The following is a 70,199-nucleotide window of genomic DNA, read 5'->3' on the forward strand; positions in this document are numbered from 1 at the left end:
TGGATAAGTGATTAGTTTACCACATCGTACTGATTTTAAAATTGGCCTTCCCAAATTCGTACTGGCCTGGTAGTTTAACATAAGTGTCCTATTAAAAACTATCCCCTACTTTAAACTATAACTTAACATTTTATAAAACTTTTTAAGTTTTATGGTAATTCTATTTAAATGCCATAAACTACCATTTCTAATAGTGATGAATTCTTTTCCCTAGTTATCAATTTAATATTAATCTTCCATAACTATACGCATTAATTTTCATACTACTGTATTACATATATTTTAAAAGTTCATACTACTGTATTACATATATTTTAAAAGGCTAGTTCAGCACCACATTTCAATTTTCATACTATTGTATTACATATATTTTAAAAGGCTAGTACAGCACCACATTTCACAACGCCAATTGGATTTATACATAGAGTTAATCATTGTTTTTTCCACTTTTAAATACTAATCCCCTCTCCTCATCTATAACTAATCAATTATTTTATACATCACCACTCATATTCCTACAAGTTCTATTTTAAATAGCATTCTTACATATTTATCTATAACTTTAGCCATACTTACAAATCTACTTTCTTTTTCTATAATACTATATTTACACCTAGCCTAATTAAATTTTAGTCCGGTCGGTTAACCATTTTTAATGGGTCTTAAAGGATGCCTAATACCTTCCCTTTAGACTAATTGAACCCTTACCTGGAATCTTAAGTTTCGCAGACCTTAAACAAAGTTAACTTTAAACATAACTTTAATAAACTTTAGGTGTCCTAATTCACCATAAATAATTAGGTGGCGACTCCTTAACAACAAACAAAACAGGAATCTCCAATACGTCATACTTCTAATTTTAACCTCCGGGTAAAAATGGGGTGTGACAGGTAATAGGACCCAAGGAAAGATAAGGTGTGTCGTAGCAATTTCGTGTATAGTTCAGGGGGGTAATAGTGCCTTATCCCCAATTTTTATATATAATATGTGTCATTTCTATATAAAATATGTATCAGTACCTATTTGTAATGTATAGAAACTGCATAAAATATGAATCACTAAGGTATGTATTATTTTTATATATAATATGTATCATTTGTGTATATAATGTGTATCAACACAATGCAACTGCCCTATATAGAATAGAAAATTGTATCATTTTTGTATATAATATGTATCATTTTTGTATAGAAAGTGTATATATAATTCCAGCATGTGTATATAAACTGTATCAGTCCTGTATAGAAAGTGTATCATAAGAACAAAAATGTATTATAGAAACCGTATCATTGTGGTATATAATATGTATCACTATTGTATAGGTAAAAAAAAACATCATATCATTATTGCATAATATGTGTATAATAAATGTATAATTTATGTATAATAAATGTATGATTAATTCCAGCATATGTATATAAACTATATAATTCTTGTATATAAAGTGTATATATAATTCCAATATATGTATATATGTTGTAGCAGGCCTTTAGTGGCGACTTAGTCGCCACAAAAAGCCTTTTTTTTAAGCGCCTGAGCTATTGAGCCAGCCAGCCCTAGCATTATTTTGGGTCGACCAACCAATTTTTGGCATTAATTTGGGCCGACCAGACACCTAATGGAATTAAGCCCAAACAGTGGTTAAATGTGGGATTAGTTTGGCTGAGTGGACACACAGTGTCCTTTTCCCATCTTTTTTTTTTTTTGCGCTGATTGGCCTTCATTTGGGGTAGTCTTTAATTTTTGTCCTTCAAATTGGTGGTCTTTAAGTTTTGTCGTTTACCTAATATCCCGAGGTTGTGGGTTCGAACACAGATCAGTAAAAAAAAAAAATATCGCAAGGCAGAATTTCACTGAGACATATTCATGTGCAAATTTTGCCTGAAGGGCAAAAGTTAAAGACTACCATTTTGAGGGACAAAAATTAAAGACCATCCCCAGCCAAGGCCACTCCTGCAAATAGCCCTTGGGCAGTTAGCTTCACCTTCTGTTGGGTCATATTGCACCTTTGTTCCTATTTTGTGCTCTGGTATTTAATTTTTGGCCCTCATAACAAATACTAACTTTTTCGCTTAATCTCCCACAAGTCATGCCCCGCTAGATATAAGTTTAATTTTGAAGGAAAAAATGTAAAAACTAGACAATTTGAAGAGCAATTCGTGCAATTTCATCATTTATGTTTCATTTGTGAGCTTTAGCTGTTAAAAACGTTCGTAGATAAATACCAAGATAAATATACAAATTATATTTTTGGAATGAAAATAGACATAGTATAAACAGGTGTCATTTCTCTTAAATTTTCTTAAATGTATGCTTGAATTTCTACGCTTAAAATAACTTGAAATACGTGTTAACATTATCCTCAATCATTAAGTATTTCAAGTTGAGAGTTCTAGATGTACATTTAAAGCTAATTACGACCAGTACAAATAGAGGTCTAGTGTGTTATTTCTGCCTAGTCAAGTTGACCGACACAATGTTGCGCAATAGATTCACACTTGTTTTCTTGGTAAAATTACTCAAATGACTATCTTATTGTAGCTTCCTACCATTTGTATCTATCCTTTTAAATCTTATCATTTGTAGCTACATTTTTGCAAAATAGTATATGTTTTCGCGTGTACGTGTTACTAACGAATACATGAGAACACGGTAAAAAAAAAACAGGATCCTTGATTTTAGCCTTTAACGGTGGAGCTATTAAATTAAATATTAATATATATATTTTTTGATGTATTTTAGTGATTTTTTTTTTTTTTGCTATAATGTATTCCCGTGTCTTTTTATTTTTTATGTATTTCAGTGATTTTTTTGGACGTATTTTAGTGATTTTTTTTTGTTTTTGATGTATTTCAGTGACTTTTTTTGATGTATTTCAAATACATTATGTACATTCCAACTACATATGAAGCCAAATACATTCACATTTTTGTTTATTTGAATGGATTTCAACAAATACATTCAGATACAAGACAAACAAATTCCAATACATGACAAGTACATTAAAAAACAGTGTGTTTGGCTATTAACAAAATACACTAAAAAATGCACTCAAAAAATACAAAGACAAATACATTAAAAAACAGTATATTTGTGAGATGTAGATTTTTTGAATGTATTTGTATTTGGCTTTTAACAAATACACACAAAAATACAAAAAATACACACGGCCAGATCTGAGACACCACCACCACCAAAACCCTAATCTCTCCACCTCTACGTCATCTTCTCTGCCGCCATCTCAAAATCAATTACAATCGACTCCACCACCACCAAAACCCTAATCTCTCCACCTCCACGCCATCTTTTCCGCCACCATCTCAAAATCAGTTACAATCGACTCCACCACCACCAAAACCCTAATCTCTCCACCTCCACGTCATCTACGGCATCTGTTTCGGATCTGTAAATACAGATCTACGACATCTGTTTCAGATCTGTAAATACAGATCTACGACATCTGTTTCAGATCTCCACCTCCAAGTCATCTGTCGCCAGCAGGTACGGTAAGTTGGACCTTTCACGCCGCCATCTACGACGACACAGGCCATGGTGATGGTGGTTATGGCGACGCAGATGAGAGAAGATAGTAGTGGTGGTTATGGCGGCGCAGATGAGAGAAAGTTCGAATCTAGTAATATTGTAGGGATCTAGTAGCTCAGTTGGTTAACTACCTGAACTCTCACCTTATTGGTGAGGATTCGAATCCCCACATTGTAATCCCCTTCTCCTACCCCCTATGTAATAAAAACAATTAAAAAAAAAAAAAAGAGAAGGGGTGAGAGAATTTTTTTTAGAGTTTTGAGAAAAGAAAAATCTGAAATGGATAATGAGTTGAAATAGAAAAAGATATATGTATTTGGGTATGCATTTTTTATATAACTACCAACTGTAATTTAAAAAACTTAATTAACTACTAAATATAATTAAATAAAAGGATAGTTAATATTAATAATTAGGTCTTAAAAAAAACTACAATGAGTAAAAATTCCTTTTTTCTTTTGAAATTCATGTAGCTAGAGAATACTTTTACCAGAAAAAAAAAAAAAAAAAAAAACATAGCATCCACGACCCAAAAGTTGAAACTTCATATATTGTTAAACAATAATTTAACGAACATATGACCAACTAAAATTAGTACTCAAAATAGTGCAACCAAACCACGGATACCCATTAAGATCATAGCAAAAAGATACATAAGTCATGCTTAATTATAATTAATACTGCCATGCTATAGATCACAACTAAAGTTTGATATGTTGAGAGAGGTGACTTTGCTATCTGATTACAGCTTAGCGGACAAATGCTAGTCTATGTATTATACAAAAAAAATCATCACAGTGCAAGGAGGATCAAAATTGTACAACAAAATGGACACGGGACAGAAGTGCCCATTCAGTACCCCAAACCACATCTTCGGAGCTCTCCATTAGTATTAGAAAGAATGGCTTTTGAATTTGAAAAAAGCAAAGAAAAAACATTTGAGCAATTTAACACTCATGCGGTCAAGCAGGAAGTAATCGAGAAAAATTTCCCAACCGCCTATACAAGTCAATCTCATTAGTTTCCATCGAACAGCCTGAATGTTTGTCTGCAGTGTAGATATATGTATCCAAAACCAGCCAAGATGAAGATAGCGTCAGTGGGTCACGCCGTTGAGCTTGCCTTGGAGGACAATAAGCAGCCTTCGGACTACCTCCTTTTTCTATCTTGTGCTCATGAAGGGGAGCCAATATTTATAAACTCAACGTCGCCGCCTTTTCAGTCTGCCCATAAAAAGAGACAGAGGCATGTCATCCCCTACTTCAGCCCCCGATATCTGATTGGAACTGGTGCATTCTTGGGTCGTCTTCTCCACCCCATCATGACCACCAGATATACAAGATCTGCTAGATTCATCTTCTGTCATAGCCTTATTTTGACCTTTGTCCGGATGCACCTTGGCAACCTTAGTAGAAGACAATGAACATCTCTTTGCATGCGATTTACGGATAAAAGAAGCAAGGATCATGCAGTCATCTGCTGTGTCCGGCAGTTTATCTATGCAAGACCTGACATTATTCTTCAATTCATTGCACTTATTAAGCTTGTGACAGCCAGAAGCTCCAGTATTCTCACCTTCCAGTGTGCGAGGTATTGCAGAAGCTTCCAACTGTCTTGCATTTTCATCAGTGCACAACCCTGTTGCAGAAGCATTTTCCCCAACATGGTTCTCACCAACATCGAGGTCAGCTGTCTCTTTATCCAAGTGTGAACGAGCCAATGGAGGACCTTGAGGGATAATACAGGGATCATTATATTCACTTGTGGAATGACGTTTATCCATAGTATTCTTGACCTTCCTGCGGATGTGAACAAGTAACTCAGTCTCTTCAACAACCGTCATTGACGAAGACTGATTTGGTAAAGATGATGAATTTTCTTGAGAGGGAGTAGTTCTACTCTTTTTCTTCACTACCGAACTGGTTCTCCTCCTCCTCTTGCGGATATTGCCATCTGCAATAGCAGAATCAACCTTACTGGAAGGAGAAACCTCCGGAACCTTATCATTTGGTGTAAAAGATTTTGCAGAATTTTCTTGAGAGGCAGTAGTTCTACTCTTTTTCTTCACTACCGAACTGGTTCTCCTCCTCCTCTTGCGGATATTGCCATCTGCAATAGTAGACTCAACCTTCCTGGAAGCAGAAGCCTCCTGAACCTTGTCATTTGGTGTAAAAGATTTTGCCTTACTGGAAGTAGACGGTCTTTTCTTCTTTCTGGCATTATGACAACCTTGTTCAAATGCCTCTTCATCATCCGAAATCCTCCCAATCTCCTGGTCTCTAGAAGATAACGAACTGCAGTTTAGAAGATCAGAAGACTCTGGGACTTCACTCCCCTCTGATTGTCGCCTCTCCATTTCACATCTTGCATCAGACCTAGGTGCTGTACCATCCCTTGCTGCTCTGGGCCTAGAAAGAGAAACTAAAACAATCAGTAAACAACCAAGCGGCTGAAAACACATCTGTTCCATCCAAAGTTGTGTACTCATGACCAGACAAAACTCTCACTACTGAGCAATAGTAGCAGTTTGTGAAAGAACCTGAGCATCTAACCTAAAACCTTAACTCTGAGTGGAGCGATCCAGGACCCCATGAAAACCTTACGTAACCAAGGAGGGACAATGATTATTCTCTAACACCTTCCCACACATGTAAACCGGTTCTTGGGGAGTGAACCTAATGAAGGGGTAGATATTAGGCTCAACAGGCTGAAGATTGGGCCAGAAGCGGAGAGGAGAGTAGCATCAACATGCAACAAAGTGGGTTTGGAGCAGAGTTTGTGGCTTAATGGGCTGCATTGAGAGAAGTCCAGAGCAGCTCCATGGACTAAACTGAGAGAAAGACAACGAGAGCAATAAAACGTGAGGAATGCGACTGCGCAAACAGACACACCAAAGTTTGGCTTTGATATTATGTGAAAGAATCAGTGCATCCAACCAAAACCCTAACGCTATGGGTGGAGTGGCTCAGGACATTAACAATCGTTTTAGAAGTAGCGCTATTACTCGCCTGATGACCCAAAGCAAGGTCGACATCCATCCCTCTTTTAAAAACATTAATTAGCGACCCACCAACCAAGGGAAAATTGTGTGGTAGCAGCCAGTTCAGGGGAGTGAAACTAAGACACCTTTTTAAAAAAAAAAAACTTTTTAAGTAAGAACCTGTCCTTGGACAAGTGGATTCTCTAATACGGTTCATTCAAGAATTACTCCCTGCGGTCCACAACAAGCGATTCCCAAAAAACAATGGATACACTTTTTGTTTCTTCCAAATGTATTGTTGTTTAATAAATTATATGAACAAATTTCTAAAAAGCCTCTAAAAATTTCTTTACTTTTTCTAAGAGTAGATTAGGGTAATTTAGTCAAATAACCCTCTTACTACTTAATATTACTAAGTGGTTTTCTTAATGGGTGTGCCAAAATCTTAAAAATCACTTATTGTGGACTAGAGGGAGTAATATATAATTTGATAAGCAAGATTATCAGCATTTTAGCAGATTTAAAAAGGACAAATGGGTACACCAAATAAGTTGCAATAACATCTATTGTCATATAAAATAATCTGTCCCAAACGGCCATCTAAAATAGAACTTTTCATTACCTAAAATCCCCCTGCTTTCCGCTGCCCCCAAGAAAAAAAATACTTTTTTTGGGCAGATGGGGGAGCAACAGCTATAGCACGCACAAACTACTTTCGGATTGAGATATAGTTGCTTGATTAATTGATATGGGAGCTATCAAAGTAAAAAGACAAAATAAGGCATCAGCCAGCCAGCCACTTCCAGAAGAAAATTCATCCAAAGGAACATAGTTCGCAATTTCTCCTCTTTCAATAAAGGTTAACAGTGAATAAATAATCACAACACGTGTAGCCAAAATATATGGAGCACGGTTATTGAATGCATACCGTAGCTTCTTCTTTTTATTCGCAGAAGTAGTCTCAAATCCAGCTCTATAATTGAGTTTATGTGTCGGAACTATGTCATTGGGTCTAATGGAAGGCCTTTCCTCCTCTCTGTCAACGAAGTTGGAAATAAAAGCTTCTCTTCGTATCTTTTTAGCTTCTTGCAGCATAGGAACTTCATTTGGAAATAGCGCCTTCCATCTCCTGTACTTTAGCACAATTGAATAAGAAACAAATCTGGGTAACACCTAGCACATATTCTAATATCATGCACAATTAATGAGAATCAATATTGACCTCACACGCCCTACAGGGCAAAAAAACAAAAAACACAAAAGCTAGCTTGCCCAAACAAAGTACAACACATCCATACCTCCGACACTGGTTATCAGTACGTGGATGAACACATGCAGCTACCTTGGACCAGGAATATCCATGTTCATCTATGGCTGATTTTAACTTCAAATCCTCCTCTTTTGTCCACGGATCCAATTTCAAAGAAGGATCTAAGCTATTGAACCATCTGAATCAACAGCAACAAAAAACACGATAAGAATGATAACAACTTTCTCCACCCTAATCGTCCCAAGTCAGAAAGATAATAAACACCTTTCTCTGCATTGTACATGAGTCCGCCCAGGTACATATGGAGCTACCTTCTTCCAAATAGGAGTTCGCCAAGGCACAGATTGACCTAAATTCTTCCAAGATTTAGGATGAAAAAGCATCACAGCAACTTTCAATCGCTTGTCTTCATCAGCACTCCATTTCCCGCACCTTTTCCTTGCTGGATGAAGAGTTTTAATCCACCTGGGGATTTCAAATAGACTAACAGCTTAATTCAGAGAGACATCAGGGAGAAGTAACCGCAAATAGCTTAGAAAAACTTTGAATAGAAGACAAATGTGAAAAGCAAACTCAAACATCAATAGCATTTGGGATTCAGAAGCCTCAGATTTAACTATGTGTTTCCTCCTCTCCAGATCCTTTGGATGAGATACAGTACAACATAAGTATAAATATAACAAACTTTAGTCCCGTCCAATAAAACCTTACATAAAAGTAGCTACACTACATAGAACCGGTTTGGATGGGATTATAACTTATGGCTTATAAGCATAAACCATAGTTGGAATCCTAACTGATGACTTTTGGCTTATATTTGCTATTTTGGCTTAAAAATAAGTGCTTAAAAGCACTTTTTTATCTGTACCCAAGCACTACTAAGGCCTCATTTGTTTTCATTAAGATTAAGACGTCTGAATCTGAATGCAAATCTGAATAATTAAGATGTTGTCTCTAGATCTGAACACTGAATTATTAAGACTATTTGTTTTTCAAGATATAAATGTTCATAACATAATTTTTTAAACATAATAAATATACAATTTAAATTCTTAAAAAAAAGAAAATATTAGAAAATAAATACAAGTTTAATAAAATAAAAATATTATTTGACAAAAAAATGAAACATTTATGTTCGCTAGTAATGGTGGAGATGCTTTGTAGTCGTTGTAGTTGGGGTAAGTGCGCGGTGGTGGGGGTGGTTGGTGGGGGTGGGAGGGTTGTGTGGGGAGGGGGGGTGTTTTGAGTGGTGGTGGTGGTGTGGCAGATCTGGGTTTAGGGTGGGGTGAGTGGTGGTGTTGTGGCAGGTCTGGGGTTAGGGTGGGGGTTAGTGGTTGAGGGTAAGGTAGGTGGGTGGTTGGGGGTTAGGTGGGGGTGGGTATGTGGGGTTGGGATGGTGTTGGTGGTGGGTGGTGAGTGGGGGGGAGGGTAGTGGGCGTGGGGAAGTGGAGGGTTGGGTGGGTGGTGGGAGTGGTGTGGGGTGGAGCTGGGGTTAAAATTATCCATACAAAATACCTCTTAATGATATTCAGACTTTGTTTAAGATCTTAATGATTAAGATCTATTCAGACCAAATAAGTGATTAGATCTTAATGTAAACAAATGCACTTATGGCTTACGGTCTGAAGTCTGAACCATTAAGATTCAGACCTCCATTAAGTGCAAACAAATGAGGCCTAAGTGCTTAAAAGCTATTTTGGCTTAAAAGCACCTAACAGGCTCATAGTCTCCGAAGGAATTGTTGAAAATCATTGATGAAATAGCGGAAGGCAAATTTAGTTATATGGTCCAGAAGGAGTTACTATTGATCATTGGTAAAATAGCAGAAGGCAAAACAGTGCAAGTTTAACTTGATATAGCTCACTTGCAAAGGCCAAAGAGAAGCAAAAAATCTATAGATCCTACTCTAGAATCTAGATACTGGACCCACACAAAAGATGGCCAATCACAAACACTAACTTCAAAGTTCTAACAAAAGTAGTGCTGAATACCGAGTTTTGAAGAAATTATCACTTAAGACCACAGAAGTAATCAATGTGATTCTTTAATACATTACGAGAAGCATTAAAGTACCTTGGAAAAAAAAATGATATGAGGAGATGACTGACCTATTGGAGCACTGAGTACCTGTGCGGCCTTCAATGACAGAAGCAACAATCTGCCAGTTACTCTCACCAAAAGTCTCCACAGCAGCAGAGAGTCTAATATCTTCCTCCTCTGTCCATTCCCGCCTAATGATTGAAGCATTCAAACTCCTCTGATAATGTGATAAGCACTGAAATGGAGTCCTACATACTCCTACTGATGTAGAGATATCAATCCAGTTACTCATTCCATTCTGCTGGATAGCATGCAATAGGTTTTTTTCCTCTAATGGATCCCATTCCTCATGTTTAATTAAGGGGTCTTCCCAGTTCAACCACCTGAAGGGAGTTAAGAGAAAGGGTACATGACCATTACTCTCAATTAATGATAAAAAGGAAAATCAAATTCAAAGCCTCTTTAACACAAAACTAATGATAAAGAAGCACCACTGAGAAAGTAATTTGGTATCCCCATTAAAAGCCTCAATCTTAGAACTTGCAGCAGCCAAAACTTTGTCTCTGGAATGGGGAGACCACACAGGATCATTTAAGGTACTTAAGATCTGACTGTATTATGGGATTTGTAGAAGTGCAGTACTAATGTTACATTTAGGTATATATGGTTTTTTGTGTTCATTTATATTGCCAATAAGATTCATGGCATATCAAAGATGATATGCATATGCATTATATGCAATCATTAGATTTCCAAAAGGTAATAAATAAACCAAATATCTTACTGTTTCTGGATCAGGAGACTACATAGGATTGTTTTAGGGCGGTAAATATCTGACTGTAATATTAAATTTCAAGATCATTAGGAGTACAATAATAATGTTAAATTAAACAGTACATGTCCATTCATGTTTATTTATATCTTCATAAAAACTTGTGGCATATCCCTAAACGTTTAGCAAACTTCTTATTCTCATAAAACTAGCTAGCCTAGCACTATCTTACTAGTGATCCAATACAATCCTTGATCCTACCACTTTTAGGCTCTATTAAACCTGGATTTGGAGGATAAGCCATTAGGCATGCAATGCTGACAGCTTGGCTAGTCATGATCCAGCAAATGTTCTCCATAACTTATTATGGGCCGAAAGGACATGATTTCCAGTAGTCATATTATAATCAATAGGCACAGCAAAAATCAAAATTTTGATAATTTTTCATATACATGCGTGCATAGAAATGGACAAAAACCCAGAAACAATAACCTAATTCAAGTATGAAGCGCCATTTATACTATGGAAAGAAGGTATGTCATTATTTTGTAAGGGGAAAAGGCATTTTAAATCTACCTTGATTGACATTCAGCGCCAGAACGACCAGGAAGATACATGGAAGCTACTTGATCCCAATTGACCCTGGGTAGAAATATCCTCATGGTCTCAGGGGTAATCACGAGTTCTCTAATTGAGGCAATAAGGCCATCAAGATCACCAGATTCTCTAGAACATCCATTCTCATCACTGCAAAAGAGGTTGATAAGACCAAATCATCCCAAAAGAGCTAATTGGTAGCAAACATGGAGCATTTTCCAAACACAAGGTAAATGAAATCATTCAGTTAAGCTTATCATGTTTGTCTCATCACAGCAACCATTTGACTCATCATATTCCGAATCTCAAGTTTCTTTTTAGAAGTTTTTCCACTTGTTAGGGTATTGTTCATTTCTCCCGAGAAGTTCTGGTTACAAGATATTACTAAGAGTACTTCAATATTTTGGATAGCACAAGTTGATAAAACCAGTCATAGCCAAATCCCTTCACGTTCCGACATCCAAACTTCAACTTCAGATCCAATTAAATAAAAGCAAGAAGATGAAACCGAAGGCAATAAACTGAGAGAAACTACATCTAAAGGTATAGAATTAAGGTGGGGGAGAAGTGGAAGACATAACTGAGAAGGAATTAGGGCCTCCCCGTCAATGAATATTCTTCAAACCAAACTGAATACCATTTTTATTTCACTAAGAATGAGAATTCCCAATCACCATAAGTATATTTGATATCCGTACAGGAAGCTCAGTTGGTAGCACAATCAGAAAACAGCACGCGCGCGCACACACACACACAGAGATGGAGATGAAGGGCTCAAAGTTGCAGAACAACACTCTTAAGGCTGAGAAGAAGGGAGTGAAAGTCTAATCCTACAAATAGACACTTCCATTATACCATCACCTTCACACTAATTTATTAGAACATCATTTGCACAAGGTTTATATGAAAGTTGACCAGTGTTAGAACACCTGTGTTGTTGCTTGTTTCGTCCCTGTTAGAGAACATAGATATGTGTATACAAGTGTTGTATGAGAAGGAATGTTATCAGAAAGAAGTGTTGTGTCAATAACATAGCAACTACAAGGAGATATGTACCTTAGTTGATTGACCGAGCGTTGAAGCAACATCTCTTGAAATTGTTGTTTAACTCCTTTCGCAAGATTCTCTCTATCTTCCTTGGACCACTCCTTACGACTCAATGAGACAGCAAAATGTGTCAATGCCTCCCTAAAGCTAGCAACATGAGAATTCTCAGCAGGTCCATAATGTATTCCAGATAACTTTTTTCCCTGGAGATGTGAAAATGAACTTAGGACCAGAAGGTTATATAAAGCAGTATTCCTTTTTTTTTTTTTTCATAGGTACAACTTGCATCAACAAATGTATGCCTTGCTTTTCCCTATAACTACAACTTGTGTCCCATATAATAACATCTACAGCAAAGCTACACATGTCCATTGATGAAATATTTGGCACCATGTCAATAGCAAAGAGAATTTGGACAAAGTCTATTCAAATATGCATGTTCAATTTAGGGCTGAAGAGGCTAAATGTCCCTTTCTTCTGATTTTTCATCAGGCTACCACCATTTTGAGATATGTTCAGGATCAGTGAAGGGGAAGTTGGAGAGAGCCTCGGCAAAATGAAAATGATGCTCTACTGTGTCAATAGTCATCAGTTAGAGACATGGAAACAGACTCTACGCAAAACAAACAACATTGCAATTGTAAACGCACCACCCCCCCTCAAAAACAAAAAAGTGGGTAGACAAGAGACAAGGTTAGCTTAAGAAGTAAATCACAGTGCATTTAAATTTCCATTTTTTTTTCTTGAAGACATTGCAAGAAAAAACCATTGGCACTTTCTCTGACGACGTGAAGATGCCATCAGCGACATAAATTACCTAGAACTTGAAACAATAAGGTTAACAAATGTTGAAATATCCTGAACATATCAACGTCCCAGTTTTACATGCCATGGTATTAAAGTTGATACTTCTTATCCATTTATGCAACAAAATCTCCAGTTGGCACACAAACTCTTTTATATTGGAAAAGAAAATTCTCATAGTTGTACACTAAACATACACTACACAAAAACTTACAGGTTTCGAGAATACAAACACTACTTCTTCTGTTATTTTATATTCAAGTTCTCCCAAGCAAACGTAATCTTTTGGCAACAAATTCAGAACCGCATACAGTTTTATTTTTATCTGGCGGTCTGGCCCCAAAGAATGAGCAAGGTAAGGAAAAAATGAAATGAGATGAAAGACAGGCAAAATGAATCCTGCATCTCAAGTGCTCATGTGTTCCTTATCCTAAATTATTCCATTCAGGAAGCAATATGAGATGGAATTCAACAAAGTAATAAATAATAAAGCTTGCAGTTAATTGGCAATTTGCAACGCTGACCTTTGCACTGGGCCTTTGCTTTGGCAAAGAAATTAACTGGACACGAGCATCTCTTTTTTGTGACAAGGCCCGCCCCATTCTCTTTTTGGAAGCGAGCTGAAAGCCCTTAAGGATCTTGACCCGCTCCGTTAATTTTTTCAACTCTTCCAATCTTGCTTCAACTTGCACCATCTTACTCCGAATAATTTTCTGACAAGACCTATTCTTCTTTATGGCATCAACAAATGCCTGTGCTGATTTCGGGAAGCAAACAGAATTAACTGACACAGCTGTGGTTTCAGCACTAGAATCATGCCACTCAATGTCATTAGTGCATCCTTCAGGAATCTGTATGGTTTCATCTACACAAGCGGGAAACCCTTCCTCAGCATTAGTTCTCTCAACAAAAAAATCATTGGAAGTTTCCTTTTCCGAGGTTATGTTAGTGACACCCACCTGCTCAAATTTATCTAAACAACTCGCCTTTCTTCCCTTCTCAGTATCTGTATAAATTATAATAGTAACCAAAAAAACACTTAGTCGCAAATAAGATATACATAAAAAGATAAAACATCCTTGATACCCAAACAAACGAATAAACAACTGTTTCCCGTAATGTAGAAACTAATCATGACCAAAATCAATAGAATGAACGATTTAAACCCTATTTTCGGTTCAGCAATGAGTATAGCCAAAATTCTACACAAACGAATAAGCAGATAATCAAAATCAAAAAGGAAATAGTATACCATCATCATAAGCCTCAAAGCGACGCTGAATAACACGTAGGATTTCAAAATCATCGTCATCATCGCCAGCTGAAGGAAAAGAACACAACGGTTTCAATGTTAACGGCTCTCGAAGCTCCGTTGATAGCGCAAATCGCTCTTGTATACTACGAACCAACTCAATATCATCGTCATCATCATCATCCGTACCAGATGGCGTTACATCATCCACACCGTCCACGTGTCCATCGGCGATATCCTTGCCGGCGAGAAGGCAAGCTTTTTTTATAGCTTCCATGTCGTCTTGGAAGCCGTCATCGGAATCGTTACCGGAGATATCTTCATCATCGGAGTTGGAGAGCATTGGGGAATTTGGGGATTTAGGTAATCCGAGGTTCTTGGAATGTGATGTTAGGGCTTTTAAATTGAATGTTACAGTTGAATTGAATGAATGTTTGATGGCGGTAACAACTAATGTTTTGGAACGTTGAAGAGACTCTGGCAAGATTTGGGCTCAATAATAGAGAGCCCATAAATAGGGAGGAAATTGTACGGTTTCCCTTCAAATGGGCTGCTATTTAATTTTTGGGCCGAAGTGCACAAATATCCGGTTTTGGAGTCACCGTTTAACTTTTATCCGTTGTTTGAACATTTTTGCAAGTTTATTCGCTTCTGGCACACCTTCATACAGTCGCATCTCAGTTTGATAACTTCAAACATGTGTGGCCTTGTGAATGTAAAACATCAAACATTTTCGCCTGAGTCATATATGACTGAAGTGCATGTAACATTCTGCTAAAGTTTCAATGTTGAGGATCATTGGGAATTAAGGATTCAGTTAATCCAAGGTTTTTGGAATGTGTTGCTGGGGCTTTAAAACTTAAACAAGAGTAAAAATAGAGTGTTCAGTTGAATGAATAACAGCGAGCGATAACAATTAATGCTTGGAAAATTGAAGACTCCGTAAGTGTGAAAATTTGGGCTCAATAACAGAGAGCCAGTAAAAAGGCTTTAAATAGGAGCTATTCGAATGAACTGGGCGTGAGGGTGGGCCTACAATCTTGAAACCTCAGCTCAGTAATCTTATATGAAGTGGGCTTCGAGCAACTTAAGCAGTCTGTTAGTTGGGTCGTAGACTCGTAGTTAATGATTTGAAATAATTACTTAGCGTTGGTATTGGTATTTCTAAGAGATAATTATTGATAATAACTATCTTTTTAATTTATTTATATTTAGTAACTACAGTAATTTTGTAAATTACCATTCGTAGTTACACAAAAATACATCAAGCTTATGTGGCTGGAGTGGTTATTGGGTCGCCCAGGTTCGAACACAGCCAACGACATTATTTTTCTTACATATATAGCGAAAGTGTACACTCAAATACAACGAAAATATACTGTCAAATACACGCGAATACACAAAAGATAGCTACGAATGGTAAGAAGGGACAATAAGATAGTTATTTATGTAAGTTTACCTAATGATTTTAGGGGCAAATGCGCATATGGTCGATTCGAGGATGCTATTTAAGCCATAGCCAAGGTTCATAAATATTTATAAGTTTAGCACTTCAGAGATGAAAAAGCTTTGTGTCTGAAGTTAGGACTGACTTCAGATAAAATGTTTGAAATTAGCATATTGCTTGTGCAGGAAAACTTCAAATTAATAGATATTTACAAGAATTTACAATGTGATAACTAAAACGTTGGAAGCGAAAAGAATATTATTGTATTGGTGAAAAAGGGATTCTTGACTTACAGACAATGGGTTCAAGAATTAAGTTTGACTAATTAGGTTATTGTACGAACAATTTCCCAATATAGTTGTCTGAACTTCGTTACGAGTATGCGCAGCACATAACAGACGGGAGAGTCATCCCGAACACAATTCAAGGCATTCAAGCAACAACATATTATAGATAGCAACGACCCTTGAAAACAAAGGGATCATAATCTATCATTCAAAAGTCCATAACCTCCACACCAATAACAACTTATAGGTGCGCAAGGTTAGGCAAGTTTGTTAGTTAGGTCAAACCTATGTCTACTCCATTATCCCATAATTGTACCTCATCAAATTTCTCGCTTGAATATAACACTGCTCTCTATTGTTCACTACAAACATTCGATTATACAAGCATTAATTAGTCCATCATTACAAACAATTTACATTATCGTTTTAGGAGATTCAATAAGAATTCTTTTCTCTTTTACTATTCAATTCTTTGATTATGATTATAAATTATCTCACCTACCTTCTTAATTATTATTTGTTGCTTCAAACCTTAAATCATTTTTGGTACAAATAATTGAATTAATTTCATTGCTAAAGACCCCATTCAAATAAATCCAACTAATTTTTCTAATAAATATTTTTTTAGCTAGACAATTAGATGTGTTGGTATGCTGCACAACAACCAGTGCCATGAAATCTATGTTAATCAGCACCAAGTGGAAGAAGAAGAAGAAGAAAAAGAGAGAGAGAGAGAACGATGAGAAGGAGCGAAAGATGGGTCTTTTATCTCAGGTTTACCAATACTGATTGCGGATAGAAAAATGAAATTAAAAATAATTATGTCTTAAATGACATTGTGCAAACAGTCTGACGGGCAAAATTACATTGTATAGTAGTATATTACTTTTCATTTTTTCCATATGGGGGATAGGATTTAGAATTTCTACATGTTTGATAAATTGGAGGTTGAGACATTTTGAGTATCAGTCTTACATTTTAAAAATTATCACGAAAATGAATTTTGATCTCACTCAACCATAAAAGCTAACACGTGATATGAGAATTGTTCAAAATGAGGATATATTGCTTCAACTAATGTAGGAGGATATAACTCTAATAGTTTGATATCATATTAAAAGAAAATAAATTTTGAATCTAACTTAATCTCAAAAACTAACTCATGAGATAATAATTATCTATAACATATTAAAAATAACAGCACACTCCCTTAACAATTAACATTAAATTCTAACAAATTTATGGTCGTCACCATACGGAATGCCTAGCAGCTTCTAATTGATGATGCAACCGTAACATTTACATTTCTGCAGTGAAGACCATGCCAAAATTTACATCAACAATTAACATTAAATACTAACAAATTTATAGTCGTCACCATACGGAATGCATAACAGCTCCTAATTGATGATGCAACCATAGTATTTACATTTCTATATTGAGGTGGGCGTTCGGTTTTTCGTTCGGTTTTATCAAATTTCGGTTTGGCTATTTCTGGTTCGGTTTTTTGAAGGTGGACACCGAACACCGAACCAAACTATTTCGGTTCGGTTCTTTCGGTTTCGGTTTTTTAAAGTTCGGTTCGGTTTCGGTTTTTTCAATTCGTTTTTTTTTATATAATATTAGAAGCGATTCCATTGACACTAATTCATATTCTCAAAAGCAATAAAACATAAAACTGATAAATTGAAATCAAAATCAAACAAACAGAATACACAAGAACAGAAAACTATAATCATGATATAGGATTACTAGGTGTTATATACATACCGTAAGAATAATTAAGAAAACACATAAAAGACATGCATTAATCCTAAAGACACATCCTGGTTACCTTTCTTTGCTAAGGATATTTGATTTTCTCAATTGAAGTGGAAAATTAGGGATACAAATGCAAAAGAGGACTTATTACAATTGAGTTTTTTATGCTTTAAACTTAATGGGTCTGGATTTTTTTTTTTTTTTTTGGTAATGTATTAAATTTCGGTACACGTTCGGTTTTTCGGTTCGATTTTATCAAACTTCGATTCGGCTATTTCGGTTTCGGTTTTTTGACGGTGAACACTAAACACCGAACCAAACTAGTTCGGTTCGGTTCGGTTTGTTGAAATTTCGGTTCGATTTTTCGATTTTTGTCCAGCCCTATGTTGAAGGCCATGCCAAAATTTACATAAATTCAACCAGACAAGTACGTCACGGTTTGTGTTTAGAAATATTGGAACATATTTGCAATCCTTGTCACATTGATGATTTGAACTAATGTTGTTGAGTTGGAGTCTGTCACTCTGTTATACGTTAGAGGTAATTTCACGAATTATTCAACTTTTGTTTAGTATATTAAAGATATCAAATTATTTTTTGTAATAAAAATTCGCGTAATCTTTTCAAGGTTTTGAACATCATTAAACTATTTTTTTGTGACTAAAAAAGTTATTGGACTTTGTCTGAGCATCATAGATAATAACGGAGGAGCCATCCCTACCAGGCAGGCAGCCATAGGTCATAACGGACTCTTCGCGCAATTGACTTTGAAGTTGACTTGCTCGGCTTAAATAAATGGTTTCAGTGTTTCCATGGGCTTAAAATGAATGGCTTTGGTGTTACCTATGCGGTCATTTAATTCTTGTATGTCGTACATGTCATTCTAATTGGGATTCATCTCGCATATATGTTGCATATACTTGCATATACGGGTGATGGGAGTTGGGGTTACGTATGCAGCAGAAATTGCCGGAAAGTAAATAAGGGAGACATCACAAAGTGGCTCTTAGTCAAAGGACAATTATTGTGTGGGCCTCTTTTTTTTTTTCTTTTTTTGACTAATATACAGAAGTCTTTGGGTTCATCCGATTTGCAAAATCTTGCTTTTGGACCAGCACGATCTTATCCTTATTTATTAGGAGTATACACTTCACAAGGGGTCGTTTGGTAGATAGTTAAAATTATCCCAAAATTATAATTTTAGGATTAATTTATTCCATCTATTGAGATTATTTTATATCATCTAAAAGATGGTATAAAATAATCTCAGTATAAGTGAGATAAGAAGGTATAAGCTGGAATATCCCAGCACTAATTTTTATACCATGTTTGGTACAAGGTATAAATTTATACCTTCTACTAAACATGGTATAAAAATTAGTGTTGGGATATCCCAGCTTATACCTTCTACCAAACGACCCCTTACTACATTAATAAAGAAGACTAGAATGAATTTACATTGTGTCACTGTCAAGTCATTAAAGTGAGAAATGTTTTTCACCATAATTTTTTTCATTTATTCTAAAACTCGAATCGGTGACCTCTGGTTAAAGACAGGGATCATATCCATCTCATCACAATCCTCGATGATAATGTGTGAATCTTGATGCTCTTATGAATCCACTCAGGGGTGGAGCTAGCTGTCACGACCCAACCTCGTAGGCCGCGACTAGTGTCCGTGCTGGACACCCGTACGTACCCAATAACCCAAACCAGTAAATAAGCAGAATATACAGATACAGAAGTCGAATGACGTTACTAACTATTGTAGTAAAACAGATATAGCGCGTGGAAGCCGATAAGGCTATCCTAAAACATAGCGACCCAAAATATATACACAACCCACATGTATGTTTACAGACCTCTACGAACAACAAGCAAATCATAAGACGGGACAGGGCCCCGTCATACCCTTGAATAACATACATATGTGCAACAGAAGAGTCTGTACCCAAAATATAGGCTCCGGACAAAGGAGCACTCCAAGATAGCAGAATAGAATCCTAAGCGGGCGGATTAGCAAATCGATCATCTGTACCTGCGTGGCATGAAACGCAGCCCTCGAAGAAAGGGGGTCAGTACGGAATATGTACTGAATATGTAAAGCCTGAAGTACAGAAACAAAATCATAGTCGAAACAGAACTTGCAAAAAATGAGTGTAATATCCAGATTATCAAATGCATATTTCCAAAACATAAAGAACGTATGCAGAAACATATGCCATATCATATCCAGCCCCCGTCAAGGGACACGGTGAACAGAACGTGGTCGCCACCCCGACACTGGCGCCACAACACATCATGCTCCAGAATAGGGAATAACTCTGTATCATAACATATCATATCAGATGGCCATATCAAATCATATCATGTCATATCAGAATGTGTGTACATGGCACAGCATACTCCACAACCTATGTACAAGTAAACCTGCCCCCTCACGTCGAGGCACGGCGAACAATGCAGTGGAATACGCTTGACAACATATCCTGGCCCGGGCTCAGTGAAGGAAACGTTGAGGCTTCCACGAATGGAGTAGTGAGAAACTAATGCAAAATAAAATATAGCACATTTACGGAGACTCAGTAGCATAATTCAGATGACAAACCATATGACAGAAGCGGAGCAGTAATCATAGTGTATGCATTTCGGATATCCCAATAGCATATGTCAAAATAAGCTTTTTGTAATCATTTTCATGTTTCAAAATACATTATGGGGCTTATCAAAATAATTCAAACGAATGTCATATATTTCCAGAGACTCAATAAGACCTATCGGATGACAAATCGAAATAATGAAATTGGACAGAATCATAGTGAGTGTATTTCGGATGTCATAATGGATTACGGAGAAATAACCTTTCTACGATCGTTTCCATGTTCCAAAATAGTTTATAAGACTTAAGGGAGCATTTAAAATAATTTTTTATTTAGTAGTTAGAAGAGTAGTTAAAATATTTCCTTTAGAACCGCTCGAAGACAAATCATAAATACAAAAGGGTAAAATCAGAAATAGTGGTCCACCTCGGGACAATCGAAGCGAAGGGCTCGAATTACGTATATTATGCCTATGGAATCACCTATAGAGGTCCTAGGGACATTCCATAACTTTTTAGACAATTTGTAAAAGTTTACATAATTCTTTCAACCAAAATATCCTTAAAGGATTCAATTCCGTTGAATGATAAAGGGGCATTTTTTGAACGCGGATTCCGATGAATAGAACGCTTCCCGAGATTCAAATCCGATCCTAGTACACCTAGAACATGCCAAAAGAAGAATAGGGGTAGTTTTACATACCTTATTCGCTCCTTACGCCTCTCCAAATTCAAATCCCGTTTCGTCCAAAATCTACATTTGGTCACATTTACCAAATATTAATCATAAGGCTTAAGAGTCCAATTTTAACCAATACTTGTCTACAGAAATTTGGGCAGCATCTCCCCTATACATAAGGCATCCCTGAGATTTAACTCGGCTCCAAATGTCAACAACCATATCAACAACAATACCAACAACATCAACAATCGAATTAAAACGCATTCTAGCATGAATAGTATTCTTTTCTACATAGTGCGACAACTTCCAATCTAACTTCGCACTTCCAAACCAATATCAATGTTTTCATATTCATTTGCTAATCAAGATCATTCCAACACAATTAGGAAGCATTTCATATCATTCTACAAAATATGTACAAAATATACAAAAATTCCACCAAAATCATAATTCATCCGAAACCTCTAATTTTCGACATAAATATCCATAACACATTTTCATCCTCCAATTTCATTAACAATAATCATAATTCGTGCCTTAACAATTTCATTTTTCATAATACATAAATTTACCATAAAATCACAAAACTTCCCATAACAACTTAACAACAAATCTTTCATGCTAATATGGACTAGCATCCTTCTAAATTCACCAACCAACATAACAATTCACATATAGCTATTTCATAATTTTTATTTCCGTAATGAAGTCGAAATTAATACTAACAACATCAATAGCAACATCCTCCACATTCTACAAGTTAACTACATTTATTTTCATCCAAAATTCTCTTCAAATCTCATTCCATAATTCACAATACCAACGGACGAATTTATATCGCTATTTTTCCCGTTCTAATCCGTTAAAACTTTAAATAAACTTGTTAGCAATGAAAAGGAGCCTTATCCATACCTTAAGATTTCAGCCACCACGTTATCACCCTCCTCCTTGGTTGATTTTTACCTCAAATTGAAGACAACGCGACATACAACACTTTTGTCTTCATGGGCTTCGGGATTCAGGGCTCGGATTTTGATCAAAATTGATTTTTCTTCTTTCCAATACTCTTTTCTCTCTCTCTCCAGAACTTTCTGGTCTTATTTGTATGAATAATGAGGAGAAAGACCTGAAATTTCATTTAAAAGGGTGTGGGTAATGGGCCTAACCCGGTTGGGCCCGAGTTGGGCCTAGCCCACTGACCTTTCGACCTTAAAACGTCCATACCTCCTTGTACCGACGTCACCTGGGAACCCACGACCTATGGTTGGAAAGCTAATTCAATTATATACAACTTCTATTTCTTGGTATTTTTCCAAATTCCAAACTTATAATACTGTTTTTTCCCCCCAAAGTCAGGTCATCCGAAAACGTTTTCTTAAAAATATTCGTTTCGAGGACTTCCACTTTGATTTGGCCCAAGGGTCCTTCTTGAGTTGTGTTTAACTTAACATATGTGATTTATATAATTTGTCACATGTCCCATAAAAAAAATCTTGACGTGTGGGCCCCACCTCAGCTTACAATTAATCCGACGTTCAAAAATACGGGATATAACACTAGCTCTTGGGGTGTGGATTAGGCCGAATACAGTAGCTTTTATCCGAATCATATATTTGTATTAAATTTTTTGTCAAATACGTACAAAATATTAATTAATAACCCAGTAACTTTAAAGAATTAAAACTCCGAACCCACAAGCTTCGAATCCTAACTCCGTCTCTGAATCTATTTCAACTATGCAATTGAGTAAGCGAGTTATAGTAAGCATGTGTTTTGGACATGATTTGGTAGAGATTTGAAAACAAAGAGTATTTGAAGTTAAATTGAAAAAAGATATTTGAAAGTTAAAACTATATATGTTTAGATATGGAAATAGAGTTGAAGTTTTGTGACCGAAAATTTAAATTTTTTTCAAAAACTTGTGAACTGAGTTTTTCAAGCTTCAAATTCTATATTTTAAGTTTGAAGTTAAAATAATGAACCGATTTGACAAACCAAACACTTATTATTTGGAATAATCTCCAAATATTATTTCAAATAACTCGCATCTTATTCCTTGTCAAACAACTCCTAATCATTTTATATTGCTAATTTAAGGAATCAGAAAGGTTTTTTTTTCCGACTAAAATATTCTTTTAAACTAATACATGTTGTTATGAATTATTTTATTTTTATGTAATTCCAAATGTGTAATTTTATTTCTTGAAGTGTATATGTTCTAGTTCTCACACACACACACAAAAAAAGTTAAATAGTTTAACCTGCTACTCCAAATTCCGCCACGTAAAATGGAAGGACGAGAATAGTAAATTTGTTTGACTTCTTCTAACAACTAACCTGTAATTAATATCACAGTATTACAATGCTCTTGCAACTGAAAATATCTCGTGCGCAATTTACTCCTTATCCGAAAGTCAATTTGGGCAGTAGTTGCTCCAAGTACTGCTCACCGACATTTTGCATGGATATGGGATCGGCTTGTCCAATCTATAAAATAATGTTGATAGAGGTGAATATATAATTTTAAATTTATGAGTTTTTAGTTTTAGCAAAAAATAATTTATTTTTATACATTAAGTAATTCTTAGTATAAATATAAACTTTTGATCAAAATTATTAAACTCTATGGAATTTGTAATTAGAACTCTAGCTCCACCTAATGTTGATTTGGATAGCTACAAAACGACGTTTGCAAGGAGATGTGGATGACGTGCGCATTTGCTTATCAGTTGTTATTTGTTGGTACTAATTTGAATTTGGCGTCAAGTTGTATGATTTGATACTTCACACTAATTAATTAAAAGCGACTTCTGCTCACCCATTTCCAAATTGGCAAAATATTGCAACCACACCTATAAATTACTAATATTTATATATTTTAAGCAAAGAAAACTCGGCGATTAACTAAATATCTTCATTATCACCCTATATTATATAATGTAAAAGGTAATACAACAAACAAATTTTGCGATAACATTGTAGCCCAGACGCATCTTCAGCTTAATAACTTTTAACAAAAAATGAGGCATGAAAAGCTAGCGACTTTAATTGTTTGATTAGTTTTAATTTAAGCTAATGGGTAATGACAAGTGACATTTCTTTTATAATTGCAAGCTTTAGAGTACTTGATTATCTTTACTTATAATAATAATAATAATAAGAAGAAGAAGAAGAAGAAACTCACTGTCTTGTATTACTGATTGCTGAGTTTGTGGTGTTAATGTTATAGTGGGGTATTCATGTTGGGTTTGCTATTTTTTTTTTATTTTTTTTTGTATGTATTATATACGCATCGATCTATTTTAACTTTGGTCGCGATAACGTGTGTACAAGTTTGCCAATATCTTCCTTTTTCGTTTATATGCTTTTTAACTTTTATAGACAAAATATTTATATGCCAAAATTAATCTTGAACTGTAACTACCCGCTAGGCCATTTTGGTAATTTTGCCTATTTTGTCCTGAAAGACTCTTCCCTAAGCCTTAGTTCGGTGTTTTTGATGTGCGGGAATGAGTGGCACGGTTATCGAGGCAATCAGTTTAGAATTGGAGTGAGAAACCTAAGTTTGATTTTTGGGTAGAAGTTTGACCAATAGTTGACTTTTGAGTAAACGTGTCCTGAATCGAATTTTGATAGTTTCGTTAGGTCTGGAACATGATTTGACTTGGTAGGATAGTTGGTTCGGGTCCCGAGGTGTTCGGGTGTGATTGGGTCATTGGTTGGAGCGCTAGGATTTCGATGTTTTGGAGTTGACCATATTCAACCCTGAGTCAACTGTGCGAGCGAGTTCATAGCGTGTTTTATGATTAAAAGACATATTTAGTTTGTGTCTGTGGGATTCCGAACGATGTTCGAGTGTTGAATCGGGACTCAGTGAAAACCAGATTTTTCTGGTGTTTGGTGTCCTTACTCGCGATCGCGTCAGGTGGCTCGTGATTGCGAGGGCACGCATGTGGGGCAGGGGCGAGTCACGGTTCATCGCAATCGCGAGTCATGGTCTCGCGGTGGGGATTAGTTAGCTTGGGAATGTCTCGCGATCGTGAATGCCAATTCGTAGCTGGGAAGATTTAAACCCCAAATACGAGTTTCATTTTTCATACACCATTTTAGAAGCTATAGACCTCGGTCTAAGGTCAAATCAAGTGTTATTTGCAAGTTTCATCATTAGGGTAAGTCCTTAAACTTTATCTAAGTGATTAATAATAATTTCTCCCATTTATTTATGATTCTAATCATGATTCCTAAGTAGAAAATTTGAGGGTTTTACCCTAGATTGGAATTTGAGATTTTGATAAATCGGAGGGAAATCCATGATGAGTTTAACATGATTTTATGGGTTTAGCTTGTTTAGTCTATGGGTAAGCCGAATTTAAGTTCAATTTCCAATTTTGCCCTTGGAGCTGGGGTTTGGTTATTTTGGGTTCATTTTGGGTTTTAGACTAAAGCATAGCAATATTGACGTTGTCAGATTAGTGTGACCAAGTAGAATACTGATTTGGCTGTGTTGAACTCGGATTCTTAGTAAATTACCATTTTGACCCTCGGGGTTTGGGGATGGAATTTTGAGTTGACTTTTCAACCTGAATTTTTTCTATGACAATATGAGTATCCTTAGAATTGTGTTTTAATTTAAAATCCGTATCTTGATAGATTTTGCTCGTTCGGAGGCGCTTCGAAAAGGGAAGACTCAAGTATAGAGTGTTGGTGGCACCCGCTCGGCCTTGAGGTACATGGTACTCCTTTAGAATTTAATTGGATGGCGCACATAGCCTACAAATGTTGATGGGGTATTGGGTGTGTGAAGAGGGCCCCACCTTAATGGTTGTGATGAACACTTAGGTGGATACTGGTGTATCTGTTTGGGAAGTTGTTGCATGATTAGGATGTTGTGTCGGGGAATGCATGTTAGGCCTACGGGCATTGGTTGTGGTGATAAATCCCCTTAGTTGGTATGGTTGTTGTTTATTTGGGCTATGATAGCCATGTTTGACTAATTCATGGGAGATTATCGACTTGTTTTGCATTCTTCACACCATATCTTGTTTGTAATATGAAAGTAACATCAATCTTGATCTCGAGGTGATATTATGTGATCCGTGATGAGTACATACTCATCCCTTACTTCATGCATTTGTTGATAGTTATTATTGTGCATTTCGTACTTATCCATGCATGCATACATTTATACACTCATTGTGATGAGGCATTTATGAGATATGAGATGGTTCATCGAGATGGGGAAAAATGTAAGATTGATGTGTTTAAGCCCGAAGGGAAATGATTCCTAGTATGATTATATGAGTTGCGCGGAGATGATCTACCATGATATGGTATGATTGATGTGGTTCTCACCTGGATGGTGTTGAGAGGTATATAGGCCTCGTGAGTTCCCCATGAGTCATGACTAGACGGAATGACCGCTATCATGTGCGTACCAAGTATGAGATTTGGCCAGTGCATTTACATACATGTATTCAATCATTTGGCTCATTGCATTCTCATATGATTATGGGCTACCGTCCTTGGGGTGGAACACGACTAAGGTTATAAGAGGCATACATATGTTGACTGTGTAGTTCTACTTGTTACTTGTATGTTTTGTTTCAATCTTTATATACTGTATGCGTTACTCCTTCATTTATGAAATCTACCGAGTACTGGTGTTTTTGTACTCGTCTACACTTGCTGCACTATTTTCTGGTGCAGATACAAACTCGTGCTCAGTTTTATCCCGCATGGCTGATTCCGAGGCCATCATTTTCAGATTCTAGTGTGAGCGACAGCTAGGCCTGCAGCCTTGGATTCTTATCTTGTGTTATTATGTCCTTTCCATTTAAGACAACTTTTTATTTTTGTGTTGATTGAAACGTGTATTCTATTTAGAAGCTCTTGAACGAGTCCATTCTAGAAGGGCCCGGGAGGTGCTCATAAATTTTCCGTTTTCATGACTCGAACTCAACTTCTTATTATGTGAAGAAATCTACTTCATCCCAACACATCCCTCTTGAGGTTAATGGCATCTCCCTCAGTCATAATCATCTATAGCTTTTTACTAGTAGTGTTTAATTTTTATTTTTATTTTTTATACTACACTCAATGAAAAATCGTTTTTACCTGTATAAGCATTTTTTTAAAATCATTTCATACCCAAAATTCATTGGTCCAACCTATCCCGATAAAAATTACGTATTCCAATCACATTTCTTAGTAGTATACTAGTATCTCGTTTTTTTCAATTCAACAATCAAATATTCTCGTTTCTCTATTCCATGAAAATATTTACTTTCCATTACATCTTTCTTAATTTCCGGTTTCAATTTTTTAACATACTATTTTTCAGAAGAAATTGGCTAAAAGAAGCACGGCAAAATTTAGTTATGAACGCCATTATTGTCCAGCCATATTTAGTTAGTCGTTGGACCTTTACAAATATAAATAGTGTACTACTATACGTATTCTTTTGTGTACCATGAACTCATTTCTGCCTTTTTAGTTCTCCTTCTAGATAATTCTATTGTCAACACATTAAATTTTGAAGCAGTACGCGTATGTTATTAGAACCTTATTATTCCTTTGTTCACTCTTCTAATTGTTCTCAATGGACTTTGCCCATCCCTTACTAGGGGTGTACATGGACCAGGTTGGTTCGGGTTTTCTAAAGACCAAACCAAACCAACTGCATCGGGTTTTTAAATCTATAAACCAAACTAAACCAACAAAAGTCGGGTTTTTCAACCTCGGGTTTTCTCGGTTTTTTCGGGTTGCTCGGGTTTTTCGAATTTTTTTCGGTAAAGTCTTCATACAAAGCATATAACTTATACTTCAAATATTTCTTTAGTCCTAGTAAGATACAACGATCTAATTAAGATATTTATTAAGAAAATAACACAAAATGTGATGAGAGATGACATTGTACTAAAATATTCAACGAAAAAAAAATAATGAAATTGCATAAAATAAAATTATCACAATCTAAAAGTACTAAGTCATGCTAAAATAAGTACGGCTACTAAGTATTAATTACATGACTAAATATTAAAGAAAAAAATAAAATTAAGTTATGCATTTTCACTTTCTAAATTAATATAAAACTAAAGAATACATATCAAAATTATTGTCATTCCAGTGTTAGATATGAATTTCTTTTGTTAGCATTAGTATTGATTTGATTTTTGTTGAGTTTTAGTTGAGTTACTAATATCATTGGGCTATAAAACTTATTAAACCATTCAAAAGTCTAATTCCAAGCTTGAAATAATATGTTAAAAGACAAAAAATTATGAAAAAGTTAAAGAAACATTTATAAATTACATTATAAATAAATATTTCTATGTATAAAATGTGTTTGAAATTTTATAAATGTAATGTCGGGTTGGTTTGATTCGGTTTGACTTTTTTTAGTTAAAACCAAACCAAACCAATAATGTTCGGGTTTTTCTTTTTAAAACCAAACCACTAGTCGAGTTTTTTTCTCGGTTTAGTTCGGATTATCGGTTTGGTGCGGTTTGTCGGTTTGCTTTGTACACCCCTATCCCTTACAAAACAATAAATGAAGAGTATTTACTATGACTCGTATTAATTGAGTCTTCTTTCTCGTATGCTGAAAGTTACTACCAAATTGTTGTATTATATGGGACTTAAGTTACACTATATAGTATTTTAAAAATGTTGTAAAACATAATCTGTTTTATTTTTATAAACTACTAATGCCATTTATTATGGACGATTTAAAACTCCAAATGATGACACAAGTGGCTCGAAACTTAGCCAGATTAGTTATTGAACAAAAACTTGATCTATTAATTTGACTGATCAAGACAAAGAAATACAAAAATGACGCTACTTTAAAATCAGAAAATCTATAATTGACTAGTAATTTTATTATATCATTCTTTGTGACGGTTTTGCTGTTATAGTATCACATGTTATATGCAGTGGTGGAGCCAGGATTTCTGCTGAGGGGTTCAAAATATAAAAAAGTAAACATACGAACAAGCCTATAGGGGTTCAACATCTACTATATATAGATAAAAAATAATATTAACCTTATAAAAATAGTATTTTTCTCTGTCGAGGGAGTTCGAATGAACACTCTCGGCTCTATGTGGCTCTGCCACTGGTAATATGTTTTAAATTTGATATTTGGGCCGGAAATCGAACAAAAAAAATCTACTCCATTATTGAGCCATTATAAGTTACGTAGAATAGTTATAACATCTAAAATGCCTAGAAAATGCAGTTTCTACTGAGAAAGGAAAATAAGAAAGAGACCCCATATGGGGTTTGGTTAATATGGAAAATTGTGGACGTGTTGTGAAAGCGCCACTTCAACTTCACTTTCAATCTCGATAAGATCTTACTTTTAGAAAGAAAAAGTAGATAGATAGACATAGCTCCCAACTTTACTATAATTAACAGACCTTACACTTTCTTGCATCCCATATTCACATTACCGAGAGTGAGAAAAGCGTCTGTGTTTACTGTTCCAAAACAACTAAACCTTGCCAAGTAACTGTTGTAGAATTACACGTTTTATTAAGTCAACTTTGTACGAGGATGAGTAATTAGTAAAGATCATTGATTTCACGCATAGTTTAGCACCAATTAGGCCTGGGAATTTATTGTTTTGTTATAGGCATCATGTGGGCACGGGGGCAGACGTAGGAAGTGATGCTGGCTTTGCTTAGTCTTCAACTGTATCTTTTGGAGGTAATTTTCTATGCAATTTGTTACCAACTACTTTTTTTGTTGTTACACAGTGCTATTCGGGCTAGCTCGCTGGTGTCCCTGCTACATTCCACAAGCACAAATATTGGATAACTAGACACACCGAGGCTTGACATATTGATAAGAAATCACCTAATATGTTTTTATTTTTGTCGCGGGATTTGACCTAGACCTCATGATTCTCCCCATTTATTACTGACTACTTGCATCAGTCTTAGTGTTTTCTTCTTCTAAGGAGTTTGATTTGTTGTAATTGTTACCGTTTTGTTTAGGAAGGGGAATGGTGGAGGTATAGGCGAATTCATGATTTGAATTTTATGTATAAATATTTTTTTAGTGGAATTCTCAACATATATACAGAGTCTGAGCCAAAATTAATGAGTTTGGATAAACCCATAACTTGTACACGAGGTCCGACTTTGAGGGATTACGGGAAATGGAAGAAGGATAAGAGGGTGATGTTTTGAGTAGATGTTCTTATTTTGCTTTAAGATCATCTTTTATGGGTAGTTAACTACTCTGAATATGAAACGAAAAGAATGTTTCCGATGTAGGAGTAATGATGTTCTAGCTTATTCTATCATTCAAAAGAAAGGTCTTTTTGGATGTTTACTGCTGATCCTCATTAATTCATGAACTAAATATGTTCCACACCAGTTCCAAGATTTTGTTGTGGTGAAACGTAGCTGGAGTAGTCGTTGCCAAGTTCATTAAGGATCTACTCCCTCCATCCCATATTAGTTGTCCACATTACTATAAATATCCCTCCCAAAATACTTATTCATTTATAAAATCAAGATAAAATTAATTAAGTTTTTCCTACTTTGTCCTTAACATTTTTTTTTTAAAGTAACAAATTTTGATTAGAATGCAATTAATTGGAGAGAGATAAGGGTAATGTAATAAAAATATACTTTTATTTCTGAGTTTTTTAAAGGTGTGTAAAAGAGAAAGTGGATAAGTAATATCGGAGGGAGTACCATATAAGCTACTGGACACTTGTCTACTTATATAATGTAAAAATATTAATTAAAGACGGTTGAATGCTTCAATCTTGATTGGGCCTACTCAACTGTCTACTGATAGGAGCAAATTGATTGACATGAAACAGGACAAATTTGCACAGGTTCAACATTTTTAAATACTTTGCACCTTCCCTCTCAATCTTCATAACACATCTTTTGAATCCTTTAGTTTTTTTCTTTGACAGGTCAACTGCTAAAAAACTCTCATGGCATTCTCAATTTCTCTTCCAGCCTTCGTTCATCCTCAACTCCAACATGTTGTTGCAAAGATGTCTCTGTTCGACACAATTTTGTTCTATGTTAGTGTCCTCCGTTCCCCTCTTTTAACCGTGCACATGTGATGTTGCTTTTGCTAATGCTCATTTTTATTTATACATCAGGTGGTACATCTTGTGGACAAGTTTAATTTATGGCATAGATTACCAGTGTTACTCGGGCTTGCTTACTTAGGAATAAGAAGACACTTGCACCAGCGATACAACTTATTACATGTAGGAAAAGTTAATGGCAAGAAATATGACACACAAGAGTTTGCCTATCGAACTGCTGATGGTACGTGCAATCATCCTGTGGATCATTTAGTTGGCAGTCAAGGAACCTTCTTTGGCCGCAACATGCCACCATCAACTTCAACTTATGGGGTAAGCTAAAATGCAATCAATTATGCCTTGCTAATCAAATCATGGAAAATTAGCAGCTTTCTGTTCCTATCCAAGCTCTCTTTGATAGTTTCAACTTTCGTTTACTTATACCAATCAGACTTCTCTATAACGGCGTCGTTTGTACACATATTTTCTGGTTGCTATAGCCAAATGCTGTTAAAGAGAAACATTTAATATAACATAGCATGAAAAAATTGGAAAAAAAAATAATACTTGGCTGTTATAGTGAAATGATGTTATAGAGGATGGTTGTAATAGAGAGGTCTGACTGTACTAGATATTTCAGTTTTCTGTTCACAGATTAGGGGGTGCAAAATTAGTCTGTTGAACCTATTTCAATTCTTTATGCTGATCTTTTTGGATAGCTAATTAGCATGGTCCAATAAATGTGCCTTAGTCATATTCCTATCTGAAATTTATAGCTTGAGATCTCTCATTCACTTGTGACAATATCATTTCATTATGCAGCTGCTGGAACCTCACCCTGTAACAGTGGCCACGAAGCTCTTTGAAAGAAGAAAGTACACAGATTGCGGGTGCCAATTCAACATGATAGCGTGCGCGTGGGTGCAATTTATGATCCATGATTGGAATGACCATATGGAGGACACTGAACAGGTACCTAGTTCTTGCAAAAATATAGGCATGAAATAATTCATCACTTGTTGCAATAACTGGCAAAAGTTGTCATTTTCTGTTGATTAGCTTGTTAGAGTTGGTATTAAGGAAAGTTCTTGAAGACTGTAAAGAAGAGATCACTGTTTTTATTTTCCAATTATGTTAGAACTGGAGGATATTAAAAGGTCAATTGTGGGCTATATGAACTTAAAAGAATAGATATTCGTCATGGTCAAGGACTCAAGGTGTGTTTTCTGTTTATCTGACACAAATTTTTTGACAGGTGGAGCTTAGAGCTCCTCAAAATGTTGCAGCAGGGTGTCCGTTGAAGTCATTTAAGTTCCTTAAGACCAAAAGACTTCCCACAGGTTCACCTGATTTGAAGTTTGGGCATTTGAATTCAAGGACCCCATGGTGGTGAGTAGACTCAAAGACTCTATATTCCCACAGAGAAACCTTGAGATTCTCTCTGAACTATTGCGATTAGTCCAAACCCCTTCATCCTAAAATCTAAAACTGTCATAAATTTACCAAAGCATGAATACTCCCACAATCGAATGGGAGTATTGCATGTTATGTTCAATTGAGCAAAATAGAGTCGATTAAAATCGATAGTGAAGTAAGTGAAATGCTATATCAAAGTGCTGCTTAGTAATATGCTAAAAGTGCTGATGGATTATATATGTTCCTGCTGTTTTTGTTAGGGATGGTAGTGTAATATATGGCAACCACGAAGGGGACATGATTAGGGTGAGAACATTTAAAGACGGAAAGCTCAGGGTCTCAGGGGATGGACTTCTTGAACATGATGATAAAGGCATTCCAATATCCGGAGATGTCCGAAACCATTGGGCAGGCTACTCTCTCTTGCAGGCCTTGTTTGTGAAGGAACATAATGCCATATGTGATATGCTTAAAGTAGGTTCTCTTTTCTATGGTTATATTCGCTATATGGAAATGTGAAGTTTACTTCGTGGAAGAGGATGAGTTTGCTTAAAATCTTTTTTTGTTTTTTTGTCAGGAACATTACCCTGAATTTGATGATGAAACGTTGTACCGACATGCAAGATTGATAACTTCAGCGGTCATTGCTAAAATCCATACTATTGATTGGACGGTTGAACTTGTTAAGACTGATACTCTAGTGGCAGGAATGAGAATCAATTGGTAAGCCTAGTGCTAAGTACAAATATTAGTACTAAATAAATTCTATGTTGCCCAGATCCTCCAAAATTGTCATCGCACCTGTGTCTGATCCCTAAAGAATAATGCGTTTTTGGACTATCCGACCCGGGGGGGGGGGGGGGGGGGGCTGCGACATTTTTTGAGGATCCTAGCAGACTTAGTATAAAATAGCAAATCCTACATGGAGTAGGACTGAATGGCTAACATTAACTATTAATGTTAACTAACAAAGCCTAATCTGATTCAGGTATGGCCTTTTGGGGAAGAGAATCAAGGATTTGTTAGGACCCAAGTTTGGACCAGTACTGAGTGGATTAGTTGGTCTTAGAAGGCCCAGAGATCACGGTACTCCCTACTCATTAACTGAAGAGTTTGTTAGCGTCTACAGAATGCACTCACTTTTACCTGACAATATTGTTCTGAGGGACTTGAAGTCGACTACATCAGAAGACAAATCCTTGCCTATTCAAAAGGAGTATGTTATCCAATTCCACATTTTGCATATAAGCAAATTGTAGGATATATGTATCTCTAACCGTCTGATTTGATCAGGATTCCGATGACAGAAATGATTGGGAAAGAGGGTGAAAGGAGCTTGTCCAAAATTGGTATGGAGCAGATGCTGGTATCGATGGGTCATCAATCATGTGGAGCTGCTACGTTGTGGAATTATCCATCATGGATGAGGAACCTTGTTCCTCATGATATTGATGGAGATGATAGACCTGATTTAGTTGACATGGCCGCCTTGGACAGTATGTTTAATTTATCCCTCACTTAGTCCTAGTGGACTTTCATTTGCATTTTTTTCCATCTTATCTTGACATTACATGCTAACTTTCTAATTGAACAGTTTATAGAGATAGAGAGAGGGGAATTCCGCGGTACAATGAGTTCAGAAGGAATTTGCTGATGGTACCAATTAGCAAGTGGGAAGATTTAGCTGATAATGAAGAAGTAATTGAGGCTCTACAAGAAGTATATGGCGATGATGTTGAGAAACTTGATCTCCAAGTTGGTCTACACGCGGAGAAGAAAATCAAAGGCTTCGCCATTAGTGAGACTGCCTTCTTTATATTTGTGCTCATTGCATCAAGGTATGCAAAGTCAATGAGTCTAGTGATCATAGTTTGAATTGATTTTCATGCTAATTCGCGCGGCTATTTTTTTTTTTTTTCCAGGAGGCTAGAAGCTGACCGATTCTTCACAACTGATTTCAATCCGCAAACCTACACAGAGAAGGGCTTCGAATGGGTTAACAAGACAGAGACATTAAAGGACGTTATCGATCGACACTTTCCTGAAATGACAAAGAAATACATGAGATGCACAAGTGCATTCTCAGTGTGGAGTTCGGATCCAGATCCTAGACACTACTTACCTCTCTATTTGAGACCAGCAACCTAATACTCTATTAGGTCGAATGTGAATTTTTTGTAACCTTTGTATGAGATGAATATGTAAAAGACGTGGCTAAGTTACATGTATAATATAAAGTGGCCCTAGTTTACAGTCAGATGAACAAACCACCGGGAGTTTAGACGAGAGTTGGTTTGACTGCCCTAACTACGACGTAGTCCATGGAGGCGTAGATTTGTAGCATACTTGGGGTAATTAGTGGAATAATGTATTAGTGCATGTGATGCACTTGTTTGTTTATGTAAGTTTTTTTCAACTATTTTCTATCTAATGATGACTGTAGGAAATAAATGGTTTCCTCATCAAGTTGAACTTGATCATTTTTATTTGTATAAGGAAGCGTAATTCGTGTAAAGCTTATTTGCACTTATTTTACACCAAATCGTACTAATTTATTATGATGAAGTTATAAATGAGGGTGAGAGTGTATATTAATTTACTATGGTTTAGTGATAAAAACTCCGCAAAGATGTGTTATGTATTTATTGGGTTGATGTAAATATCAAGTGCAGGTAAGTTATTACATCTAAAAAAATTCCACTATTAAGTAGAGGGCAAAACACATAAATTGACCCTTAAACTTGTTCCGAAAAGTCATTTTCACATTTAAACTATTCTGGCGACCCATTACATACCTAATATATTTAAAAGTGATATTTTTTGCTCCTTAAAAGCTGATGTGGCACAATATTAAAAAAAAAAAAGAGGCGCGTTTTAATTATATATTATTTATTTTTCCTTTTTTTTATTGTAAAATTCAATTTTTTTTAACCCCCACCGCACCCGTCATTTTCCCTGCCCACCAAATTCATCTTCATTTTTTCTTCCATCTCCATCTTCCTTCCCTCCTCTGTAGCAAAGACATAAACCAAAATTTTAGATAAATTTGTTACTCCATGAAAACCTTTTGGTGGAATTTTGGATAATTTTGTCAAGTTTGGATTGTCTAGAAGAAGAAGATGAAGCAAACGGGTATTTGTGGGTTTCCTTAAATTAGTGATTTGAATGAGAACTAGAAGCAAAATTGGAAGAAGATGGTCCGTTGGAAATTATTGTTAAAGAGGAAGAATGGTGTGGGGCGTCGGGGCGGGGGTGACGTGGTCGAAGCTTTGATGGCTAAAATCTGTTTTTGCTATTAAAGAGCCTATTTTAACTCATAGATCCATAAATCCAATGGAGTTTGCTGAGATTTAGTACTAATCTAGTTTTCAATTGCTTCAGTCCAAAAGTTTTTTTTTTTTTTGTGGGCACCATTGAAGCAACGTAGCATCACCAATGCTCCGTCTATCTTCTCCGGCAAACTGGGTCACTTTATTTCATGTTGCTATTATGCTTATTATTTCATATAGATGAGCTTGTATTTTATGTCGATTTGTGATTTTCCATCAAACTATTTCTGATGATAGTGTTTTTTTGATATGTGAAATTGCAGTGATGGTGGTGGTATTAGGTGGTGGCTGATGGTGGTTAGACAAGAACAAATAGAAAAAAAACCCCGTATATAAATAAAAAAAGAAAAATTATGAAAGAATAAATAAAATATAAATTTATTGTATTTCTAAGATTAGCAACCACGTGTCGTTGACGTGTCGCGCACGTGTGGAACACTCCCACACATGAGATTGGTTTTCAGTTCTCAGGGGTAAATAATATCACTTTTAAATATATTAGATGTGTAATGGGTTGCTAGAATAATTTAAGTGTGAAAATGACTTTTGGGGACAAGTTTAAGGGTCAATTTATGTCTTTTGCCAAATAGAGCCAATTACATGCAAAAAGAATATGAATCTTAGCAGCTCAGTTGGTTAGCTATTTGAATTTTTCACTTTGTTAGTGAGGGTTTGATTCCCTACAATGTAATCCCCTCTCATTTTCCTCCCTTATTTTTTTCCCTTTAAATTACATGCAAACATGGCTTAACTAAAAAGCTTAAGTAGGCGTTTGGCCATGAAATCAAATATTTTTCACTTTATTTGGTACTTTGGCGTTGAAGTTGAAGATGGAGTTGTGTTTGGTTATAGTTTTTACAAAGAATATTTAGTTGTTTGAATGTATTGAAAGTGAAAATAATTTTTTTGATGTTTTTCAAATTTTAAATATACTTGTATTTATTTGGAATTTATGGCCAAATGTTGATTTTGAAATAAAGTGAAAACGTTTTCCAAAAAAAAATGAAAATTTTTCATGGCCAAACGGGCCCTAAAAAAGAAAAAAAGAAGAAGCGATTTTTACGTTCGCGCGGAAAATTTTCCTATGACTCCAAAATTTCAAATTTATCTTCGCGGTAAAAAACATTAAAATGAGGAACCTCCAAGTTACAGTACTTGGTACAAGTGAAAACAACATACGAATAAATGTCCACCACATGTGCATTGACTTAGTGTTTAAGTACGTGGTGCCTTCCCATTGGATGGTACATTTTGATGCCGTCAGTGTACTGTTACTTTACGTTTTTACTACAAGGTATATATACACACAGCTCATTTTTCAACACTTGCGCTTCTTCCCGCCATTTTCTCCCACTTGTTCCAATCTCCATTTTTTCATCTACAGATCCAAAAGTTCAAGGAAGAAAAATACCCAGAAGCTTCTAGAAGAATTAAAGAGAAGAAAAATGGGTATCAAAGATCTCCTCAGGTTTATGAAGCCCTATGTTGAAACTGCCCATGTAAAAAAATACGCTGGCAAAAGGGTAAACATTACATTTCCTTTCCTTTCACTTCAATTCAATATTCAAATTCATCACATTTATCGCATTGTGTGTTTTAATAAAAATCCTATTTTTTTTGGGGTATAGGTTGGAATTGATGCTTATTCTTGGCTTCATAAAGGAGGTATTTTGATTTGGTTTGACATGTATTAATCAAGATTCAATTTTTGAAACTTATTTTGTGGTTTTAAATTGGTGGAATCAATAAAAGATGTAATTTTCAGCATATACATGGGAGCTTTGTCTTAATTCGGAGGTGACAAGAAATTAATTTGATTTGACATGCATTAATCAAGATTCAATTTTTGTTTATTTTGTGGTTTTAAGTGGATGGAATCAAATAAAAGCTGTAATTTTCAGCATATACATGTAGTATGGAGCTTTGTCTTAATTCGGAGATGACAAGAAATTAATTTGATTTGACATGTATTAACAAAGTTTCAATTTTTGTAACTTATTTTGTGGTTTCAAATGGGTAGAATCAGTAAAAGCTGTGATTTTCAGCATATTCATGTAGTATGGAGCTTTGTCTTAACTCGGAGGGCGACAAGAAATTGCAGTACTTGAACTACTTCATGCATCGAATCAATATGCTTCGACATTATAAGATCATTCCCGTAGTTGTTTTTGACGGCGGAAACTTACCCTGCAAGGGGGCTACTGAAGACGAGAGGCACAAGTGTGTATTCCAAAACTTAATTCTTTTTAATTGATGCCCAATTTTTCGTTATACTACTAGCTTTCTGGATAGTGAATCTTTATTTCAATATAGGAGAAGGCAAACAAACAGAGATCAGGCAATGTTGAAGCTAAAGGAAGGAAATGTTGGTGGCGCCATTGAGCTCTTCCAGGTTACAATTATTCTGTTATAATTATGGTATATGCCGTTTCTTTATTAATCCCTCAGCTAACTACTCGGCGTGGTTTGATTATGTTCAAAATGCCTAAAGGGCTGCGGTCTTTGACCTAAGATGTTTAATGCACTATCCAGTCAGGTAGCAAACTAATTTTTCCATTTCTAATGCTTCATATGCAGAGGGCAATAAGTGTCACTCCATCAATGGCACATCAACTCATACAGGTACTTTAAGTCATAAAAGACATTTAATCAAGAAGTTTATTGTTTTTTTTTTTTTTTTTTGACTTTTGCATCAACATACAAGTTCCTGGAATTTCCAGTTGTTTGACATGATTTCAATTTTACATATCTGTCAGTTCATGATTTCAAGTAATCCACCTGTATTTATGATCTTCTACATGTGCAGATTCTGAAGTCAGAGAATATAGAATTTGTTGTAGCACCATATGAAGCTGATGCACAATTAGCCTACTTGTCTTACCTTGAAGAAGAAAAGAAGGGAATTGTGGCAGTAATTTCTGAGGATAGCGACTTACTGGCATATGGATGTCCCGCTGTAAGACATTCTCAAATACTTTGATATGGCACGATGGAGGTTACTGCTCTCCTAACAGCTTAATTCCCTTTACTTAGAATCTAGTCAACCTATGTTGATTTATGTGCTTGTCAACAGGTTTTCTTTAAGATGGATGCCCATGGCAATGGTCAAGAAGTGGTACTAGACAATGTTTTCAGTTGTGTTACTCGTGTTCCTTCCTTCAGACATTTCAACAAAGATTTATTTACAGGTTACTCTCAATTTCTAGCTTTAAACTCATTTGCATTGATAACCAAAACTAAAACATTTAGAAGTCATTATACTCTACTATCATCTTGCTGAAAGTGATAGCCTTTCTGAATAACACGTGATTGTCTTACTTCTTTGTAACTTTTATGATATTTACATTATTCACCATTTGCAGGCATGTGTATCTTAGCTGGCTGCGATTTTCTTCCGTCAGTCCCTGGTATAGGAATTACAAAAGCTTATAATCTGGTCTCCAAGTATCGTAACTTAGATCGAGTAAGCATATTCTCTATTTGCTTAAAGCAGAGAAGTTTATCTTCTTGCATCTGTAATTGTTGAATAATTTCTATTAATAGAAAATTTCTTATGCCCGTTGATTAATTTCTACTATGAAAAAGAATTCTCTACACCTAGACTTTACTATTAATATGAAACATGAAAGACTACAATGCCATCATAATTTACTGTCATCTATCATGTTCTCCAAGTAAATGCTGTCAGAATTTACTTGGTTCGTGTAATGAGGAAATGTTAAATTTGTGCTGTCCCATGTTATTTTTAGCTTAAGATGTCCTGAAAAGATTTATACCGTTAGAACCTCATTACTGAAAATCATTTTCCAATTTTTAACAGGTTCTTTCCATGTTAAAGTTTGAGAAGGGAGATCAAGTGCCTGAAGATTACACAAAATCATTTAAAGAAGCCGTTGCAGTTTTCCATCATGCTAGAATGTGAGTCTAACAACTGACATGACAGCCTTTTGATATAGTTCTGCCCTTTGTTCTGACTGCTGACGCATGAATGATCAACTTTTCTTCTATGTTTGATCAGATATGATGTTAGTTTGAAGCGGATCAAGCACTTGAAACCCGTTCCAGAAGAGCTGTTGCAGTTTCTGGATGAAGAACTTGACTTCTTAGGACCGTATCCTTTAGTTACTTGGACCGTATTCTCTAACCTTTTGCATAATAGTGCTTTAAATTTCTATATCCGATGCTTTTGCAATGAAAGGTCTGGCAAACTTTTTCTCCTTGACAGTCACTAGAGAAATTCTTCCATCATTGGCAACTGCAATTGCTCAAGGTAACATAGATCCTTGTACAATGGAGGCCTTCAATGTCTTTCCAAGTATGGTAAATCACGTGTCTACTGCAAACATCAAGAAAATTTGTGGTCCCTTCTCTCGACAAGAGGCATCTACTCAAGCTTCAAAAGACAGCACAGTTTTTGCTATTTCTTCAAGTAAATCCAGAAAAGAAACAACAGGCAAGCCGACATTCAGATAGTCATTAATACCACAATCTTTTTCTAGCACATTTAAGTGGAACTAAGGTCATTTAAATGGCATGAATGGGGCCTTGGAGTAACACTACAGTTGTCTCGTGTATAGGTCATAGGTTTGAGCCGTGGAAGAAGCCACTAATGATTGCATTAGATTAGGCTGTCTACATAAAAACCCCTTGGGGTGCAGCCCTTCCTGCACTGCTAACGCGGGATGCTTTGTGCACCGAGCTGCTCTTTTTTATTTAAATGGCACTAAGGGGTTAGATCATGTGTTGGCAAAGTGATAATGATATTTCAATATTTTGTTTACAGTTTTTGTTGTCATTTTCAGTGGAGTCGAAGCAAGCCTCGGATGAATGGAAGCAGAGTCAATTTATGGAAGAAAGTGAGTGCTTAGAGGAAGCAGTAGCTCTTCAAAACATGCTATGCCCTTCAATATCAACTCGGAAATTGGTGGGAGAACAGAAAATGAGTCATCAGAAAGAAGTGTTGAAAGTTCCAGATAACAATCCTTTTAGGAAAAGAAAAGTGGAGGAAATTGAGCCAGATGAGATGGATAGTGTTACTGAACTAGTCTCAGAAATAACTGAGGTTGAAAGACTGGAAGTTGTATGTACCACTCCAGAATCACAAAAAAGTGTGGAATCTAAGCCGGTTAACAGGATTGAGTCAAGAAGAGTTACCAAAGAAAAGAAGGTTAAGAGGAGTAATTGTCAAAGTTCAGAAAACAAGAAAAACACTATATTGAATTTCTTTTCTCGAGTGTAATTTATAAAATTTTGCTCCACATCTATTTCCTGTGTCAATCACTTTTTTCTAGTCTAGAATCTCGTAAATTTCTTAATTTTATCATCAATTATACATAACTACTGTCATTGTTCCACTGATAAGCAATCTGTGATATAATTTAAGTTCTCATTTAGGTCTAGACTAAGTTAGCCTTTCATCATCTGGACTTCTAGTAACCATTACACCAATAGTTTGATAACTAATGCTTATCAAATAAAGGGCTAAAGGCAGATACTAAGCTTAAAATATTTGTTTGATTTGTATATTACATAAGTAGAATTCATTCAATTCAAGAAATAGGATGATGCAATGCTAAAGCTCTGTTTTCATTCCTTTATTTCCTTGCTCGTTGATAGTAGACAAAATTGCAAGCATCAGAGAGTCGTGCCAAATTGCAGAAAGAATAATTTTATATCAAACTACTATTTTTGTTAATCCTAGTGCCCGAGAAAGGCACTCAAGTTCTCTAAAATCTAAATAGACATATCCTAAACATGGAACTACCTATTACAGTTAAAGAAAAACATGGACAAGGGCAGAGCCGCCTTAATGCTTGTGGCGCTTAAGTAAGTTCTTGAACCAATATGCTGACATCTTTGGATATCTTTTGAGGGTATTGTAATCAACATAGACAAGGCCAAATCTGGAAGTGTAACCCAATCTCCATTCAAAGTTGTCGAGCAATGACCATGCGAAGTAGCCTGTGACATTAGCTCCTTCATCCACAGTCTTCTTTAGTTCTTGCAGATAGCTCCTATAGTAGCTTATCCTTTTGGGGTCATATAAAGCTCTTGGAAAAGTAATATTGCCCGCATAATCCATACCTGAAAATTATGTAAAATTAGTAACAGTCGATAGACATTTAAATGATACTAGGTAACTGTAATTTTGAAACTATTCTCTAGTAGCCCGTTTGGATTGACTTATAAGTTGCTTATAAGCTGTTTTCAGTTTTTTTGAGTGTTTGGCTGACCAGCTTAAAGTTATTTTGTGCTTAAATAAGCTCAAAAAAATAATTGGGCCCATTTAACTTAGCTTATCTAAAACAGCTTGTAAGCTGAAAACAGCTTATATGCCAAAAAAATAAGTTGGGCTACCCCAACTAATTTTTTTTTTAGCTTATAAGCTGCAAACAGCTTATAAGCTACTTAAAATAAGCCCATCCAAACAGGCTCTAGTTAAACAAAACATACCATTTTCTGCCAGAATCATGGTAGGATTTCCATAGCGTTCTTTTACATAGGTGACAGCTTTATTTAGACCCCATGGCACGATGTAGAGCCAATCTGAGTGTGCCTACAGACATTTACAACAAAGACTGTGTTAGCTAAGAATTAGAATATCAGTACGTTTTTCGGGTAGAGACAATGTTAACTTCATGTTATACTCACCCTATCACCAATTGGTACTCCCTTGCGATCATCTTTATCAGGGCAAGGGAAAAAACATTAGTATCAGTAGAACCTCCTACACTAAAGCAAGTAATTTCATTTTACTGGGCATAATTAAAGAAGTGAAGAGGGTAGTAATATCTTACAAGCAAATCCAACATTCCAGTCCTGTTGATAGCCCAAGGGTTGTGGTGTGGTATAATGAGGATCATACATGTAGTAGGCTGTGTACTGGTTTATGCCCAAATAATCAATGGATCCCTTGACCATCTTAACCTCTTCTTTTGTGAACTTTGGTAATCGCTTTCCCACAATATTTATCATGGTTTTTGGGTACTCACCATATACAAGAGGATGCAAGAACCTGTACAACAAGCCCAAAGTATGATTAGAAGGCTTTAGCAATGTGGCGGAGCAAGTATATTCAAAATATAATGAAGTAAACATAGGAAGAAGCAAAGGGGATTCAACATCTATTATGTGTGCAAGCTCTTACCATCCCAAATGAAAGTCTCTTGCTCGTTGAGCAGCGTAGTTGTCGGCTTTTCCTCTTGTCAGAGGTTCATACCACACAAAATCCAAGAGAATGCCAAATTTTCCCTTCTGTTTTTCCTGTTATTGCATTTACAAAACGAGGTTAAAAGGTGATCAGCAATTTAAAAAGCAATAAGGAAAAAAGAGAAGAAAAAATTTACTTGATACTTTTCACGGTATCTTTGTGCTGCAGAAGCATGACATAAGATGAGATTATGGGCAGAAATATAAGGCTCAGTTGCAGAATCCCCTTCTGTGCAATTGCCAAATGGTTGAGAGCATCTTCCAGGTGCAAAGAATCCAGTATCATACCCTAAAGCAGCAATAACTCGAGGCTCATTAAATGAGAACCAGTTCTTCACTCTGTCTCCGAATGTTTTAAAACAAAACTCCGCGTAATCAGCAAAATCTTTCCTGCAAATTTGAGCAACCATTATAAAAAATTAATAGGCAAATAGCATGTAGATTATATTATTCAATATGAAAGGTCATGAAGTGATTTACTTACACGACTTCACGGCTCAACCACCCGTTGTACCTATCTTGCAGTGCTTGTGGTAAATCATAGTGATTAAGATTAGCATATGGGGTGATACCTGCCAAAATTATGTTCAATCTTCAGTATGGTACTTATATATGCATCTTCACAATAATAGTCGTAAAAGGCTTATAATTAAACATTAAAAGGATGGAAAAACAAGTTACCTCTTTCGAGCATGTAATCGATCAACCTGTTATAATAAGCAACTCCCTTCCAGTTCACTTTACCAGTTCCATCTACATAAAATTTTCAGACACAAGATTAAATTATCATTCTTTTTTGTAAAGGGCTAAGATTAAAATTGGTGGTAGACGATAAAAGAGTAAAATTACTTGGGAAGATCCTGGACCACGAAATGGAGAAGCGATAAGCATCAAAGTTGAGCCTGGCCATCAGATCAATATCTTCCTGTAATCCATTAAAGGGGCATGAATAGCAGAATCAAAAGATCACCTTCTATGTTGAAAAGCTATCTTGAAATATATTCAGTGGACAACAAGTTAGAGGAATTATATCGGTACATCTAGACTTACATATTGTAACTAAATACCTTTGTTGTATGTATACAAATTTCGAAAGTAAGCCTTATAATATTAACGTATTAGAATTTTGAAAGTCATTGGTTTGTTCATATAGTTCAATATATATTTAGTACTGACCTTGTAACGATGGTATTGGTCTACTGACACTTCACCAGTGGCATTGTTTGGTTCAACTCCTGTTTTTATTCCATCATGAAATTAATCAAAACAAAATCAAAACCACAAAACTTGTATTATAATCTAAGATTAATCAATCAATTAATTATACCAGGTCGTTTAATGAAAGTGTCCCAAATACTAGGACCACGGCCTTCAGTGCTGGCAGCACCTTCCACTTGGTATGCTGAAGTTGCTGTTCCAAATATAAATCCCTTTGGAAAACTTTCTCTGCTCAAACCTCCGGTATCGAATCTCACCTTTTCTGGCAACACGTCATTATAGCTTTGAACGTTAATTACAACGCTTAGAGCTGTAATTAGCAGCAAAATATGACTTGCTTTGATCATTGTTATTTCTTCTGTTTACAAACTTTGAGTAGAATGTGAAGTACGTGGTGGCATGCAAATCTATTTATAGATGAAAAATAATAGAGTTTAAATTATATACAAAGTCAGTATAAGATATTTTTACATTATTAGGTCACTTTACAATAGATAGGTTATCTTATTTTCATGATTACAAATCTCATATTTTCAGAAAATTTATCTATAAATATTTTAAAATTATTTGATAGTGTAAAAAAATTACTTAAATCCCTTTTTATCTTTTAGAAAATTAATCTTACTTATGTTATCATTATCGGCATAACGTTGGTCTCTGGTAAGTGACTGAACATTAACCTACATTAGGCGATTTTCTCCTTTTCAATTAGTACTAGATTTCCTACACTAATTTTCTCCTTTTTGATAGAAAATGATTAGGGACATCATTCTAAATTTTAGCATATTATTTCGTTCTTTGTATTATAGGCCATTTAAAAATTTAAAAATAATCGGCCTTATCTACTTATTATAAAAATCATTAGTACAAGTGATAGAATTTTGTTTTTACATTAAAATTTACGTTAAAATTCAGAGTTCCTTCCAAATTTAAATTTTGATAATAAATATTTACATTTCTTGTTCAACTTTCAACATTTTAATTACTATTGACCAGCAATTTTGAAAGAAAAATAAAAATAAAATCTGTTTTGCTATTCAGAGAGAGATAAAGTTCGTGTACTAATTAGACACAATAAATATTTTAATGAGAATGAAAATAAAATCAGCTTTAGACCATTTTGTCTTTCAGACAATCTCAATCACCTAATTGGGTGATGAAATATAATTTTTTTTTACCAGGAAATAAGGGGATTTGCAAAGGTTGCCGTGTTAAGTGTTAACCATTGAAGCATGAATTTGTGACAACTACAAATAGCATAAAATCCTATCTTTATCTTTTGGATCAATCAAAACAAGTAGTCAGTTTTTCTTTAGAACAGAATTCTAAAGAAGCGTTGTATCACACAACTACACAATAACACAAGTTTTACAAACGGCATTTTTATCATTTTTAATAAAAGTGTTTCTTTATTCAAATTTTCAATCACACAAAAATAATATTAACACTGCATGCATTTTCTTTCCACAAATACAAAATAATTCATATTACTTCACTAATATCGACAGCATTGAAAATAGCAAAATGCATGCAAAGAATCCAACAAAATAATTTGTGCAGTTTCAAGCAAGAATTTTTATAGGTGATTTGGCATATTTGCCCTTTCACTTAAATATTACTCTTAAGCTTTAATTACTATTTAAAATGCGCACTTTGATTTATTGGTGAAGCAATTGTAGCAGCTCCTGCATGGCTGCACCCAGTGATTTTGCACCTTCTAACGCATCGAGTTTAGAATTCTCCTCACACTTTTTCCATAACGATTTTCTCAATATTTTAGAATATGTCATGGAACATAAAAAGCGCGGGGGGGGGGGGGGGGGATAATTTAATATAGCATATTTCCTACTTCCTACACAGAGAGACTAAAAGCACATATTTTAATTAAGGGAAAAGGGTAAAAAATGTCTCTCTACTTTGGGAAAAGGGCTAAAAATATCATGTCACAAATTTGGGTAAAAAATACCCCTTCCGTCATTAAAGTTTTCAAATATACCCCTATCTTAACGGAAATCCTCAATCTCCAAAAATAACCCGATTTAATTTTTAAACCCCCTCCATTTAAACCCGACCCAACTACATAAAAAACTCATATGCGACCAACTTGTTCCCGAGTCCTACATTTGGAGCCACTAGGCATAGCAGCGGGTAACCCATATGGGTTTTTTATTTAGTTGAGTTTAGTTTAAATTGAGCGGGTTTAAAAATGAAATCGGATTATTTTGGGGATTTCTGTTAAGATAGGGTATGACGGGAGGGGTATTTTTGACCCAAATTTGTAATGGAGGATATTTTTAGCTCTTTTTCTAAAGTAGAGGGGCATTTTTGACCCTTTTCCCTCTAATTAATTAAAGTTTAAACGTGAATTAATAAAAAGGGATAAAAGAAGCTGCATTTAGTCCTTGGTCCTTGGTTTTTATTGGTCCAGTACATAAAATATTTGTTTGACTTGTATATTGGAGTATATATGTATAAGTAGAAATCAAGAAATAGGATGATACAGTGCAAAAGCTCATTTATTTGATACTTCCATTTTTGACACTTGAAAAATGGCTAAATCATAAGTGCCCCCTAAACTTATTTGATACTTTCATTTTGACACTTGAACTCGAACTAGTATCTATTAAATACTTAGACATACATAAACATATTGAACCACTCAACTCAAGCTCTAAAACCTAAATAGACATACATAAACATAGAAATACAGACAAGGGCAGAGCCGCGTTAATGCCTGTGGCGCCTAAGCATTTTCTTGAACCAATGTGCTGACATCTTCGGGTATCGTTTGAGGGTATTGAAATCAACATAGACAATGCCGAATCTGGATGTATAACCCAATCTCCATTCAAAGTTGTCGAGCAATGACCATGCGAAATAGCCTATAACATTAGCTCCTTCATCCACAGTCTTCTTTAGTTCTTGCAAATAGCTCCTATAGTAGTCTATCCTTTTGGTGTCATATAAAGCTTTTGGAAGGGTAATGTTGCCAGCGTAATCCATACCTGAAAATCATGAGACTTTGATATAAGTTCGTCTGTGAGAATCTGAACAATAAACGTTTCACTAGTACAATAAGAACCATACCATTTTCTGCAAGAATCATGGTAGGATTTCCATATTGTTCTTTAACATAGTTGATAGCTTTACGTAGACCCCATGGCACGATGTAGAGCCAATATGAGTGTGCCTGCAGGCATTTTCAACAACGATAATGTTACCTCAAAAATTCAGGTAGTATGTCTTAGGATAGAAACAATGTAAAACTTCATGATTACTCACCCTAGGACCAATTGGTACTCCTTTGCGAGCATCTGTATCAGGGCAATGAAAAGAATTAGTGTCAGTAGAAATTTCATTTTACTAAGCCTAATTAAAGATGTGAAATAGGTAGTAGTATCTTACAAGCAAATCCAACATTCCAATCCTGTTGGTAACCCAAGGGCTGTGGTGCGTTATAATGAGGATCATACATGTAGTAGGTTGTGTACTGGTTTATGCCCAATAAATCGACGGATCCCTTGACCATCTTAACCTCTTCTTTCGTGAACTTAGGTAATCGATTTCCCACAATATTTTGCATGGTTTTTGGGTACTCACCATATACAAGAGGATGCAAGAACCTGTACAAGCTCAATGTCAACCACTATATATGTATGAAATACAAGTATAGACAGAAACCTCTCAACTCAAAAACCACAATGTCTAAATTCTTAATCTTACCATCCCAAATGAAAGTCTCTTGCTCTTTGGGCAGCATAGTTGTCGGCTTTTCCACTAGTCAGAGGTTCATACCACACAAAATCCAAGAGAATGCCAAATTTTCCCTTCTGTTTTGCCTGTTATTGCATTTAGAAAATGAAGTCAAAAAGTGATCCACGATATCAAAGCAAGGAAGGAAAAAAGGGTTAAAATCTTACCTGATACTTTTCATGGTATCTCTGTGCTGCAGAAGCATGGCATAAGATGAGATTATGTGCAACAATATAAGGTTCAGTGGCAGAATTCCCTTCTGTGCAGTTGCCGAATGGCTTTGAACATCTTCCAGGTGCAAAGAATCCAGTATCATAACCTAAAGCAGCAACAACTCTTGGCTCATTAAATGAGAACCAGTTCTTTACTCTGTCTCCGAATGTCTTAAAACAAAACTCAGCATAATCAGCAAAATCTTTCCTGCAAAGTCCAACAATAAAACCATTACCAAAAGTGATCAAAATTATTCAACAGAAGGTCATGAAGTGATGATATACTTACACGACTTCACGGCCCAACCATCCGTTGTACCTATCTTGAAGTGCTTGTGGTAAATCATAGTGATTAAGATTAGCATATGGGGTAATACCTGTAAAAAGTTTGTTTAGAGTTCAGTATAGTACTTAACTTTACATATCCACAACAACAAACATTTATGCATTAAAATGGAGCCAAAAAAAAAAAAAGTTACCTCTTTTGAGCATGTAATCGATCAACCTGTTATAATAAGCGACTCCTTTCGAGTTCACTTTACCAGTTCCATCTACATTAAAAATTTAAGACACGCGTTTAAGCTATCATTCATTCTTGCAAATGGCTAAGATTACACTTGTCACTTGTCAGTAGACAATAAAGTAGTAAAATTACTTGGGAAGATCCTGGACCACGAAATTGAGAAGCGATAAGCCTCAAAGTTGAGCTTCGCCATGAGATCAATATCTTCCTGTAATCCATTAAACGGTGCATATGATGTTACATGAGTGATTAATTTGGATAGAAGAATCAAAGGATCACCTTTATACGCGGGATAAGGTGGGATATCCCAAGATTAACTTTGGGATAAATTTTATATGGTTGAAGGTACAAATTTATCCCGGGGATAAATTTATACCTTCAACCAAACAAGGTATAAACTTTATCCCAAAGTTAGTCTACAATGTTGGCATTATTTTGTCCCACCTCTCAGGTAGAGGCGGAGCCAGGATTCGAAGCTTGTGGGTTCGAGATTCTAATTCGTTTAAGTTACTAGTTCTAGATTACCAATTTATACGTATTCAATGTATTTTTCAAAGACAAATACAGGCAGGGCAGAGCCAAGTGGTGGCCAGGGTGTTCACCCGAACCCCCTTCGGCAAAAAATTACCATGTATACACAATGTTAAAATTATTTTTTATGTATAATTGAACCCCCTTGGCTTCCTCATTTCTTATTCTTTTATATTTTTGAACCCCCTTAGTGAAAATCCTGGCTCCGCCACTGAATACAGGGTTTAGACCAAAGTTACTGGGTTCGACCGAACCCCCGATGACTATACTAGCTCCGCCCCCGCTCCCAGGTGGGATAAATTACTCTTGAGATTATAATCCCAAGACTATAATATCGGGATAACTTAATCCGCGTACCAAACGACCCCTAAAAATCTATGTTGAGATATTCAGTGGATAACAATTTAGAAGAGTTATATGGGTGAACTTACAATTACATGTTGTACTAAATACTAACATGACTTTTGCACGTTACTGGGAAAATTCAAACAGCATAGTTTAATGGTCTATACTTGAACTTCATTCTTAATGTATAGTACTATATTCAGTAATATAAAATTCAATATACTATAGATCATCCAAAGTAGTTGATAGTGTAAAGTTTGTTTACATCGTTGGTGCACATAAATTAAAAAATAGAGTCTCTAGGAAAAAAATCTTCGAAAGGGCCACACACCAACTAGACCCGTGACGTATGACCCATCAAATTCCTTAGAAAATGAAAACCCCACACCTTAAATCTTCCAATATCCGTCCATAGGACAGACAAGTTTTTCACCTTTTGCCTGAGAAACCGTGATTGAAAATGACAACAATTCTTGAAAACTAGTATTAGAGCCCGTTTGGATTGGCTTATAAGTTGGCTTATAAGCTGTTTTCAGCTTTTTTGAGTGTTTGGCTGGCCAGCTTAAAGTCATTTTATGCTTAAAATAAGCTTAAAAAAATAATTGGACCCATTTGACTTAGTTTATCTAAAGCAACTTATAAGCTGAAAATAGCTTATAAGCTGCAAACAGCTTTAAGCTGTAAGCCAATCCAAACGGGCTCTTACTTAAACAGCAAACATTTTTTTATTGGTAAAAGAATATTCACGCAACCAGTCCTCTGTTTCATGAGAAAAAGACTAGAGCTTAGACACGTTTAGTTACTACGGAAAGCAAATTGTCACTCATAATCAACTGTGTTTAAAAGAGACTAATTCCCTCAAACTATAAAGAAAAAGAAACGACCGACAAATCTTATTGTCAACAACACTAAAACGAAAAACGAATAACAACATTTACTGTCTGTAAACACAAATTCAGAAAGAAAATAAACAGAAAATACTATGCAGCATAAAGAGCTAGAGTTCTTGCCGAACCCAATAACTTTGGCCAAAATCATGTAATTTGTGTTAAGAAATGCATATTCAGAACCTGCTAAGCTACTTTTTCTAGAATCCAGAACCCATAAACTCAAGATTCTGGATCCGACTCTGGCCATATATGAAGTTAGTACTGACCTTGTAACGATGGTATTGGTCGACAGAGACTTCTCCATTGGCATTGTTTGGTTCAACTCCTGTTTTCATTCATCATGAAAATTGTCAAACAAAATAAAAATCATAGAGTTTGTACTATAATCTAAGATTAATTAGTTAGTTAATTATACCAGGTCGTTTAATGAAAGTGTCCCAAATACTAGGTCCACGGCCTTCAGTGCTAGCAGCACCTTCTACTTGGTATGCGGAAGTTGCTGTTCCAAATATAAATCCCTTTGGAAAACTTTCTCTGCTCAAACCTCCGGTGTCAAAACGCACCTTTTCCGGTGACACGCCATCAGTACAGTGTACTGTAAGTACAGTACATGCAAGTAGTAGCAGCAAAATTAGCCATGGAGGACTTGCTTTCATTTTTTTTTATGAACCGAGTAGAGAGGTTGAGTAGAGTATGAAAGAATAGTGGCAAATGCAAATCTATTTATAGAAGAAAAATATACTCCCTCTATCAACGGTTGATGCTAAAAATAGATGGTTCAAAATAGTATAATTATAACTACTACTACTATTAGTTTTCACCTTTACAATTCAATAAACGGAAAAGGGCCTAAAATACTATCGAACTATTAGAATTGGTATAAAAATACCCTCCATCTACTTTTGAGCCCCAAATACCCCTGACATCCACCTATGGGGTCTAATATACCCCTGTCGTCCACCTATGGGGTCTAATATATCCTTATTTCTAATGGCCCCATCTCATTTATGACATGTCAGCATTTATTTTGTAAAGGGTATTTATTCTAATGCTTAATTCACGCACTAATACCAGGCTGCATAATAGTTTATCCACTGTTCGCTCTCTTATTCTCATCCAGCTAATAACCCTCGTATAACCTTCTAAAAGGAAGAGTAATTTAACAAAAACCAAAAGAAAAGGAAAAAATAGTTAAAATTAGCAACAAAATAAAACCAGTATGCAATAAGTGATGGGTAACCATTTCCTTTCGCACTTACCAGGAAATACTTATGGTATACTTGGGGCGAGTCGGGTTTGTTGGGTAGTTGGGTTGGGATCGGGTCAACATAGTTTAAATTAATTACATTAGTTAATTATATGGGGTAACCGATTAAATGCTGACATGTCATAACTGAGATAGGGCTGTTAGAAATAAGGATATATTAGACCCCATAGGTGGACGTCAGGGGTATTTGGGGGCTCAAAGGTGAATGAAGGGTATTTTTATATTAATTCTAATAGTTCGAGGGTATTTTAGACCCTTTTCCGTTCAATAAATACGAAGAGAGATTAATATAGTAAAAAAGAATAGTATTGAGATAAAGAATAAATAAAAATAATTTAACAAAAGGAAGTAAAATGGACTGAATGAGTAATAGAGTTGAGTTCCATGCCTATCTTTTTATCCTCTTACAAAGTATGAGATTTTGGTTTAGTAGGCGTTTGGACATGCGATTTGAAATCATGATTTCAAATCATGAGATGAAACCAGCGTTTGGATATGCATTTCATCTCATGGTTTCAAATCAGATCATCCAAAAAGGCATGATTTGGGGTTTCAAAAAATTTAAATATAAAACTTGATCCATAAGTTTATATTTTATAAAAAAAGATCCATAAGTTGGTAAATATTTTTAACAATTACTCCCACCAATCATTTATCAACCTCATTACCGTCCACCAACTTTTATATATTTCTACTATGTGGGAGGATTATATTAAATAGTAGTTACGTTACTATTCATGTTAAATTTTCGTTTTTATTGAACGAAAGTTTGATCAATTGATGTTGTATATTTTAGAAAGGCCTTCTAGTAGCGTCTTAATTTTGTTATGAACTATAACTTGCTCATTTAGTAAGATTGTATAAGAATTGAGAATGTTTTGATAGAGTTTCACAACTTGTGGAGTTTTTATGTCTATTAGAGAAAATACAACTTAAAATATCTAAGTTACATGTCCAAACATAATTTCAAATCACGGTTTGAAACCATGTCCAAACGGCTCCTACGACTTTTCAATTTCTGGATTTCCTATCCATATCTTCCCCTGTTAGAAATGTGCCTAAGTACGCTAATTAAGTATTAAACCCAGATTATGAAATTTTGGTTAAGATTTCCAATTTCGGGATTTCCTAACCATAGAATCCCACCCCCCACCCCCACTCCTCCTCCCTCTTTTGGGTTATAAGTTTAACAAATTATTTCGTGTTTCACACCTGATATTTAATAGGATTGCTTGAAAATAAACAAGATAGAGATAGAGTTTTAGGGAAGACACAATTAAAAAAATTGAATGAACATTTGAGAGAATAAAGATACCCACTCAATTAAAATTTCAATGAACCTAATCTATAGTATTAACCCTCAAATGGAAGGATTTCCCCTTCTTAATAAGTATATCAACAAATAACATCCTTACCATATAATCTCAAGAGTTTCTCCAACACAATCATCAAAAAAAAGCTATCCTATCAAATGGAGGAAAGAGGAACATTTTACTAGGATTAAATGATAGCTAACAATACCTAAAATATATATCTAACAAAACCCTTAAAAGATAATTAGGGCAAAAATGAAATATTCTACAAAAACTACAATCGGCTCAAGCCCTTGATATCTTGAGTGTTAAGCCGAGAGTTGTCATGCATCCGGCCAACTTAAAAAGCTTAAAATACTCAATCAGCTTTATCAAGTTGATAAATCTTATTTTACTTTTTGATAATTAAATAGATTAATCTTGAGAGTTAGATTAGCCAAAGATTGGTGTGCTTTTGTACAGAACTGTTAGAACCCGTATTTTTGTACAGTGGAATAGTCCGGATTTATTTATGATAAGCTAAGGACAAAATTTTTTTCTTTCGGGATACAAAGTCGGGATTCTTAACCTTCGATTTTATTTTGGGATATAAGTTGTGCATGAATTTATTGGTATGAGACACTTAGGAAAAATTGGGACCACAATTCATAAAATTGGAATTAAAAATATTGTGCAATAATTGGCCCTTTTAGCCGTGTGGTCCATTAAATGGTCCCACACCTTGTGTGGCCAATTTTAATTGGTCCAACACATGTGTGGGCCCAAGGACACATGGAGGAATTTTGTGGAGGTAAAAAGAGGACTTCTAAGTCATCTTTGTCACTTTCAACACTTAGTAAAATATCAAGAAAATTGAAGGTCATCACCAAGCACCTCACGACCAAGAACAAAGGAAAACCCAAATCAAATTCAAGCCACTCCAAAATTATTTCCTTGATACAAACCCACTATATTGAAGCCCCTAAGTAGCGTGGAAGTATTGTTTGGGTCATCCAACCATTAGTTGTACCCATTTGCAAACCCTAACTATTTGGTGGATTGAAGAAGAAAGGTATGTTTTGCTCTTGTTTTTGTGTTGTGAACATTTATTCATGTTATGGTATGTTAATAGGGATGGAAATCATGAAATATAGTATGATTGGAAGTGGGTTGTGTGATGGGTGTTCTAGCCGTGTATATGGGTGTGACAAATGGAATTGATGAATTAATTCTATATTATGTTAGATTGGTATCGAGTGGGGAAAAGAATAAAATCATCGATACATGTATATGTGTAGTGTAGCCGTGTTTATAGCCTCCAAATTGTAGCAAAGAAGGAATTAATCTCGCTTGCGTCGTAATGGTTATTGTGATGACTTGTAGGTTAGAAATGAGAATTTAATGTCCCAAATTGACATAGTAAGCGTTGCGGACTGATTTGGAGAACTTTGTGCATTGAATAAAATTTGTATATATAAGAATCATTAACATGTGTATGTGTGTGGTTCGGGCGAATGTGAGTTTTATAATGTGTCGAAGATCGTAATACTATCGCTTAGTATTTTAGTTATCGTCGAAACGAATTCTAGTTGGAAATAAGTGTTTAAGTGGCTCCAGATTGATGTTGAGAAATTGTGGGCTGTTTTGAGGCTAGTTGTGCGTTTGACGTAAATTGTATATTTTATGAAAATCATATCGTTATATTGTGGATTGTGGTACAAAACATGACTTGAAAATGAGGAATGGAAAAGGGGACTGTTTTCGGCCAAACAGTGGAAAATTTTTCGGGTCGTTGGAAATATTATGTGGGTTGTTTAGAATGTCCTAGAATATTGTGGTAAAGACTCGGGTGGATAATTAAATGTGTGAGCGATGTGGTGGCTTGAATGTGAGCCGTTGAATTGAATATTTGGAAAGTTGTCGAATGATGAAAAAGAGAGCTATTAATGTTATTTTGTCTTCCGAATTTATTATTGATGTTGTTAGGTTGGTTGTTGTTGTTGTTGTTGATTGATACGGCCGAGTTAAATTCTCGGGGTAGCCTATTTACAGGGGAAATGCTGCCCAAATTTCTGTAGAATTAAGGGCGAAATTGGAATTTAATGCTCAAAGAGTCTTTAGCTAATGTTTGGCATTTTATGGCTTATTTTTAGATCGTGGGCAGCCCGAATCATAGTTTGGACTTAGCTTGAGTTGGATCATATTGGAGAGCGTTTGAGGTATGTAAAGCAACCTTCCTTCTTTTGGCATGCCTTAGTTTCACATAGGCTAGATTAGAGCTTTAAGGGAATTCCAAATTCGAGATCCGAGCATGTTATGATCCATATATATATTCTTTGGCACTCTTATGTATGTTTTTATGAAATATGAACCATGATGTATTTGAAGTAATCGCTTTCCGAAATTCGCATAGAAAATGTTCACTTTAAGGAATTTTGTAATCTCTGAATGCCATATTTTTCGCATAGAGGCTCGGATCGCTCCAATAATTTTTATAGGAGTTTGCTTGATGTATAATGGGTATGTTTTTCATAGGCGGGCTCAGTTCGGGTCTATACTCGTCCGTGGGTCCCGCGACGCCCTTTATGTAAATTCGACAACTTTGAATCAAAAAGTGATAATTATTATTCCGATTTCGAATATGACTATTTTACTTATCCTTCGGATTTATAATAATGATTTTATGCATATGATTACTCACTACTCCGCTCGTGCCTACTATGATATCGTTCGCCGGTTCCCGGGCCGGTTCTGTTGTCGTGCGCTTTTTGATACATTCCGGTGTTATGCTGTGTTTATGGTTCACCGTGCTCCTCGCTCGAGGGTCGGGTTCCACTTATGTTTGGCGTTATGCTGTGTTTGGCGTTATGCTGTGTTGTGATGTGTGACGGGGATTCGGAGATTTGAAACTTTCTGGTGTTATGCTGTGTTGTGGCGCCATCGACAGGCGGGCGACCACATTTTCCAGTGCCCTATGCATAATTTATACTTTGGAAATAAACATTTTGATATGTATTATTTTCTATATATCTGATTCGATTATTATTCAGATTTATTTCTGTACCTTCTGCTTTGCATACTCAGTACATATTTCGTACTGACCCCCTTCTCCGGGGGCTGCGTTTCATGCCCGCAGGTACAGACGCACAGCCTGGTGGTCCACCTGTTTAGGACACCCTTTCTGCTATTCGGAGTGCTCCTCTCTTTCCGGAGCTTATACTTTTGGTATATATATTTATTAGTGCATTTGTATATATTCGTTCATGGGTACGGCGGGGCCCTGTCCCGTCATATGATTCTGTCGGTCTGTTTAGAGGTCTGTGGACATGTTTGTGGGTTAGGGTCTTTCTGTATGGATGTATGTACATGTCGTTTGGGCGATCCCATACGCTGAGGCGGCCGGTTCGCATATGTTGTTTGGGCGATCCTATACGCCGAGGCGGCCGGTCCGCATATGTTTATATATTGCTTGGTTAGCCCTGTGTGGCTTTTGTTGGTATTTTCTGCGTGCAGGGTATATTGGATAGTCCGTAAAACAAAGGAAACTCTGCCGAAATTTTCTGGAAATTACCTAAATTTGAAATAAAGTCTTGTCGGCTTCCGCCATATACTAGAATGAGTTAATAGAATTTGAGATAATATTTGATAGATGGGTTCGGGTGCCCAGATCGGGCACTAGTCAAGGCCTACGGGGTTGGGTCGTTACAAGAACAATGACAATATAATTGAGCAGAATACATTAGTACCCTACAAGTTACAAAATTCATTTTTTTAAAATTTTAGAGAAATATTTCTAACTTTGTCCTTTGACAAGCCTTAATATTATCTAGTCAAAGAAAGACAAAAATCTATGTAGTTCTTTAGGAAAATTTAAGGTTCGTGTACTAATTAGAGACAAATTCCTACGTACTATTTTTGTATTTTAATGGGATTTGAAAACGGACAACTTCAAAGTTCAAACAATTTTGAGGTTAGACAATTTCAATTCCTTCATTCGGTGATGACCAAATATATCCAAAGCTCATATAGCATGAATACGTAAAAGGCAACCGTGATTTAGGGAAGATGTCACAGATAATAATTAGAATGCTTGTTACTTCACTCTGTAATAAATCTGAATATGTTCAGCATTTTTTATAATACAAAAACCTTCAAGAAGCTTTGTATAACACAAGAAGTTTTCCAAGACACTTGTATATTTTTAACAAAAAAAATTCTTTATTCAAATTTTCAATTACAGAAAATAAGTATTAACACTGCATGCATATTTCTTTCTACAAATACTAAACAGTTCATATTACCCAATTAATTTCAACAGCCCTGGAAATCAACGACTCAATCAAATATAATTTGTGCATATTCGTATATGTTTGAAGTTCAACACTACTCACAATTGGAAAAGTACGATAAAATCTCCATCTGATAAACGCGTTTGTGGTTCACAAATTATTACTTGAGAAATTTACCAAAGTTCCAATGGTTATATATAGATTTATTCTCCCCGGTCTTTTTTTATTTAATCTCTACAGAAAGTATTCAATCTGTTCCAAGGGCAAATAGCTTCATTAAACAACGAACATGTAAATTCCATCAGTGGGTCGGTGACCAAGGGTGAATGTAGAGGATCATTGCAGGTTCAAGTGAGTTTAATAATTTTTAACCTTATATATATATATATATATATTGAAAAATCTATTAAATATTTAATTGAGAATTCAGTTATTAATTATAGCATTTACCTGAGGTAATTATAGCATTTACCTGAGGCTATTATAGGAACCTATAAATTTCAATTATTAAATTCGCTTAACCTTATATATATATATTGAAAAATCTATTAAATATTTAATTGAGAATTCAGTTATTAATTATAGCATTTACCTGAGATAATTATAGCATTTACCTGAGGCTATTATAGGAACCTATAAATTTCAATTATTAAATTCGCTTATGTCGGTGACTTAAAACCTTTTTTTTTTAGTTCGCCGTACGAACGTATCAAGTTGAGAAGAAAAAAACAAGGTGATAAATAATAAAGAAAGTCAGCAACAACCACTCCATTTTTGACCAAATATGAAACAAATTGCCACAATGATTGGTAACAAACAAGGGAGAGACAGTCGCGTTGATAAGTGGGGATAAAAGAAGCTGCATCAGTCCTTGGTCCCTGGTTTTTATTGGTCCAGTACATAATTATCTTGTACCTTAGATCCTTTAGATATTTTCTCTTGGAATTTCTGGATAGAGGTCTAGATTTTCTGGCTGTTTATTTATTTCTTATATTATATGCTTTCACAATCACTAAAATGGGAATGCAAAAAATATAAGGCCATTAGGGGTGTAGTTCTTTTTAATCAGTTCTATGGTGGATTGCAGACATATATGCAGCATTTCCTTTTCTTGCTCTTCTTTCATTTGCCTGTATTATCTGGTGCTTAAATTTCAATTACTAGAAACTTCAGAAAAAATAAATCAATTAATTGATGCAAATTTAAGATTATGCTGCAAGCAGATGCCATTAAGAGTTGCACTTCACATTCTGCTGACCATGCATCATATGTAACATGGAGATGCAAGCCCCTATTAAATGTTTGGGAGTGCTATAAGTGAAAAAAAACAGCCCGGTGCACAAAGCATTTCGCGTTTACGTAGAGTTTATGGAAGGACCGTACTCCAAGGAGGTGTGATGTAAGTGATGACTATATATCTCACATAGAATGTGGTGGGATAGTTTTGAATATCCAATTTACAGTAATGTACGAGAGATTACTTCACTAGTCAGTCCATTGGCAAAAATAGAAGCAAATTGACATGTTTTTTTTTTTACCGAGGATGGTCCTAGATTTCCATTAGGTCCATTAAAGAACAGAAAGGAGTCTGCTTGGACCCATTTCTACGCACGCCTGCTGAAAAACAGGCCTTTTCATTACTCTGGTCTATCTTCACAACCCCAGCGTGCAATTTGTGAAGGGTGCATGTCGACATTTTTAGCCTAATATCGTCAAAACACTTGACCTCACCATCTTGGGCTACTAAATTTGATTTCTGACACCTTCTGAACTTATAAATTTTTGGCCAATTTTTTATATTCAGAAATTGTTGTATAGATTGGGAACACCAGTCTTTAAGATAATAATATTTGAACAGTTTGTTAAAGAAAAAAAACTTACTTCCTGCTTTAATAAGATAATAATTAAGATTTTGGGAGAGCATATGCAAGGAAAAACAGGAGCTAAATAATGACTTGGGATGCAACTCATAATCCCTTCAAAAAATAGAGCGGTGGCAGAGGTAAAGATGGTCGCTTCTCGTGAAAAAAGTAGCATAATCAAAGGGCAACATAACCGAAAAGACGTCACAACTTACAAATAAGACCAAAAAACTGCAAATCCCTACCGAAAATCCTGAGCAATAAGGATCACACTTGCATCATCGTAACACTGAAGCTTGGAACTTTAACCGAAAACCTATAATTGGAATGACAAATTATATAAAATCAATGCATGCATACATACAAATGTAAGAAGCAAAATCAGAAACAAAATAATTTAATCATAATTGCTGCCAAGGGTCTTGTGATGCACCAGGACAAAACTAGAATCACAACTCCACATAATGTGATGCTTTCCATGGTTGACATCAATCCAACTTGAACTATTTGACTTTTTTTTCATCTTGAGAAAATAAGAGTACCTTTTTGGATATATGATGATTCCGTCGGAAAAACTCTTAACTTGGTGGCTCCTTATTTCCATGATTAAAACTAGTGGCACCATTCATAGAGCTGTCCGCAGTTGAGGGCAACCAACATTTCAATGCTCAAACTGCATTTCCAGTCGACTCACAATAACCTAATGTGCAAATATGAACAACTCAATTGCTTAAAATCAACACCTGTCTACTCACGACATCTCAATTACTGTGGAGTGATTCCCCATACACGAACACAAGCATCCTCGCCAGAACTCACTATACTGTGTTCATCAGTAAAAGCTATTCCATATACTCCACCCAAATGAGCTCCTTTAATCGTGATTCGGTTCGACGCTGGCTTGCTGATGTCATATATGATAACACACGTGTCTAGGGATCCAGTAGCTACCATGGTGTTATCAGGTGACCAAGCCAAGCAATTTATTCGGGCAGTATGGTATAACATATTCTTAAGCTTCACCTTTAAAACATAATTTTTTTTATTAGTTACAGAATGTATGATATATCAAATAAGTTGACTACACAAGTAAAAATGATGATTATTACCTCACGAGATGCACGATCCCAGACGACAGCTTCTCGATTCGCATCTGCTGATGCAATCATGGAAACATCTGGAGAGTACTGAATGACAGTAATAGCTCCCCTGTGTTTTTCAAGGACAACCTCTTCACTGAGAGTATCACCCGTGATCGAATACAAATGCAGTTTACCATCCTGACCACCCACTATAGCTTCAGTTCCATCAGGTGAAATAGCAGATGCTGTCACAGTAAATCCGAGGTTTATGGTTGACAGCACTTTTGTACCACGGAGAAGAATGATTCCAGTTTCAAAAGAAACTAAAGTCACTTCAGGAGAATTAAGGGCAAGGCTTAAGTCCTTAGGTTGGTTGCCGACATCTATAGAATTTGCATCTCCGCATTGATCTCCAAGCAGAGATACTCTCCAGATCTAAGTCCGATCAAGAAGCAAAAAAATGCATTATAGCCAACAGTTATAAGGCTCCACTTTTGTATGATTAGACAAAATTGTCTGAGCATCATCCTTTTAACCAAAGGAACGAGAAGGAACATAGAAAAGCAGGAAGACTTAGAACCCAAAGTATCACACATAAAACAGGTGAAGTTCTTAGAAATGCCACATTATTGGTATCTACTAGAGAATAACTATAAATGAGATTATCAACTAATCATATTACTGGTAAAATTGGTGCAATAAATGGTGAAATAGTTCTTCTGTTAGATCTTTCAAAAATTAAGTGTAAAGACATCAATATGTTAGACAGGCACGGAGAAATAACTCCCATGCTTGTAAATTGATAATAGCTGATCTTAGAAGATACTTTCTTTATTCTCAGAAATATCAAGGGGAACTCCTCGGTTTAAATTTTAAAGCTGGCTTAAAATAATAAAGCCTTGACCAAGTACTTCCTGTTAAAAATAAGTTCAAACAGTATAAGATGGAACCATAGACACTAGCCAGATCTGTGAGAAGCCTTTTTCTATTCACAAAAAAGTAAATTTCACAACTCATTATGTGAGAAATGAAAAAGGAGTTCTCACAACTCACCTTATTGTCAAATGCACATGACACAATTTCTTCGTCCACAACTGCAAAGCATTTGATTTGAGAATTCACCTTTCTCTCTAATTTTCCGCTATATCCAATGCCTTGAATCCATTTAACAATCAAACCATCATAACTGCTAGACAGTATGATTTTCGGGTCACGTCTGAGGACAGCTAAGGAATTAACATTTTTCATGTGTCCAGAAAATGACACGGGAGATTTTTCCAGATCACTAGCTGAGAATATGGAAATAGTTCCGCCAAGAGAAACAGTAACAAGATGGTCATTTTGCCAGAGACAGCCAACTAGCATGTCCTCAACTCCACCTGAACCAGGAGAAGCCAGTGTTTTCTTCACTTTCCCTTTTCCATCATCAGATATGTCCCATACTTTTGCTGACTTGTCAGCAGAGACTGTGAGCACCTGAAATTAATAAATCATTCAGACAATGTAGGAATACTCGGAACAGGAAAGATTGACAGTGCATAATGGTAGTAGACTAACAAGCTACAGTTTTTAATGTTCATCCAATTTTAGCAATTTTGATGAAAAATATTCCTGGTTTTATGAGAACAGTATAATGAATTTTCGGCCTGAGAAAGCCAGCCATGAAATTAGTGTAATATGGCATACTCCTTGCCAATAACTTCAGTGTTTATTGGCATATTCAAGTGGCTTTCGCACTCTCAAGAGACTAAGTTACTAAACACTGAAAGCCAGATTAACAGGGAAAATAAATAAAAATGAACTAGCATGGAGATCCAAAATCACCTGTTTACTATCAGGACTCCAACTAACGGCATATATACTTCCTTGATGACCATCCTCAGATGACAGCTCTCCAATTATATCTCCAGTTTTGGCATCATAGATAATGCCCTTCTTGTCAGAGCTTACACTGATAAGTTTGCTTCCGTCTGGAGAGAACCTCAAACAATTAACAAAATTTGAATGCCCCCTGCAGGTCCACGGGAAAATGACACTTCAATCACAACCATTCCGAACGTGCTATCTATGATGCAATCATACTCATGTTATATTAAATGGCCAGATGGGTTGTTCTAAGAACATTCAAAAGTCGCTGAACTCGGACTGCAACTGTAACTATTGTTTTCCTTTGGAAATGCTAAGCATCGGCCTTAATCCCAGAAGGGACGAAACCCACATTGCAACAGGTACTGTAAAAGGTGGATAAAAAAGGGTGTATATGGTACATGCATGATGCAAGCTCTAGTAATCTCAACTACAAGAATGGTTTTCTCATGCATACCAAAATGAACCCTCAGAGGTCCTCATCATAGCATTGAAAAGTGCTTTACTTTCAGAGAAAGACAGGTCCTAATGTTCTCGACATTGTCAATCTTCTCTCTCCAGGTTACTGTTTTTACTGACTACTCTTCATTCATCAACAATTTTTTTTCTCTCTGCTCGCTTTGGACAAACAATTTGGAGAAAAATATTGTCAATCTTCTCTCTCCAGGTTACTGTATTTACTGACTACTCTTCATTCATCAACAATTTTTTTCTCTCAGCTCGCTTTGGATAAACAATTTGGAGATAAAAAAAACCATGTATTGATATTGATACTAAAATGAAAATAGGAGACACTTGTTCTGATTCGACATAACAGAAAGGATAAGGAACCTGTGAGACAGCTTGAATTTAAATGGGGGTCCTTCATAAAAGTTCACCAAAAAGTCTTCTCCGCACGTGGCTATGCGAAATGGTCTTGTGGGCTTAAATGCACAACTCAAAACTCTCCTTGAATGGCCATCAAATTCACCCACATTTGTTCCCGAGTCCCACCTGCCCAAGATAGTTCATCAGACAAGGATATTGGATATACACAGATAGCAATCTTAGGACATGAAATACAAATAGGGGCACTTAGAAAATGGCTCAAATGCGTTCTAGACTAGAATGAAAAGAAGAAGCACATGTAGAAATTCCTTATCCGTGAAGTTAGCTAAGCATTATTAGTTTTGCATATAGTTATTTCTTCATTTTCAACTTCACATCATGCCCTATCTACCTGCCTCAAACTTCCGACGTGGTCATAAATGCTGCAGAGAAAGATATTAGCAAATACAATGACATAAGATTCTCATTTAATCTGTGTCATGGTGTTTGACCTTCTCAATCAAATGGCAAAATTTTAATCCACGAAACATTTAAATTAAAAATATACGAGCTTGGTGTGAAATCTTTGTGATTTTCCACATCTTCCAGCTATTATTTTCAAGTATATCGGATAATCACAAATACGAAAGCCCTCGTTAGGATAAGGAAGCTCAATATAGTAGCCCTTTCAGACTTTCTTCTCTTAGCTCTCCATGCTAGTCAACAGCATCTAATGCTACGGTAAGGAGATAGCTTTTCACAAACTTAAGGTTGCTTTAATAAAATTACATATAAGAGCTTCAGGGTCAAAAGTCAGGCCATTGGTAATATTATAGACAACTATCAGTAAAGTAATTTTCTTTTGGAGCAGTGCTTTCAGTAAAATAAATTACTCAGATTGAACAAATGAGTCCTGATGGCTTCCTATTATTTAACAGTCTGGAAAGGTAAGGATTCTGTTTATTATTTAGTGTTCCTAGTTCAGCTTTCCCATGAGGAAGTTCAACAAGTTTTGAGAAAGCATTAGGTTAAGAATGGAAATGAACTAACTTATCTAAAATAAAAAAGAGAATCTGGAAGTGTGTCAACTGTTCTCCGAGAGATCTGAAGTCAAATTGATAGAAATTTCTGTCCATCTAAAGATGCCAACTAAATTCCATCAATTAGGAAGAAGGTGATTTCTTCGAACCACATATTTATCCTTGAGGACATTAAAAGGGCAACCAGTGCACGAAGCACCCAGCTTTCAAGCAGGGTCCGGGGCAGGGCCGCACCCCAAGGGGTGAAATGTAGGCATCCCACACGCAAGCATCAGTGATTGATCCCACAACTCAAACCTATGACCTACAGTTCAAAATGAAGACAACTTTAACGTTGCTCCAACGCTCCCTCCCCTTCATGATGACATTACTGATCAAAAATTTCAAGCACCTTATATTTCTTGGTTTAGAAGGATGGAAGCAAAATGTTTAGACATAGAACATGCTACATATACGTCAAATGGGTACGGGGAGATCACATTTCTGATCCAAATCCACCTAGAATATATAGCAATTAGCATCAAATCAATGTTAGACATTTACCTTGCTTGTTTAAAAGAAAAGTTAAGTCAATTCGAAATAGAAAATCCGTACTCAATCCGTATAAATAATGCATGTATAAGTTAAGACGGAATCTATGTACTCTATTATTTTATGCAGGATAGAAGATGGAATAACTAAACGTGCATAATTAATTCCTGCATAAAATAATGGAGTACACAGATTTCCTCATAACTAATACCTGCGCAGCTCTAACCAGCTACCAAACGACCCCTAACAGTATACAAATTTAGCAAAACAGACCGAAATTTATTGCTAAAATAAAAAGCAACAAGAAGAAACAAAATAGGAAACTAACATGAAAGCACGAACAAGTGATTTGCCTTTTCCATCACCAGAAGCAACAATACGCATTCCATCAGGTGACCATTGAAGATCATCGATCCGACCCGACAATACCCGAAACTCTTTCTTAAGAACAAAATCATTATGCGTCCCCCAGATCCGAACCGTACCCGACACGTCAGCAGAAGCGATCCATTCACCGTTAGGAGAGTAACGTGCAACGGTAGCTTGATAAGCATGTTCACCGTAAACAGCAACTTGTAGCGGGCGATCCAGATAACGGATAATAACGGATCGACCGTTAGTGTATAGGATGGAATTGGATTTCGGGTCACCTGAAATGAGAATACCGCGACCACGTTCTGTTGAAGGGATACAAGCGTAGGTTTCTTTCAGTTCAGCCATTAAGGGAGATTTGTGTTTATGGAAAAGGTGAAAATGATGGGAGATCAGGTGAAACTGATTTGGAAACTCATTTTTGGTCTCCATCTTTTTCCATTATTATCTGACCGTGCCAGCACGTTCTTCCTGAATCACACGTGTTCTCTTTTTATTAGATGCCTTCTTTTCTTTTTTGGGCAAAATTATTTGCTTCAGTTTTTACTCTTTCTCCCCTTTTTGGAGCCTGTAAATAGTCAAAGAGAGAAGGTGAATGGACATTCAGCGAAATTAAATTGTCGCATTTTAATTAAACGTGGTGTAACTATTTCAAAAAAGATTTCTAGATCAATGTCGCAATATGCCAAAACCAATGCGCAACGAAACTAAAACAAGTTAAGCTTCTTTATAACATTGTTATTTGTCCGGATATATATTTTTATTATTACAGAGAACATTGAACATAACATAACATAAAAATCAGCTTCAGAGAGAGCTTGATGTTAACTTTATAAAGACTAAAGTTTGTATGTGTCGCTATCATTTTAGTGTTTTCTTCTATTAAAGTTTGTAATTGAAAAACCAGAAATAATTTACATATCAAAGTCTAAGTTGAATTTGCAAAATAGAGGGTTACTACTATTAATATACATCTATTAATATACATCGAACTATGTAAAACTATACTACATTGTTTTTTATATTTGTACTAGAAGAGTATTACATGCGAAACTCTGGCAGGAAATTTTGAAAAGAAGTGGTCTTCATTTTTTGACCTCCCAACTGGACTACTGGAGTATGCCAACGACTGCCTTAAAAGCCCAGTTAGCATACGCCATGGAAACATTTGTGGGCGACTACCCACTAGAAGTAAGCCCACATAATGCATGGGGTCATTTTGGTGCGGTCTAAAATGTGGAATTTCTTGGGAATTGGCAAGTCCGTTGGGTGCAATGTAAACGGCCTATGAGCAATTTTTGGCCTTTCTTTTTGTTTGGGGAGTCCGTTTATTTGCAAAGATTTTATTATTTGAAGATTTGAAATAAAGCACGATGAGCTAGGTCCCAATATGTACTTCTGTGACGATTACTAGAAAAAATAGAGTATTTCAGATAGTGTATGTGCATCAATACTATATTTGACGTAGTTACTTGTTTATCAAAGATTATGAGAACCCAAGTTTACAACATTTCTTCGTTTATATTGATTACGTTCCTTTGGAAAAACGAGATAGATGGATTTGCCGTGGAGTTTGGTTTATGTACTCCAAAATAAAAGTAGGATGTAACTTCTATATAGTACTGATAAATAAAGTAATTAAATGGATTATATACAGTAATGTATACATTTTTAAGTTACTAATTCTACTTTTTATGAATTGTTGCTTGTTATTAGTATTATTTAAGTGATGCGACAGTAAGTGAATGATAGTGTAAATATTCTACAATTCACAACAGGGGAAGTTCAAAAAGAAGCCAGATCCATATAAGTAGTAATAAGTATAATACATAGATCACCAGCTAGCAAACATAAATTAATATACGGAAGATATACTTCGCGTTTCAGACTAAGAGTTGGCTAATAATAAGTGCCAGAACATACAAATAAACACCAAATTACACGGACAACAAAGTAGGTAAAATCCACTGATAGCATTAATTAACGACATCCACACATGATATATATGCCTCCTAGATTGTCCATAGTCGTTACTTCTTAGCGCTTACGATTCGCCGGTTCCTTATGGGCATTGAAGTAAACAGTAGCGACGGGAGCGCCGAGATCAAGCTGTTGTGCGAACAAGCGAGTGCAGAAATGAGACCGAACTACTGGCGGCTGCAACATTCCTGGCATTGGCGCTTTCTGTTGGAACAGAACCAGTATGTACCTGTGGATCCCCACCGGTGGACGTGGCCCAACATACCCCAGGATCTCCTTCCCTGCAATTAATCAACAAAGGCATATCTAATTAGGTTAATTAGTTCACATGGAGCCTGGGTTATCCCAACCGCCTTCATCGGAAAAATTACGCTATTTATATATATAAGGGTTAAAATCTTATTTTATGTGTTTATATTGAATGTTGAACCCCCTTAACATCAATCAAAAGCTTAGTTCAGGTAAAAACATTTTAATTTACGTAGAGCACGCAAGTTTGAATCTCACTAACAATCCTTTTTTTAACTTTTGAACTCCCTTGTCAAAAATTCTACTTCCGCCACTGGGTTAATTGATTGGTGCTGTTAAATTTGGATCCATTCAGAGAGTAAAGACATATTTGTGCTAAAATATTAACGATGGACATGTCTGTCAAATTTCGCATGGTTAATGGCCATAGTTGGCCTTTTTTCCGTAACATTAATGTTTTAAATCATCCATGGTAATTCGGGTCCTAATATGTTTCATTACCTGCAGTAAAATGTGAAGTGAGATGTGGAGTGGACAAGTGGCAGGAAAAATGCTTACTAGGCTAACTCCAGCTTACACCTAGCTGTACTTCCTGGTCTCGCACGTACTTATATGAGAATTCAGACAAAAAGAACAAGACGAAACTTGGTCTTTAGATATTTACTCTTTTCATATTTAGGAGAGTTCTCTTCTTGATCTCGTCTTTTATGTAAAGGAACAGAATTTTATTCGTAAATTCAGAAAGGGAAAACCGATTCCTGAAAGACTGCTGATCAATTGGGTGAAATTGTGCTTAAACAACCATGTGATCACTTACACCACCTGCGTATTGTGAGTGCAATAGCTTCATCTTTTACTTAGATAGCTTCCTTATTCTTACTGATATACTACTAACGAGAGGGGAAAATTAGAAGCTGAAAAAAAGATATTTACGTAGAACACATATGCGCCAAAATTCGTCTTCGCTTATTGCCTGGGATTGCATTATTTGGCTTTTAATTTACAAATTAAGTTACTTTGAATGATTCATGTTTGCATGAGATTTAAACCACCCGAAACTTTCGATGTGCTTGTGAAATATTCCATGATTAAAGACATTTACCTCGAGCAACGTTGCCGCGCCCAGGTATGTCTGTCACAATCCTGAAGCAAAGGAGAAATTAAACGTGTACGTACGTGAGAGGTAAAAATACAAAGAAAAATATTCAGCAAAAGTACATTTAAAAAAATGGGCGATCAGATGTTTTTGCTAAGAAAAAATACTGACCAATGCACCAACTCTCTCATAGTTGGTTCACTTGGACTGGGAGCATCCGGGTCCGTCATGACCTACACCATCAATCACCACGCATGCATGACAAATAATTCTTTTTCACACTTTTAGTATATAGTTTGTTGTGGCAAGTTATTTAATTTATTTTTGAAGTAATTAGTCTCACTTAACCCCGGTGAATAAAGCTTAATCAGCGCGTTAACATGTAACAAGCTGCAATAATATGTCTGACAAAGAAGAGGAAGAAAAAAAAAAAAAAAAAAAGGAAAGAACAAACCAGAGCGTAAAAGTCAGTAGCCTGGCCACCCAAGGTGATTTTTGGAGGTTCAGTGGCAATAGAGGGTTTGATATCGCAGCCATTTGTAACATGTTTGGTACCAAAGTGGACAGACATAGTGACACTAGGCACGAACATGTCCACTACATCACCAATTACTCGTCCAACCACCAACGGATCAACTTTTGCAGCCATTAGCTAGAGGGAAATATGTCAATTTGTTGGGAGAAAATCAAATATTGATAACAGTTTTTTCTTTTTCTTTTAGGTAACTAAATATGGATAACAGTTATTAGAAGGCAATGGGGTTTAAATAGCAGTCGGAGAATAAAATCGTAAATGATTTTGCTCACCTACGTTCTGAACATGCACAGGGCAATAGAGAAACAAGGCAACACGTGGCGATTGATTAACTAAAATCCTAAGAATTTCTTATAAAGTGTCGACACGCGTTGTTTCTAGGAGAAAATTCTGCCATCCGTTACAGAAGAAAAGGGAGGAAAGGAGTATGGAAATGGATGCAACAGCTAAAAAGTAAGTGTTACTGTGCTTAAGTCAAGGAGATGAAACAATTAAAGGCGTTATTTAATGGAGTCCTACATGCTTTACCTGCATGTACGCAACTTTATTATTGCTTCAAGTTCTTTTCTTGTGCTGTTTCCCGGCCAGAATCCCCATGCCCCTATGAATACACAAAGTTTTCGGAAAGGTCTTTTCGTCACACTATTTTGACCATAATGATCCAAATGGAATAAATTCATATGATTATTTATGTCAAATTTAATAATTTATACTTAATTAATGTCATTTCTATCTTTTATTTTCAAAATTTATTTTAATTTAAAATTATACAATAGAGGTTATGGTAATCTATATATATAATAAAGCTATGATTAGAATAGGTGATGTGGCACCTCTCTAAGGCCGTGATTCCTATTTATCTTTTTTCTCATTTTTTTGCCTTTTCTTTTAATATTTCTCTATTTATACAATCCAATTATAAGAATTAATTAAAGTCATTAAAATCTAATAATTACTAACCCCAAAGGTGGCTTAATAATTAAAAAATCTGATAATTGTAACTCCTACGTTTGACGTTTTTATAACCGTTTTAGGGAGAACCTTTGATTAAATATAAGAAGAAAAGTTTCAATTTTAATTACTCCCACCTCCTATTCTTTTTTAGTGGAAAGCTTAAAAGTCTCTAATGTTATTACTATCTTTTGCTATTCCCCTCCATTATATCTATAAAGCACTTGGTGTTTCCAAAAAACATAAGCACTGTTATTGAAACTAAATATGGGCATAGATGATGTTCAAGGAACGTCCCAACTGGTCACAGCTTAAAAAAAAAAAAAAAAAGCTTTTTATATATATCTGATCTTCAAAAGGTATATCATCTTTATTCATGGATGTTCTATTATTTAGTTTATTTTAGCATGTAC

At 35.7% G+C, this 70,199-nt stretch overlaps 7 protein-coding genes and 1 long non-coding RNA gene across 11 annotated transcripts; 3 read left to right on the forward strand and 5 right to left on the reverse strand.

The window, feature by feature from the left end:
- Positions 1-4,399: 4,399 nt before the first annotated feature.
- LOC132633236 (transcription factor MYB3R-2) lies at positions 4,400-14,771 on the reverse strand. 2 transcript variants are annotated; one of them, XM_060349513.1, is made up of 10 exons: positions 14,306-14,397; positions 14,013-14,059; positions 13,578-13,918; positions 12,259-12,452; positions 11,182-11,352; positions 9,902-10,216; positions 8,058-8,258; positions 7,822-7,971; positions 7,452-7,652; positions 4,400-5,951 (listed from the first exon to the last, which is right to left on the reverse strand). In XM_060349513.1, the coding sequence occupies exons 3-10, from the start codon at positions 13,746-13,748 to the stop codon at positions 4,745-4,747; spliced, it is 2,610 nt and encodes an 869-aa protein (XP_060205496.1). In that variant the 5' UTR covers positions 13,749-13,918; positions 14,013-14,059; positions 14,306-14,397; the 3' UTR covers positions 4,400-4,744. The 2 variants fall into 2 exon arrangements, with proteins under 2 accessions (XP_060205496.1, XP_060205495.1); XM_060349512.1 differs by having other exon boundaries at positions 13,578-14,059; positions 14,306-14,771.
- Positions 14,772-29,503: 14,732 nt separating this feature from the next.
- On the forward strand, positions 29,504-35,072 carry LOC132633237 (alpha-dioxygenase 2-like). Its single transcript, XM_060349514.1, has 11 exons — positions 29,504-29,790; positions 31,019-31,132; positions 31,214-31,474; positions 31,964-32,113; positions 32,397-32,530; positions 32,818-33,031; positions 33,135-33,280; positions 33,546-33,773; positions 33,851-34,053; positions 34,152-34,395; positions 34,480-35,072. Exons 2-11 carry the CDS (start codon positions 31,040-31,042, stop codon positions 34,703-34,705), a joined length of 1,899 nt encoding a protein of 632 aa, XP_060205497.1. The 5' UTR covers positions 29,504-29,790; positions 31,019-31,039; the 3' UTR covers positions 34,706-35,072.
- A 1,678-nt stretch (positions 35,073-36,750) lies between these two features.
- Positions 36,751-41,242, forward strand: LOC132633238 (exonuclease 1). Of its 2 annotated transcripts, none has more exons than XM_060349516.1 (12): positions 36,751-37,409; positions 37,515-37,551; positions 37,907-38,106; positions 38,200-38,278; positions 38,464-38,508; positions 38,693-38,842; positions 38,960-39,074; positions 39,249-39,349; positions 39,707-39,804; positions 39,905-39,997; positions 40,119-40,339; positions 40,689-41,242. In XM_060349516.1, exons 3-12 carry the CDS (start codon positions 37,946-37,948, stop codon positions 41,123-41,125), a joined length of 1,500 nt encoding a protein of 499 aa, XP_060205499.1. In that variant the 5' UTR covers positions 36,751-37,409; positions 37,515-37,551; positions 37,907-37,945; the 3' UTR covers positions 41,126-41,242. The 2 variants fall into 2 exon arrangements, with proteins under 2 accessions (XP_060205499.1, XP_060205498.1); XM_060349515.1 differs by having other exon boundaries at positions 36,752-37,409; positions 37,932-38,106.
- Positions 41,243-41,539: 297 nt separating this feature from the next.
- On the reverse strand, positions 41,540-44,073 carry LOC132633239 (beta-glucosidase 44-like). The gene is made up of 9 exons (XM_060349517.1): positions 43,945-44,073; positions 43,777-43,848; positions 43,580-43,667; positions 43,233-43,485; positions 43,034-43,149; positions 42,684-42,901; positions 42,538-42,569; positions 42,340-42,442; positions 41,540-41,970 (listed from the first exon to the last, which is right to left on the reverse strand). The coding sequence occupies exons 1-9, from the start codon at positions 44,003-44,005 to the stop codon at positions 41,693-41,695; spliced, it is 1,221 nt and encodes a 406-aa protein (XP_060205500.1). The 5' UTR covers positions 44,006-44,073; the 3' UTR covers positions 41,540-41,692.
- A 2,738-nt stretch (positions 44,074-46,811) lies between these two features.
- Positions 46,812-51,270, reverse strand: LOC132633240 (beta-glucosidase 44-like). The gene is made up of 11 exons (XM_060349518.1): positions 50,983-51,270; positions 50,834-50,892; positions 48,934-49,009; positions 48,758-48,829; positions 48,568-48,655; positions 48,234-48,486; positions 48,037-48,152; positions 47,719-47,936; positions 47,596-47,627; positions 47,401-47,503; positions 46,812-47,318 (listed from the first exon to the last, which is right to left on the reverse strand). The coding sequence occupies exons 1-11, from the start codon at positions 51,221-51,223 to the stop codon at positions 47,041-47,043; spliced, it is 1,536 nt and encodes a 511-aa protein (XP_060205501.1). The 5' UTR covers positions 51,224-51,270; the 3' UTR covers positions 46,812-47,040.
- Positions 51,271-53,988: 2,718 nt separating this feature from the next.
- Positions 53,989-56,674, forward strand: LOC132634331 (uncharacterized). The gene is made up of 3 exons (XR_009580116.1): positions 53,989-54,198; positions 55,280-55,345; positions 56,263-56,674. It is a non-coding gene; the product is annotated as an uncharacterized LOC132634331 (long non-coding RNA).
- Positions 56,675-59,409: 2,735 nt separating this feature from the next.
- LOC132633242 (actin-interacting protein 1-2) lies at positions 59,410-65,451 on the reverse strand. 2 transcript variants are annotated; one of them, XR_009579611.1, is made up of 7 exons: positions 64,932-65,451; positions 63,057-63,218; positions 62,184-62,370; positions 61,413-61,835; positions 60,387-60,794; positions 59,820-60,300; positions 59,410-59,593 (listed from the first exon to the last, which is right to left on the reverse strand). XR_009579611.1 is itself a non-coding variant. In XM_060349519.1 (6 exons), exons 1-6 carry the CDS (start codon positions 65,405-65,407, stop codon positions 60,043-60,045), a joined length of 1,914 nt encoding a protein of 637 aa, XP_060205502.1. In that variant the 5' UTR covers positions 65,408-65,451; the 3' UTR covers positions 59,410-60,042. The 2 variants fall into 2 exon arrangements, 1 of the variants encoding a protein (XP_060205502.1); XM_060349519.1 differs by having other exon boundaries at positions 59,410-60,300.
- Positions 65,452-66,759: 1,308 nt separating this feature from the next.
- Positions 66,760-69,049, reverse strand: LOC132634332 (protein MOTHER of FT and TFL1). Its single transcript, XM_060350596.1, has 4 exons — positions 68,755-69,049; positions 68,472-68,533; positions 68,307-68,347; positions 66,760-67,236 (listed from the first exon to the last, which is right to left on the reverse strand). Exons 1-4 carry the CDS (start codon positions 68,947-68,949, stop codon positions 67,013-67,015), a joined length of 522 nt encoding a protein of 173 aa, XP_060206579.1. The 5' UTR covers positions 68,950-69,049; the 3' UTR covers positions 66,760-67,012.
- Positions 69,050-70,199: the final 1,150 nt, after the last annotated feature.

Source organism: Lycium barbarum, chromosome 3 (assembly GCF_019175385.1).
Source record: "Lycium barbarum isolate Lr01 chromosome 3, ASM1917538v2, whole genome shotgun sequence".
Taxonomy (NCBI): Eukaryota; Viridiplantae; Streptophyta; class Magnoliopsida; order Solanales; family Solanaceae; genus Lycium; species Lycium barbarum.

Coding starts and splice junctions, on each gene's coding strand:
- LOC132633242 (XM_060349519.1), bottom strand. CDS start 65,407: ATGGAGACCAAAAATGAGTTTCCAAATCAGTTTCACCTGATCTCCCAT. Junction 63,219..64,931: donor TCACTTGTTCGTGCTTTCAT/GTTAGTTTCCTA, acceptor TATCTTGGGCAG/GTGGGACTCGGGAACAAATG. Junction 60,301..60,386: donor GGGATCGTGCATCTCGTGAG/GTAATAATCATC, acceptor TATGTTTTAAAG/GTGAAGCTTAAGAATATGTT.
- LOC132633239 (XM_060349517.1), bottom strand. CDS start 44,005: ATGGCCAGGCTCAACTTTGATGCTTATCGCTTCTCCATTTCGTGGTCC. Junction 43,849..43,944: donor GTGGTCCAGGATCTTCCCAA/GTAATTTTACTC, acceptor AATTTTATGTAG/ATGGAACTGGTAAAGTGAAC. Junction 41,971..42,339: donor CATGATTCTGGCAGAAAATG/GTATGTTTTGTT, acceptor CATAATTTTCAG/GTATGGATTATGCGGGCAAT.
- LOC132633240 (XM_060349518.1), bottom strand. CDS start 51,223: ATGAAAGCAAGTCCTCCATGGCTAATTTTGCTGCTACTACTTGCATGT. Junction 50,893..50,982: donor CACTTTCATTAAACGACCTG/GTATAATTAACT, acceptor GAATGAAAACAG/GAGTTGAACCAAACAATGCC. Junction 47,319..47,400: donor CATGATTCTTGCAGAAAATG/GTATGGTTCTTA, acceptor CATGATTTTCAG/GTATGGATTACGCTGGCAAC.
- LOC132633236 (XM_060349512.1), bottom strand. CDS start 14,648: ATGCTCTCCAACTCCGATGATGAAGATATCTCCGGTAACGATTCCGAT. Junction 14,060..14,305: donor CTTTGAGGCTTATGATGATG/GTATACTATTTC, acceptor TAATTTATACAG/ATACTGAGAAGGGAAGAAAG. Junction 7,653..7,821: donor ACTGATAACCAGTGTCGGAG/GTATGGATGTGT, acceptor GCTAAAGTACAG/GAGATGGAAGGCGCTATTTC.
- LOC132633238 (XM_060349515.1), top strand. CDS start 37,017: ATGAGGAACCTCCAAGTTACAGTACTTGGTACAAGTGAAAACAACATA. Junction 38,279..38,463: donor GCGCCATTGAGCTCTTCCAG/GTTACAATTATT, acceptor CTTCATATGCAG/AGGGCAATAAGTGTCACTCC. Junction 39,805..39,904: donor GTTTTCCATCATGCTAGAAT/GTGAGTCTAACA, acceptor ATGTTTGATCAG/ATATGATGTTAGTTTGAAGC.
- LOC132634332 (XM_060350596.1), bottom strand. CDS start 68,949: ATGGCTGCAAAAGTTGATCCGTTGGTGGTTGGACGAGTAATTGGTGAT. Junction 68,534..68,754: donor CTACTGACTTTTACGCTCTG/GTTTGTTCTTTC, acceptor TTGATGGTGTAG/GTCATGACGGACCCGGATGC. Junction 67,237..68,306: donor GCGCGGCAACGTTGCTCGAG/GTAAATGTCTTT, acceptor GATTAATTGCAG/GGAAGGAGATCCTGGGGTAT.
- LOC132633237 (XM_060349514.1), top strand. CDS start 31,040: ATGGCATTCTCAATTTCTCTTCCAGCCTTCGTTCATCCTCAACTCCAA. Junction 32,531..32,817: donor AATTCAAGGACCCCATGGTG/GTGAGTAGACTC, acceptor TGTTTTTGTTAG/GGATGGTAGTGTAATATATG. Junction 33,281..33,545: donor GCAGGAATGAGAATCAATTG/GTAAGCCTAGTG, acceptor AATCTGATTCAG/GTATGGCCTTTTGGGGAAGA.